Source organism: Calypte anna, chromosome 13 (assembly GCF_003957555.1).
Source record: "Calypte anna isolate BGI_N300 chromosome 13, bCalAnn1_v1.p, whole genome shotgun sequence".
NCBI lineage: Eukaryota > Metazoa > Chordata > Aves > Apodiformes > Trochilidae > Calypte > Calypte anna.
In genome coordinates, this window is record NC_044259.1 from 7,176,214 (window position 1) to 7,237,161 (window position 60,948).

A 60,948-nucleotide genomic window follows, 5' to 3' on the forward strand; every position below is an offset into this window, starting at 1 on the left:
GCTCAGGAGGGAGGCCAGACACAGGTGAACCCACACCCACTCATCAATAACTCAGGGCACCTGGTCCTGTCTCACTACACCCTGGAAGTGTAATTTTTATAAATTTCTGAACGCTAAGCATAACTATGGAATATTTTAGGCTGAGGTGTATCTACATAACTCCATAGCTGACCAAATTGAGACAGTTGCAAATATGATACACAGTCACATATTCCTTGCCAAGAGTTTAAAATTTAAAAAGTAACTGGAACTAAAAGCTTTATGATTACACAAAACCCATGCTATAACATCTAAAATTCAAAATATCCAGACCTGGCTTCCAAACACGAAGAGTGGCCACCAAAAACTCCTGCTATTCCTAACCCTACCATGGAACCCTACACACAGCACCACCAACAATCAGGCTATGGGGTTGCTTTAGTGCACAAAACCTCAACTGTACAACCCCCCACACACACCCTCAGCCAGTCTTCCACTGTTGCAGATTTTGACTCCAAAATACCCGGCTCCTGTACACAAAGTGTGAGGACTGAAAACTCCTGCTGGCCCTCACTCTCCTATGGAACCCCCCTACCCACAGCACCTCCAGCAATCTGGCAACTGTGGGAGAGCAGCTGAGGGATTTAACATTTGAGGTTTTAGGTACTAAAGACAACCCATAGCCTGATTTTTCGTGGTGCAGTGATTTGGGTTCCATGGGAAGGTGAGAGCCAGCAGGAGTTTTTGGTGGTCACTCTTTGCATTTGGGAGCCAGGCCCGTTGGTGTGGAAGTTTGGAGGAAAATTCCACAAAATTGGAGAGTGGTGAGGGGTCAAACATTTGAGATTTTGAGTACTACAGCAAACCCATAGCCCAATTGCTGGTGGTTCTGTGGGTGGGGATCCATGGGAGGGTGAGGGCCAGCAGGAGTTTTTGGTGGTCACTCTGTGTTTAGGAGCCAGGTCCATTTACATGGAATTTTGGAGGAAAATTCCACAAAATGGGAGAGCGGAGAGGGGTCAAACATTTGATATTATAAGTATTAAAGCAAACCCATAGCCTGATTATTGGTGGTGCTGTGGGTAGGGTTCCATGGGAAGGTGACGACCAGCAAAAGTTTTCAGTGGTCACTCTTTGCCTTTGGGAGCCAGGCCCATTGGTGTGGAATTTGGGACCCAATTTTGTTGCATAACAGTGGGAGAGTGGTCAAGGGGTTGAACAAGTGAGGTTTTGGGTACTAAAGCAAACCCATAGTCTGATTGTTGGTGGTGCTGTTGCTTGTGTTCCATGGGAGGGTGAGGGCCAATTGAAATGAACTTCCTGTTCTGTCTGATCCTAACACCAACAGACAAGTCTTGGGTGTTAACTGGATTTTGGTAAACAGAGACTTTTCCTGGAACGGCTTAAAGTACTGTAAGGAACTACATTGCTGTTGCCTCCAAGTTTGTGTAGAAAGGCTTCTAACATTTCCTGTAGACTTGCTGACCCGAGTGTAATAGTGTGATTCCTGGTTTTAAAAAACTGTATAACCCCATCACATATCCATTGCTAACAATCACAAGTTCTAAAAGCTATGACTGATCTACATCCCTGCCTACATACCTTTCCCTGTCATGTCTTAAATCTGCTGAAATTCCTCTTAGGATGGTACAAATCCCAAGAATGCCATCAGGTTCTCTGCACAGATTCTTGGCTGCTGAGCTGGATGCCCGAGATTTTATCCTTGAATATTTCTAACTTATCATAAATACCTAAAAAAATGCTATATGCAGTTTTAGAATTGGAAAGAAATCAAATGTACAGCCTTTTTTGTACAGAAGTTGCTTGAAAAAAAAAAATTGAAGAAAAAAAAATTATTTGAATTTAAGTCAATAAATTACTACTCATTTTTTCCCTTTACTTTCAGTTTGTTATGTTATTTCCCCCACCCCCAGTACTGTGTTCTGGCCTAAGTACTGGAGACAGTGGATTTCCAAAAACTGCAACCTCACACTGAAGAAATGAGTGAAACTCCCATAAAGTGAGCAATTCCATCTAGATCCTACTGTTGAGAATAGCATATCAGATTTATCTATGTAAACAACAGATGGAAACAGCAGACAGACATAAGAATTTCATTGCACTTAATAAAAAGCAATGAAGCAGCTTCATATGCATCCTCTGGGTGAGGAAGTTCTGTGCTTTGCTGTAATAAAGAGGACTGGTCTGTCTATAGTTAGTTCTGCAATAAATTGTACAGAGACATCAGTTTCTTTTGTATCTCTGCTCCATGTTTTCTAAGTGAATATGAAAACTCCAGAAGTGTATCACAGACTCAGGTTCCCCAGTCCCCAGACTGTCATGTCTGGAGTCATTTTTTGTAGAAAATGTAATTTGGTTCTTAAGTGGCTTTTCAAATGTCATACCTCCTTTTGCTTGTTTTATCCCTATGCAGGGTAGTATTGTCTCCTTCAGTGCACTCTTTTTGTACTTCTAATATTGTCTCTAAATACAGGCTGTATGTATAATGGAGCCTATGTAGAGACACCCAATGCATTTTGATATATAAATTGACTGGGAAATGTGGATTAACTGGGAGAGAAGGGAGTAGTACAGAGAGATAAATATCCATTCTTTCTGCTTCTGTTTAGCATCAGCTCCTATTCTGTTTCTACATGTATTTTATATCCACATTCAGCCCTACACTAAAGCATGGGGACCTCATCTAAAAGCTGAGCAACTGCCTTAGCAAGACTCTGACCAATTATTTGGGTCTGGCCACAGCATCACTATTGTGTAATTTCCACTCTGGAGGTAGTGGATGGCCAGTTTGGAGCAAAAATGAGGTAAACATTGTACTCTCCATCTAAGGAAAGATACCCAAAGACCTCATCTTGGGTGGCTCCTCTACTTGTATCATGATGCAAATGAATGGTTTCCACCACTCTCTTTCAGTGTCATAGGGGAAGTAGGATAAAATGATGGGAGAGAAGCTGCTCTTCTCCAAATTCCCCCTTGAGAATCTGTGAGCTCATAATGGAAAACCAGACTGTCATCAAAAGATATTTTCACAATCTCTATGCTTTAATATTGAAAAAATTCCTCTGATGGATCACAGCAAACTGTCCCATCATGGAAGTTCCACACAGATGTGTCTGTGCTCCATAAATGGTAACTTGGATTCTTCACAGAAAGCTTTGGTACCATGTTACTCTATTTGTAACAGTAACTCAGCTATGATAATTATCTTGGTTTTATGCATGTGTGTGCAAGCATACACCATGAAAATGTGTATTTATGTATTCATTAACTATTCATTAACTATTGTATTCATTAAATATTGTATTCATTAACTATTCATGTTTCAGATCTGAGCAGACATTTAAAGACTACCATACGTTGGGCAGGTGTTTAAGCCATGCACTAGTGACATTACAGTCAAAAAAGAAAGACTTCAATACATAGCTGCCATAAGCTAACAGGATTTAATAACTTGAGAAGGAACTAGGCACCATGTCATGGTTACTTGTGCCAATATTTATCTGCTTGGTGACCGAATGCTGCTCTGAAGTTTCCTTGATCATTGCTGGCTTGCTGTTAAACTTGTGTTTAATCACAAAAGTGAGTTTTGAAAATGGTATTGAATGAAATCAAATCTGTTCCTAAGCTTAATTCAGTCTTGGGCCTTTCTCATTTGTGAGAGGAGAGGCTGCAATTCGAACAGGCTGAGAACACAAGGAAAAGGGGTGTCACTGTTCACTGAGGCTTCCTCCATCCTCTCTTTACAAGGTTTCCTCTGGAAGTAAAAAGCAGACAAATGGCAATAAGCACAGCCAGCCCAGCCTCCTCCTCCTGACATGTATTTCAAGGGTAGTCATAGATCAGGACCAGTAAACCCCTTTGATCCAGATTCAGTATCGGGTGTGTGAAGGGAGCAGATTTTTCTCTGACAGAGCTGCCACCTCAAAACTGCTTCAGAAAGCCACGGGGCAGCCTGCAGCCCTTTTACTCTGCCCTTGCCCAGCTCCAGCAAAGAAATCTGGGGTTGATGGGTGGGGGAGGGTTGGGTACTTGGACCCAGCAGGGAAGTTGTGAGGCTCAGCTGAGATTGCAGTGCTCTGGTTCATGTTTTAAAGCTCAGCTGCCAAAGGTGACTGAGGCCCTACCCAAGCAGTGTTTGTTTGAAGAGGGTGGCTAGCAGAGGAGAAGATTCCACTGCCAATACAGTACATTTTTTGTAAAGATTTCAGCACAGTTAACCTAGAGCCCCGCAACTGCCCTCCTTCAAATTAGAGCACATCATCCTGTGCCTTGTTTTGCCTCCCAGGTGTGTGACAATAAATATGAACTGGGAACTGCTAAGGTTCATGATAAGTTTTTCTCACTAATAATTTGGATTTTTCCCCCTTTTGTTTTATGTTCTGGCCCTATTTGGGTGCACGAACTACAAAGCATATTGCAGAAGCCTTTGTTGTTTCATGTGTGTGAAGGATTTCTGAAAGACCAGAGCAGAAGGACAGGCAGAATTTTTCCTTGCTGCATCACCACATGGTAACTTTGATCTCTAGGCTGTGGGAGTACTTCAGTCACTGGAAAGCACACAGGATAGAGCTGTGACTCTTTATGAATTCCTAAATCGTGTCACATTGACTTTCAAACAATTTTTTTCTTGCTTTTATAAACAATGTCTTCTTGCTTATAGTTTTCAGTCCTCTTATTCAGGTTTGGAACAGGGATGGAAGGAAAACTTGGTTTTGGGTTGCCTGACAAAATAAGTGGTTTTGTATATCACAAATACTAAAAAAAATTAAAATCAAATTGTTTGCTTATTGTCAAAGTATGACTTATCTATGGGGCTTTTCTTATGCTTGAGTACAGGTCTAAAAAGAACATCAGTTTATAAAAAACCCAACAAAATATATTTTAAAACTGCAACATAACACAATGTGGCAATCTCAGGGTTTTATATCTGAGCCAGAATTAATTGTTAGAATTTTTAGAATAAATAGAAGTATAAAACAGCAGTTAAAATTTTCTTTTCTCTTAGTTCTACTTGTGATTGATGTGGTAGCTGGGATTTTATTTCATGTAGTTGTCTCTGTCATGCTTACCAGGTAGAAATAGGTTTAGTTTATTTAACTTTCTCTTTCTGTCTTCATAATGTATTTCCCATAAGACAGTTTTGGAAGTTTATTTAGTCTGTATGTACTCTTCCTCGGATGGTGAGCAGTATGAGAAAGACAAAAAATCGGGCAGGAAAAGAAATGTCTCTGGTACATCATAAAGGTCATTGTAACAATCTCATAATCTCATTTCCTCTTTAAAGTTTACCTGGGAGTCCCAAACATTTTTTTATTGCTTTATCTCTGCCACTATGTAAAAAAGGAACTCAAGCTCCGTGTTGCAATTCTGTGGTATTGCGGTGAAACAGAGCATCCCTTTCCTTTCAGACTTTAGGAGTATTTATAAGGGAGCCAACTCTCTGCTTCCTTCACATTGCAAAACCAGCCTGCCTGACAACTTCAGCCACCAGACACCACAGGAAAAGGTGAGAATTCTTTTCTTCTCTAGCACTGGGGCAACACAAATCTGGTATCTGCTGGTTCAGATGAACCTCCTTAGGTAAACTTTAAATTATTTAGTTAAAAGTCCATTTAAATAGTTCTTATGACAATTTTCTCAGGACCTTATTTATATGCTTATGTGCCTGAAGATAAGCACATACTTGATATATATATATATATATATCAACTATGACTATATATCAACTATATACATATATATATATCATAGAACTGTTACCTAGCTAACAGAATAGCTAATATTTTATAATATTATATATATATAATATAATAAACTTTTGTATCTTACCAATATTCATATTGGTGGGGTGTGTGCATCAACAAGTAGGTATTTATGGTCAGACCATTCTCAGGTTTGAAAAAAAATAAACCACCTTTGAATTGTCTGTGCCTTGAGCTGGGCATGGTTCAGATGATGTCCAGAGTTCCTTTCTGACATAAATAATTCTGTGAATCTCAGTTAAGGAATTGGTGGTGATTTACAGCAGCTCATGCTGCAGTTCATATGATGTTGGTACACTCTCCTCTGTCTTTTTGCTGAGGCTCCTGCCTCTCTCTGAATACAGATGCAAAGTGAGTTGGTTCCTCTCCTAGATACTCACTCCAGGGACTATACTTGTAGCTCTGGTCCCATTAATATCTGTGCTGTGTGCTGTACAAAATCAGATGGCACACTTCCTTGGCACTGTCCCAGGGATAGCTGAATTCAGATCAAGATTAATGTCTGCTAATAATAAAAGAAGCTGCCAGTGAGTGACAGATCTAATGAACCTAGAAATACACACACATTCTTCTGCCATAAACCCAAATTAAAATATTTTGTAGCACATGAGAATAAATCAGGAGGACTACTTGTTTTCACTGAGTAAGACTGGTTTGGGAGGAGAAAAAACCCAAATAATAAACCTCTTAATTATGTGGGGTTTTATTCATGTGCATTCAGGCTCCTACAGGAGACAGAATAGACTTTGGAAGATTTAATCATCAGTCTCTTTTTCTAAGTCATACACCTATTCATTTGGCTTAGTCTCCAGTTGAAAAAGGTCTGAAAGTTTATCTTTGGCACAACAGTGCCAAAACTTTTATTTATTACACATCCATCCAGTTATGCAAATACAGCTGTGGCAATGAGTACAGTAGGAATTTTTGCCTGAAATTGTTTGCAAAATTATTTATCCCATGCAACCTCTGGCAGATTCTAGAACTCTGGTACCTGTTAGGCAAGTGTCAGGATTGGCTTTACACTGCATTAATGAAACTGCTGTCACTTGTTCTCACAGACATGGGTGACACTGCAGTCCAGTGAGACACTGGAGTGGTGTCCTTCATTTTATTTGCAAGCCTTTGTTTTATTAGGACCACTGACATTATTAAACCAAGGAATATACTTATAAGCTTGGCAGGGTTAGAATTTTATGTCTAATGCCTTGTTCATGCAAGCAGCTTCATGGGCATCAGCAGGACTTTTCTTGAATGAGAAATATTGAATGGAGAGATCTGGGAATTCTTCTAAGATCCTGACCATATAAGACCCATGCACACAATAATTTCCTCTGAATTCCATTTCTTCTCCAAACTGGTTTGTGGTGTGATTAATGAGTGAATCAAAATCTTGGCTTGAGCTACAGTACAAACCTGCTATTCAGTTTCTATGTAGTCTAAGAGTTATTAGAATAGGTGAATGTTTCATAGTTCCCAGGTACTGACTCTGTTCTTATTCTCCTATTTAGCATTGTACTCCACTTCAGTGCACAATTAACAATCCTCCATGAAGTTAAGTAATTTATACTTTTCCCTACAGATGTCTCATCTACTATTTGCCTTACTTTCCTTATTCTCCTTTGCTGCTCTTCTGGAAGCACAGTGGAAACTAAGGGAAAATGGTAAGTACTCATCACTTACTGAGACCTAGAGCTTGCTGGAGGGTATTTCAGAAGTAAATTTGTGTCCACAAGCACACAATCTGTTAACTACAGTATCTTAGCTTTTCCTGTTTCTTTGTCAATAACCAGCTTATTTGTATTGATGGAAGAAATATCTTGAAACTCTAAAGTATCCTACAACACCTATTTTGAATATTTGCATTAGAAACTGTCTTATTTCCTATTCTCTGTTCCCAGTATAGACAGTGTAGATTTAGTTGCCAAAAATATTTCACAGAAAAGCCTAGAAATACTTTATGCAACTTCCCTGGTAAACAGCTGAAATGCAAGTCCATTTGTAAAAATACATGGTCAGTAACAAATGAATCTTTTAAATAAGTTACCAGGAAATTGGGCTAAACTCAGGTAATCCAATGTCCTTATTCAGTGTAGCTCCATAATCCATAATCAATGTGATTATCCAAAAAGAAGCACCCTAATCAACCTGGGAAAAACATTATCATTTTGATCCTGCTTTATGTGTAAAAAGTAATTGTATTACATTTCCATGTATCTTTACTCTAAAAAATTATTTATCCTGTGGGTTCCCTGAGCAGTACCTTGGTGCTGAAAACTGCAAACATGTTTTTCAGTCCTGAGAATAATCTTTGTGTTTGAAGTCTATAAGATTTACTTTACTTGTGCTTCAAATATCTGTCAGTAATTTGGAGAGCTTCCATGCTACTTACAGTTGCATGTTTTCTGCCATTTAAATTCAGCCTTTAACAGGCATTCTGGTAGAAATGCTCTGTTGGAAATGTCTTAGAGTTCACTGGAATTCTGATTTCCTGAGCTCTGCGCTTGCTGTGGTGTTGACATGCTCCGAGACAAATTGTTGCCGTGTCTTGCAAGTAGAAGAGTCTCTGAAAGTGGTTGGGAAACCTGTGACAGCAGCAGCATATCTGAGCAATAACAGTTAAATTAATAACAGTTAAATCTACACAGAAGTGTAGATTAAGTTCTTCAGCCAATCACAGCAAAGAGACAAAAGATAATATTTCCTCAGTGGAAATGTTAGGATTTTTTTTTGTTATGTGATGTGTCTTCTAATTTATAAAAAATGCATCAAGGCCCTTCAGAGTTACAAGACGGCATTTAGGCCACATCTCCCTATAGCAGCCCCTTTACCTCTGCTGTAGCTTGGAGATCCCCTGTCTCTTAGTAAGTGCTCCACTGGAACCCTGATCATAAGAGTACAGATAGTCCCCTGTGGAAAATGGAAACCAGCACCAGGTACAGACAAACCCAAAGCACTTACCCAGAGCTCCCCTCCTTCCCATTGCTTCCTCACAGACCTTTGATGCTGAAGAGGGCAAAGTCTCACAGTTTTCCACCATGGCAAAGCACAGAGGGGTTCATGTGGCATCTTGTGAGCAATGGCCATGGGCCACATGGAGGAGGTAAAGTTGGGCTCAGTGTGTGGTGGCACCCTCACTTTTAAAACAGAGGTACCTGCCTACTTCCTATGGTTATCCACCCCTGGAAGATTCTTTGGGAATATGGGGAAAAAAATCCCTTCTTCCATTAAAATATCATCCCTATTGATCAGCTGGTTCATACACTGTAAATTTCTAAGTCCAATATCTTCTTTTAGTAAAGATCTTCAGGCGATGAGGCCTGAGGCAGGAAAGACAGAGTTATGTCAGTACTTTTTCTGGAGAGTAGAGCTGAAAAAAGGCTCCTTTAAATCTTCCCACTATTAAGTATGAGAAGCTGCTAACATTTCTTTCTCTGCAATGTCCAGTGTATGTCATAGAATCAGAGTGGAATGATGTGACACCAGCTAAAAGAGTGGAGCTCACCTGTAGCACATCTGATGAATCACAAGAAGTTTACTGGCAAAAGGGCACAGAATGGAAAGGAACTGGAAAGACACTGATTGTTGAAGTCAAAGAATTCCCAGATGCTGGCAACTACACCTGTCTGATACCTAACACCAATGAAATCATCAGCTATAGTTTCTTCCTCATAACAAAAATTGACTCCAATGGGCAAATGATAAGGTCAATTCTGAAAAGGTTTAAAGGTATGGTCATCAGATGATGTGATGTATCTTGCTGAGCTTTGTGAGAACCAGAGGAAGTGGTCTGGAGAAATGCACGAAAAGTATCCTCTTTAAAATGGTCCTCTTCAAACATTTAACTGACAGTGAAAGGCAAATTATTACTTTTGTGTGTATGTACACAGAGCAGCTGATGAGCAGCAGAGGAGCTGGTATCCATGAGACTAACTTACAACTCTCTGTACCTTTAGGAAGGAGTGATGGTAGGAAAGATTAGATACAGGATAGCACCGAAACTACATCACTGCTTTCCTGGTGGAGGACCAATTGATTTGCTTTGCCTCTGTCTCCCAGACACAGCACTCAGGATTTGCAAAACCAGGACTACATGGGAACATGGGAATTGACCTAGATTTTAAATGCTATCACTTGGGCCTCTCCATTCACAATTAATCAACTGGGACAAGCCTGTGATGTTTTGCATTTTCTGCATGAACATCACTCATCCATGTCTCATATTGCAATCCTTTGCTGTACTGGCCAGAAATTATTAATTTCCAAGTCTGGAATTAATTCCCCTGGCTCCTGCTCTGCCAGTCAGCTACATCCAGGGCACAATATAGAGCTGTTTAAAGTCTGGAGTGCTGGGCAGCAGAATCACCTACAACTGAGGCCTCCTTCATTTCTCACACTGGAAACATTCCCCATCAAGTGTCCCAGTGTGTGAGGAGGTGAGATTATCAAGGGCTGCGTCCTCATTAGCAAGGTAAAAAGTACAGAGATTTCTCAACTAAATAGCCACAATGCTTCTTTGTGAAAGAAAAAGTGGATGAGTCTCTCTAGGTCTCCCACTGACAGCTATTTGCAACAGCTTGGGTATGTTCTAGCTCCTGTCAGTAGGTACCTAGGTGTGGTTAATGCAGTGCCAGGTAAATCAGGTCCAGCCTGATGGTCATATGACCTGTGGTCATATGGCTCTTGAACTGCAGGTGCCTGCCCAAGGAGCAGGATGAGGCTGTGTTTGCCTCTGTACTCACAACCTGCAGAAGTAGATGGGACCCTAGTGAATTACTGGTTTTTATCTGCTTTGACCATTTTGTCAAAAAAATTTAATAAATTATGTTTTTTTTCTTTTTCCATCTAGAGCCAAATGGGACATTTCTAAAATGTGAAGCAAAGAACTACTCTGGAATTTTTGTATGTTCATGGATGACAGAAAATGAGAGTCCAAATGTGAAGTTTACAATCAGAAGTCTACAAGGGTAAAAGCTTGTACTTTCCTTAACAACCTTGTAGTAAGGCTGGAACAGCCCTTTGTGCTACTCTGTGTAGATCCTGAATTTTAGGTTACTGCGGACACGTAGAAGACAAGGAATCCCACTTCCAGTCTGAATACCTGGAAAATATGTTGAGCTGCCACTGTGACTAATAAGGGCATGGGAGTTGCTCAGAAATTAATAGAGACTTGAAAATGGCACAGCCCCCACTGGACTGTGACAGCTGCTACAGTACAGCCACAGCCTAACTTTAGCAATAGCAAAAAGAGTTCAGGCGGGGGGGGAGAGGAAGTTGAGCCAAAAGCAGAAACAATCAATCATAGTACTGAGTGCCTTCGCAGGAGATCCAGTGAAATTAGGAGGCTGCACCCAGTGCAAAAGCCACATGCCCACTGACAACTCTCTGTTGAGGAACACTGCAGAAACCTGGGAGGGAAATATGTGAGGGGAACCTCGTGGGGAATTCCTACCTCCCACTACTCTGGGGAGCTTCTCCAAAACATGGAGTGCTCAATCAAGGGCCACTTCAGTTTGCCAGAGAAGACACAACTGCAAAGTGTTTTATTTTGCTGAATGCAAAAATAAAGCCAGATACCAATAGTACTTTATATATGGCTTTAGTTATTTATTTCCCAATGAATACACTTTAACCTTCCAGCAAGGCTTTTGAAGGGCCAAAGTAAAACACCAGAGCTTGTCATGGGACAGTGGTGTAAAAAGAAATGAGATATCCAGTTTTAGGTTTAAACACCAATTCCTTCTGCTAAGGCAGGGGGTCTCTTCCGATTTTCCATCAATATGTAATACAGCACTAAAAATGTCAGAACTCCCCCTGCACTGTTTCAGAAGCACAGCCATGAAGTCATACAGCCACCAGCAAAACATCTTACCAAGGGCATGTTATCACTGCAGCAATATATTCTCAAGCAAACTAGCATTCCCATTGCTTTTCTTTGTTCTGTATTTAGGTCCCAAGGAGACATAAGCTGTGGCACCCCTGTAGCACATGTTGATAAATCAGTGACTGAATACACAGTCCAGTGCCAAAAAGAAAACTACTGTCCATTTGCTGAAGAGCACCAGCCAATTGAGATGTTCCTGGAGGTCATTGATGAAGTGGAATATGAGAACTACACTAGCAGCTTCTTCATCAGAGATATCAGTGAGTAGACCAAGAACCATGATTGATGTGTAGCTTTATTCTTGCTGCTGCTGGTGAATTAACAACAGAAGCTGAACCAAGCTTGGGAATCCCTGCCCTATTGTAATGTAAATCTGTGTCAAGCCCCCGGTTACAGGAACAGGGGAAAACAAATCGGAGCAGCAGTCCGGAAGAGGATGAGGAAGTGAAGCAGCAACATCTCCCTAGCTTGTGACCTCCAGCCTACTCACCCCTACATCTCCCAGATCTTTGGCCTTCTTTATTAAGTGGACAAGTTTTGGAAGGCATATGTGGAAGAAGTCAGATAATAACCAGTAACCCAGCAGGCTGTTCTCTCAGAGCTGCAGATGTACCCAGTGATTAACACTGTGTATGCTTCCCTCCTGACCCATTCGCACAGATGTGTGTCCAGTGCAGGTTGACAGAAATTGACAGAAAATGATTGGACTTGCTGTGACCATGATGCCACAGGGCACAGAAAAATGAAGCAGAATCCTAAAGAAATGGATGTTATGCTTAAAGCCCTTATGGTCATCAGGATTGAAGATATTCCCCCATGTCCAACAGACCCCTTTGCAGTCCTCCAGGAAAAAAAGGGAGAAGGATCTTACCCAGAGAGACTCTGGGAATGTGCTTCATTTTCTATAAGAATCATACAAGGCAGTTCTTGCACATCACACCTACCCCATTCCTAATCTCATGGAGGCTCCCAAAGCTGATTCCTATTACATTAGCAGCTATAGTAGTTGGTGTAGTGTACAGACACCTGATATCATGCTGCTAAGGTGAATTAATTCCTTCTGTATTTTCTCTGGCAGTTAAACCTGACCCACCCCTGTGTCAGTACGTGGCCACAAATGAAACAGTGACATGGACATATCCCAGAACATGGAGCACCCCACAGTCCTACTTCCCTTTGACGTTCAAGGTTAAAGTTGAAAGTGCAAAGAAGTGCAAAATCCAGGTAGAGATTTGAACATTTGAAATATGATTGTCTTGCTTGAACAGATAGTATAAATAATATAAGCTTAATAAGTAGAAATCATAGACTACAATAAAAAAAAAAGGGAGGGGGGGGGGGGAGGGAAAGTACTGAGTCAACTCTGGCAAGATTCTTTTTGGCAGAAAAAGGTCTTGTTCCTAGGTCTATGGGCAGTGAGATCCACACAACATATTCTGGGGTGGATGCAATCCTGGTATGAGTGGGGAGATAAAATTGCGCCCAGTGTTGCATAGCTGTGCTAGAATGAGTAAAGTATTTACTAATTCATTAGTAGGCTGTGTAGGTCCCAATGTGGGAAAATCCCAATTTCCAAATCAAGAAGACTTCTGCACTGATTTCCTTGTAATTTGTTTGTAGCTCGGTAGCTCACACTTTCCTTGCAGGTAAATTGGCAAATAAGGAATAAATTACTCATTTGGTAGCATTTCTGTGGAGACTTTCCAGGTATTAGTTAATTGTTAACTACTCATTGCTCCTCTGTATTAACTTTAAATCACAAAATGGTTTTGATTCCCTTGCTAATGCCCATGGTTAGGCTAAAGAGTACACAACAGCAGTATGGCATTTGCCTAGGTTGGAAAAGAAATTAATAGCAGAACTGGAAAGAAATACACAAAGCAGTTGAACTCAGTCCATGTCCTAAATTGCCGTGCTGCTCTTTCTTGGTCCAACAATCAGAAAAGTAAACAGATGTAATGATCTTTCCAGATTATCAGATGATTAAACTAAAGACTCTACAGGACGTCTCTTTCTGCCAAAAAACCAAGCACGCTTCTACCAGCAGATGGGGCCACCCCCTCAGTAACTGCCCGTGATTTTAGTGCAAATGTATTGCACGGTCCCTTAGGCAGAGAAACTGGGGAGTCTTCCCAGTGGGTCTATCAGCCAAAAAAATGTCAAAAATACTTCAAAGCAACAACTTCTGTCTTTTAGGGCTCCCACTCTGGGAGAAATAAAAACAGAAAACCCCAGACAAATGAATAAACACTTTGAGTTTGAGAGTTGGATCACTTTGCAACACTTATTTCAGTGGTAAAAGAGCTTTTTAGGCATCTTTTACTGAGGCTCAAGTTCTCAAAAGTCCTCAAGACTTTGGTGTCTGTAGGTGAAGATTGGTGCCTTTGAAATGACAGATTGGCAGTGGGATTTTTGAGTTACATGCTCTTGTTGCAGTCTGTCTGGCCATTTATTGTATGTTCTGCCTGATTTTCAGAATCAGCCCTGTTCACAGATCTATGATGCTGATGAGCAGTTTCTTCAGATTCCAAGGTCTGGGAAAAAAGTGAAGATCTCTGTGCAGGCCAGGGATCGCTATTACAACTCATCCTGGAGTGAGTGGTCTGCACTTTGCAGGTAAGACTTCAAGAACTTCATACTGGAGAAGCAGGGAGGAGAAATTGAGTGGTGGGATTTCACAAAAGCAAAGCTCTATTGAGAAATGGACTGAAAATCGAGTTCTGAGAAAAATAAAGAGAATTCTTACTCAAATTTCCTTTCTCTTGTTTTACAGATAAGCGGTAAGAGATTCTAGAAGAGCACAATGCTCCTAGGAAAAAGCAAGGAACTAATGACAACGAGAACATAAGCACCATTAGAAGAAAAAGTCTGCATTTGAGATTATTAAGAAGCCAAAAAAAATTTTTTTCTTTGTAATAGATTCAGACAGTCCTGCCTTTAGCAGCTCTTTTACATTCCTCATATTTGACAAACACCTTTAGCATACCTCAGGCTATATTAACATGCATAGTATTTTGATGCATTGCTGACAGCTATTATTGTAGGTTCTTTGTATCAGTGCATCTATTTATTTATTTATTTATTTTTATTTAATTTTATTTATTTATATTTATTTTTATTTATTTTTAGTTTATATGAATTGCAATTCCAGGCAATGGCAGTTGCTATTCAAACTGTTTCATGTGTTTATTTATTTGGGAAGAAACATACTGAAAGAACTGGGTTATTATTCCATTATTTAATTGATTTATGTGGTTATTTAATTATTTATCTTATTTATTTTGTTGAACTATATCAGCATAAAAAGCGTTGGTGGCATGAGGCAGCCATGAATGATGTGTCAGGGCTGTGCCCACCTCCCTGTCTGGTGGCAGATGTTTCAGGTAAAGAAGGAATTTCTGAGTTCTGCTGCATTTTGTCAACTCTCTGTCCTTACATCATGCTGCTGCTGCCCAGCTGCTGGATACTGCAGATGATTGTTGCATGAGAGATCCACCACTCCCCAAACTTGCAGCTGAACCCAGTTTACAGTGGGAGCAATGGGAGTGCTGGTGTGGGGCAGCTCTGGGATGCTGTGGTTGGGAGAGTGATGCTTCCACCTCTCATGAAGATGAGAGGAAATGGGAGGCAGTAGCTTAAATATAACAGCTCCTAAACAGAATTCCTTTTCTTTTGTGCTTGTGATCATTACAGGCCCTTTATGCAGTGACCCAGTGCATCCAGAGCATCCCTTGCAGTGGAGTTTTCTGGCAGTAAAATTTATTCACAACTGCTGCCATGGGGAGAACCATAGGGCACAAGTAGCCAGGAATTCTTTACCAAAACCAAGGCCACTTGGATTATTTAGAAGTTTAACAGCTGTGTATCTGATATTTCAGAGAGCAAGTGGTAACTGGTTATATATGTGGATGTTAAGCATCTAAATAGAGTTAGAGTTTTAGAATATATATTTTTATAATTCACTTTGAAAGTATATCCCTAGTACTGCAAGATGTGCTAGGTGTCTTCACAGAACCTCAGGAAAAAAACTTCAACTCCTAGTTCTGAACTACTTACAATGTAAGTGTCCCCAGATTTGGAAAGAAGCAGAAGTGTGTGTTGGAGCCTGTGCAAGCCACCCAAGTCCTGACTTTCAGGAGAGGAAAATAAATTAAAATCTCTCTGATTTATGCCTTAATCTCTGGTACAGGACCACTGAAATTCAAGAAATATTTCCATTGTGACCAGGCTTCTTTTTTTCCAGTCTTGGTAATGGGCAGTAATTTAATCTATTTAAATAGTGAAATGTGGAAAGTATCTGAAATTTCAGAAAACTGTTGGTACTTTGAGTACAAGTCCTGTTAGTATTTAATAATCTTATTTCTGCTATAAATGCAATTTACTGTGCTTGTTCTACAAAGGAGCTAATAATAAATACACATGAAAACAAGAAAAAATTGTTTATTTGTGATGTTTTAAGAAAGGTTAACGTCACTCTTCACTTTCCTACAAGAATATTATGCACTGTTTCTTAGGCAATGTCTGCAGGGAGAAGTAACACTAGTGAGTAATGCTGCTAAACCTCTGGAAGTGTACAGGCCAGCACAGAAAAGTGATTTCTTTTGGTCATCAGTCTCTTCTAAACCCTCTTCTGCAGTGTAGGTAGTGATTGTTTCTTTTACAGTCTGAGTTCATTGGCCTTTGTGGTCAGGAGGTTTGCAACTGAAACCAGGCTGACACAGACCTTGAGGTCTTGGAGGTTTCTCTCTTACGCTCTTGGCACAGTGCTGAGATTTAGTAGGACCTTTCTGTTCTTCAGATATCTGGGTTGAAACCCTGGCACCATTGAAACCAAACACTGAAACCTCTCATTAGTTTTGCTTCAGGGAAGTTTTCCCTCTCAGAAATACTCAGGCTAAATTTACAAGTATCCTGACAAAGCCTATCTTAGATCCAATATGTAATACACCTTTCTGTGCCATGATGCCATAAGGTGAGGTAAACCTAGGCTTTTCTTGCATAGATCATGAGGTAACAAGGAGCTGGAGCAAGGAAATAACTGAGTCTAAAAAAAATAAAAAAATAAAATAAAAAGGACATCTTGAAACCAGCTCTTTTTCTGCAGAAATCAAACTAATTGTAAGAGGGCTGCTCCCTAAGACATAAAGTTACTTTCAGTCCTTGATTATCCATTTCTTTGGCCTTATGTGGATCCAAGTGACTCTGAAATGTGCTTTAGAAATTGTCAGGCAGTCTCCCATACCTGAGGAACTCCATAGATTACATTAAAAAGCACAGCTATTCACAAGGATGGCTCAATACACTGGACAGAATTTCCTAACACAATTCATCCAGCCTAGAAAATAATAGCTGATGTGCCAATTAATCCTGTTTCTTAATTCCTCTCCTCGTTGCACTGCAAATAATCTGGAAACCTTAAATGTAGAGAAACATTGTCAACCAGGTGCCTTGAGTTGCCAAAGAGTGGGTGTGAGTCCACCTGTGCCTGGTTAGGGCAGGCCCCTATTGGGCATGAGCAAGACCAGGGGGCCAATAAAGGTGGGACACACACCCACAGAAGGCACCTCAGCTCACTCTGGTGCGAGGCATGGAGAGGCCAGCAGCTTGTTGAGCCTCTGGAGCAAGAAAGGCTCCTCCTGCTACACTTCTACCCTGGAAGCGCTGTGTGGTGGCTGGAGTCCTGGAAGAGACCAGCAGCTCGTCGAGCTTCAGGAGCAAGAATGGCTCCTCCCACTACACTTAAAAATTACACAATACATATATTTGGTCAGGCTGCATAATGTACAAAACTGCTCCCCAAAAAAAACTTTAGATTGCAAAAAGTTTCTGAAATAACATATTGATAGAACCGTTTATTCCTAAGGCCCTTCTTGTATGAGAGTCATTAAGCATGGAGAGACAGAACAGGTCTTCTATTGGACCCCATCTTATTTGGCGAGGCACCATTTGCTGAAAAGGGGCAGCTCCTCCTGCTTTCTCCTCATACTCATCATTCAATGTGTGGCTTTAGGTTTTTCCTACCACACCTCCCTAAATCTGCACTGAACAGAGACTGACTAATTCCCTCCAGGGCTTTTTTGTGGGTGCTCCTCATCTCAAAAATGCTTTACAAATAGTTGATGTACTTAACGAGGCACTAATAGGGTGCAGTAGGAGCTTGCCATGCTCTTAGTGCTTCTTCCATTAGAACTGGGGAACAGGCACTTGCTTAAAACAAAAAAAGAAAAAAAAATGCTTATGTCTAATGAGGGGTTCTGTGAAAGACCACATATTAAATTTCAAGTCCAAATGCTTCATATCAACCCCTCCTCCCATGCTGACTTTCATCCTTTCCCTTTTCTTACTAAATTGTAACTTCTCTTTTATGGAAGTTAGTTTTTTAACAGAGGCAAAACCAATGTATGTCCTCTAACCTTGTTCTGACACAGAAAAATATCATTCCTCAAATATTTCAGTTTGACTGACTTTGGTCTGACAAAACTTCAAAGTGCTAGACACCTGGAAATTAATCTTAAAATACTAAATAAAAGGCAATTTAAAGAAAGTCCTATTCAATGCTCACTGTCCAGTTCATTCAGTGCTAAGTGTTAAGCTGTTAATGCCTGTTTTGCATATATGTGTGAAGAATGAAGTAGTTCAGAAACCTCAATGGTATGACACTAAGTAACTCAAAGGATTCACAAGCTAGTTGCACAATAGTAGGTATCACAGCCTTGTAATTTATCTTAGAGGTCAGAAGACACAAAGAAAAAGAATAAAGATCACCTTCAGCCTTGATAGAGTCACAACGTTTGGTTTGTTGTTTTTTTTAATATCTAAAATAACATATGAACCCTTCAGCTGGGATCTGTCCCAGCTTGATATGTGCAATTTTAAAGAAAGACTCCTTTGATCTTTCTTAAGGTGTGCAAAATGGGAAACTCAGCTTCCTTCAGGCAAATATCCAAATGTTTTGGCACAGTTTGATGCCTTAAGAAATACTTCACTGGGTTCTCAAATCTCCATTGAGCAAGACTTTAAAGTCTGATACACTAATTGCACATGGGTGGACAACCCTAACCACCCACACACATTAAAATTGAAGGAGCCTCTGTACTGGGTTGTGTATAAACATGCACTGGAATCACTAAGAGGTCTGAATCCCTACTCTTGACCATATCATTACTTATCTTGTCTTGGACATTCTTCCCAGAAATATACACGGTGTGTCAAAATATTTTTTAGCTATTCCATGCTTTTTTCATGACTGTTGGTGTCCTTACTGTGAGGCATTCCATGATGTCAATGGGAACAAGCTACTGCACATCATTGCTTTCTGGAATGCAGCCAGATCACATCCTCCCTTGCAGAACAGAGCAGGCACTTAACTAATGACGTGCTATAGCAGCATAGTTGGCATTACATTTGAGCTTCATTTGGGGCTCCAAAAATAAATGCAATATATCAATTACTGTGATAAATGTTCTCACCCTCAGAAAAAATCTGCACTAATATTTTATCAGATGTAACAGACCTACTAAAGTGAATAAATATTTGTTCACCAAGAAACTGCTTTTTCTTCTTCAAAATAACTTGGAGAGACAAGAAGCTGGGAGAACACAAGATACAATGATAAAAGTAGAAACCTGTCAGAGGCCCAAATTAACATATAAGTGTTCAAAAAGTACCTCCCAGCTCAATGGAAAAACTTTGCTGATGAGGCCAAAACTTCAATCATAATTTTTCAATCCAAATATTTACCATGAATTTCAGATGTAGCTGTAGAGGTAAAGGTAAAGAGGTAAAGAGGTAAAGAGGTAAAGAGGAGTACTTTTCCAACTCTGGAAGCAGCTGTTACTAAACAAACCTGAACACTTATTTTCCAGCAAACAATACTTTTTCAGTGGCTAAAATCAATCCAACTGCTCTCCTGTCTGTGTCTTTGTCAAATCTAGAAATGCTAACTCAAAAGAACAAATGTGACATGCTCTGAAGTCCCTAAGCTGGCTGCCAGCAATAGTTAGCATTCAGCTATGAGAATCACAGAACCAGTTCAGGATTGATCAAGGATGTCACCTGGTTCCCCACATCCCTGCCCCACCACCAGACCGTGGCCAGTTTTGAGACATTAATTTTTTAACATTTCCAAGGATGGAGTTTTCCTAATCTCTCTGGGCAACCTGTTCCAATGCTTGACTACTCTCATTGTGAAATTTGTTCTCCCCATATTTAATTGGAACTTCTCTTGCTGCAATTTGTACTTTTGTCTTTTGCTTTCACTGTGTACGTCCAAGAAGAGCCTGGACCTCGCCTTCTCTGTAAGCCCCTACAAAGTAGCTTAAGACAATTCTAAGACTTTTCCTTCTTCCTTTAAACTGAACAAATCACTTCTCTTGGTCTTCCCTAGTATGACATGTGCTTCATCCCTCTAAACATCTTGGTGGTCCTTTTCTGGATTTGAATCAATATTTCAGAACCTGAAATGTACACAGAACTCCAGATGAAGCTCTAGAAATGCTGAGCAGTGGGAAACTATGAGGTTTTTAATTTGATAATTATGTTCTTACTCATGTCCAGTAGGCAGAGCTGGACTTGTTCACTGCAGGGGGCAAACCATTGACTAATGTTCAGCTTGTCCACCAGAACCGCTCTACTCTCCTCTCAATCTGCCAGGAAATGTCTTTGAAGACAGCATTCTGACTTTGATGAACCTTTCTCCTACCTGAGGATGACAGGTCTCAGGTTGTCAGACCAGCTCCGTATGAAGACTACCAGGGTAAACAACAAGTCTGTGCACGTTTTGACAGAAAGAATTGGCTAAGATGAAAGAGTTTTTCAGTCAAAAAGTGAACAATGTATCCAGCTGGCTGGTGTGAATTCTGTCCATTCTTAAAGCCAGGCATTTAGATGCTGAGATAACTTTGGCAGTCTTTTAAACTAGAGTTGCAGTAACTGCTCTGTGGCAATACTTTCTACTGAATTTCATTTTGAGATTTTTGCATATGAGCATTACCACACACAGAAAGCAAAACAGTTGTATATGACACTTTTCTTCTCAAATCTTCAAGACAGTTGACCTTCTGCTGAGCCCTGCTTCTAGTGAGCTGCTATTTGCACACCCTGAAATATGGCACAGCTCATCAGAACTGTATTCCTCCTATCTACGTGGTCTCGGCAAGCCCTACAAAGCTTAAGTTCCACTGCATAGAAAATGAATCTTAATTTGATTTAAAAGTCCTAATCAAACCACTTAAATGTCACCAGAAAGAAAACATTCACACCGTGGCTTTCCTGCTATGGGTCATAAAATAAGCATCAGGGATCTGTTCAATAGCAAAGTAATTTTTAAATGCTAAAAAAATCTGATCCACAAACTGCCTCCCTCATTAGCAACCTCACACTTCCAAAAGCTTTCCATGATAGTCCTTAGAAAATCTTCCTACATCAACTCAGAAGACTGCAAACAAATGTTTTTATTCTTCCATAAGAGGGATGGAATGGATACTGAGGTTTCTGTAGCATCATCTTAGGCAAGCAAGTGTAACTAAAGTGGCAGATTTCCTCATACCAGTGTCAAGGAACCTGCATGTTCTGTCAAGCTGCAGTTTTATAGTTCCAAGACTCTTGTTTGCTCAAAACTATTCAGATCAGGAGTACCCTCTGGGTTGTCCTGGGTTTTGCTCTTGTTGTATAATGCTGGTAATTGTCTATCAACCAACAAACATGTCCTGAATATGCTCTGTGAGTTTATACATGCACCAGGCTTTTGAGAAGTTTTGGGCTTTCCATAACAAAAATTTCACTTACATCCCTGAGCAGTAGAATCCAGAACAACTCAAACTTCTCTTTTGTGATCTCCACCTCATAGGAATATGCACAGACATCCACGTTAAGAACAATGACAAATTTAAAATGAAAGGTCTCCACTTCCAACCAGATCTTTACCTATTCTGGAACTGGAATTTGACAGCATTTTTTTTTTCTGTCCCATAAAGTGATTAGAAATTAAACATCTATTCTTTATGCTTTACCTGCTTTCTTACAGATGAGATGATTCATATCCCTCAGTTTCTACATGAGTTAGTGGGACCCAAAGTCTACTTGATATATTACAGGGTTTTTTGTAAGAAATTTCATTCCCTCTGCCTTAGTGAGATTATCACTAACTCCTGCACAGGGCAAAAGCTGAAGGATGTCCTGCTGTAAGGAAGGTGATCACTGAAATACTGGGAATCATAATGGTGCATGTAGAACTTTTGTATTGAGACAATTTGCACATCTGCATTGCAAATCACTAAGGAAAAGGCAATTTTGAAAGGCTGGGTTCAAACAAAACTACAGGCTCAAAACTCCACAGTACTTTGAACTTTATGAAAATTTAGACTCAGATCTGAGTTTCCCATTGTGACTCTGGCCCTGGCCTGTCTTATAAAAGAAAATGATGCCTATTAAGTCAGTAACACACTGGTGTGCTGGCTTTGTTTAAAGACTCCCACATGATATGACACCTATTGCACTGGAAACAGGAACAAAGGAGAAGACAGGCAAGCAGAGGGATCTCCATATCTCCATGACAGCAAAGTAGGCAGCAGCTCTGCAGGGCTGTGAACTCATCACTGCTCTTTGCTAGGCAGTACAACACGGTGTCTTTGCTCTCTCTGTCAAAAATTTTTGCCTCTGATCTCTAAACCAGCAGAAGTTTAAAGGCAGAAGAACAAGGAAGAAGCCTTCAGTTAAGACTTGAGGCGTCTTCTGGGTTTTGTGTGAATGTGAGGGTGATATTCATGGGAAACACAAACTTTTCCAAGCAGCAACTACAACCACAGAGCAGTCTGAAAGGGCTCAGTACATGGCCCTGCTCACCAGCAGTGCCTCTGTCCACAGCTAGTGACAAGGGACTCCAAAATTCCAAGAAAATATGAAGTAAGCATTTCAGCTCTACTGGTATGAATCTTGTGAAACACACTCAGTAAGAATTACTTTTTCCCTGAGAATTATAATCAGCTTTTAGGGTTGATATGGCAATAACAGAACAGCAACAAGTAACCACCTTATTGACTCACTCCCTAAACTCGCTAATAGAGATGGAACAGTTAATTAGGCAAGGGGATTAACCAAAGTACAATACATCTCCTTTATCAACACAATCCATGCTATGACACTCATCTTTGCCCTGTACTTATGAACTTCACATTGTACAGAAGACATTCTTACTGACTCTACCCATGGCCAACACCTCCTTCTAATTATGTTCTCTACAAGGGAGATTTCCTCATCAGAGTTCCTGCTCTTGGTGGATATGTATATATATATATATCTGCTTTCACACACACACAGGTACACATTTGAGCTAAGAGGACTCTGGAATACTTAGAGCCCAGCTTGGCTGTGAAACAGGCCAAGAGTCCATGTCTGCCATGAAGATAACAGGCACCTTTGTGCTCCTCACCGTGGCAGTTCTTTGCTTAGCAAGTGAGTAACCTTTTTAATTCCTAATGTTGTTCTAATGTTGAAAAAAAATGAAAGCTTCTCAGTCTATGGGGAGAGTAACCACTGGGGTGGCAGAAAGCAAGTGAAATTTTATGCCTGTGCACTATTTAGCAAGCAAAATTCCACCAGCTTTACAGTTGCCAACTTGAGCGGGTGAAACCTATTCCTTGGCATGAATCTGAGATGCATTCTTCACTGTAACTAAAAAGTGAACTAAAAAAGTCTCAGAACTACAGTGGGATGTTACCTACTTGGGTTTTTTCTTCCATTTGACTGGGGACCCAGCAGCCAGTGAGGTTCTTCTCCTGCCAAACTGACCAAGCAGGAGACAGTTGATTATGCATGGACCACACTACATGGCTGTGAATAACCTCTTTCTGATGTTAGATTGTGAGGGTGGAAAGAGCTCTGAGGAACAGGTTGCCTCAAACAGGGAGCTAGGAGGAATTTATTGAAGCTTCATTCAGTAATTTTTTTAAACAAAAACTTGCTCTGATAAAAAAGATACAGAAAAAGAGTACATTCAGCATAACTGAAAGAGGAGAATCCAAATCTTCTCTACTAGTAATGTACCAGTTCAGTAGCATTATGAATGCTAAGGAGGCAATGTTAAACAAAACCAAAAAATAAGAAACAAAACAATATTTTTCCATTTTTGATAGTTTACTTTGATATTTATCTCAAAATCAAAATTCTTATGAAAAAACGTGAAATTCAGTGAAATGTCATGCTTTTGATAGAAACTGTTCTTTCAAACACTGTTTCATAAACTACAGAAAACCAAATAAATAAATATTGCTTTCTTTAAAATTCCAGCAAATCCCTTCCTTGAACTTCCTAGTTTATCTTCTCTGCATTAAAATTTTATGGATCTAAAACTTTTTTTTGCATTCACTCCCAAAGACACAGTGAAGACTAAAAGGTTACCATAGGAAAAAGAATTTTTTTTTTCTTTTTTTTTAGTGGAAGTGGGTTAAATCTGATCCAATTCCAGAATATTGGAAACTCAGCCAAACTTCTGGTAGCATAGACTGAAACCTGACATGGAGCATGTTAGTTTTCTTTACCTTGGACAACTTTATTTATAAGGAGATGTAAGCAGCTCCATGACAGTTTCACTGGAAATCTCAATGACTTTCAAGAACAAAAATAGCTAATTTTAGTCAGAAAAAGCAGTGCTAGAGCTGTATTGCCTTTAATATGAGAATGCATTTTCTTTCTGCATTTTCTGTACAGAAACCTCTGCCTGGTAACTTTTATCCCTTGGAAGCCACAGAACGACAATTGCAGGAAAGGAACAACACACATTCCTAAAGAAAGTAACAAATGTGTCACCATAATGGAGACATGCCAGTGTTACTTGATTACTTTCTGGGTGGTGTTAATTATCATAGTTTTGAAGCAGCTTTGCAAAGCCCCACCTGAGAACGGGGTTTCATTCTGTTAGGTGCCATGGGTATACAAAATAGGAACCTGTTCTTCTGACAGACAGTTTAGAACTAATATCAAATGGCAGGGGAAAACACTTCAAAAAGTGGTACTATGATCTGAATTGTATTATCACTATTATATATAGTTATTCTTATATATAATCATATTTTAATGAAGATACTATCCTCATTGTTGACATAAAATCAAAGTATAAAAGGCACATGTGATTTACTTACAGCTACATATGATTTTTATTTTTTTTTTTACAAGCTTGGGAGTTAAAACCCAGTTATGGTCAATAGCTACTTCATCCAAACCATTGCTGACCATTGATCGTAACATTGACTCCTGGGCCTTCAGTCTTTTTCTGGTGAAAGGGGAAAAACAGCTTTCCTTCTTTCTGCTACAACAAAGGCTCTTAGAGTTGCTGACATGGGTTTCTAAGGTAAATGACACCAAAAAAAAATCCACCTGTTTTATGGTCCTGACCCCTGTACCTTATTTAACCACTGAAAAACAATGTCAGTACTTACTTTCAAGGAGGTAAGAGAGTTGGTGTTGGTGGAAGGGCTGCTACAGATGAAAACATCCCAGCTGAAAACTGAATGTTTATCAACACTTCTTTTAATTTTATCTTTTGTGATTCTGTTTGTATTGCAGATGCTGCCAAAGAGAATGAGGTGAGTAATTGTCTCCTTTGTTTCTGGATACAAATATGTAGTTCATAACAAGAAGAGGTCCATCAAGTCAGAAAAAAACATTAATTAAACCTTAATTAAATGCTGTCATAATATTGAGATTTCAGAGAGAAATGCCTGAGTTTGAGATAAGTGGTTTCACAGAGTTGCACTGCCAGCTTCCAGAATTGTTTAGCTGTAATACATTTAGGGCAGGGAATTGAGCAAGGCCAAATTTGAAGCCAGAGAATTCAAGATTTAAAAGAACATTTATCTGGAGATAACCTTGTAAGGCTTTTTTGGTGACGTTAAGATACTAAATCATGTATTTTTAATTTCTCTCTGGCTGTCGTGGAGTATCTATTCTCCATACAAAGCATAAAAATAATCACATAATTTGTAGTAAATTCCAGGGTACCACTATCAGATGAGGTTGTTTCAACATTTTATTTTCATGCTAATATTTAAAATGGACTTTGCTTAATTCTGCCTGGGCAGAGCCTTTCACCAGTGTAAAAAGGGTCAAGAGCTGATACTCATGCAATAAAGAGACAGAAACCCTTCACATCCTTGAAAATGAATCTCATCTGATTTACTGACAACTGGTAGAAATTAGTAGAGAATTGTTAGACAAAGGTAGAAAAAATATGAAGCCTCAACTTTTATGTTGATGGAAAAGGGGCTGTTTTTGCCAGTGACTGCATTCTCGTTCAGACAGTGAAGTCCCTGAAGGTGCTCAGTACCTGGCATGGCATCAGGACCTGACCTGTCACTTGGTGGATCCCCACTGACTGTGCTGCACTAGAGCAGCTGACAAGCTTGCCCAAAAAAATCACATATATTTCTGTAGGTGAACAGAGCACGTGAGAGAGATGGATTAAAAGCAAATTCTTGTATTTTCAGGTAGACTGCAGTGAATACAGGAGGTTAGAGAGAGGAAGACCTATTTACTGCGAAAGACTCTACCAACCTTATTGTGGCTCTGATGGCAAAACATATAACAACAAATGTTCTTTCTGCAAAGCAGTTCTGTAAGTACAATACTACGTAACTGCTCCTGAACAAGCCAAAATCTGAGATGTTCTCAGCTATTTCCATTCCACTTAAGTGCTGTCTTTGTTTTGAGGATCACTGCTTGTCTGCTTCTTTGCTTGATATTTATAGACTAATTGCTTCTCCCACCAATAAGGTTCAATTGATCTAAACAAATGATCTTGACATTTGTGTGAGCAACTTCCAATTCTAGCTGAAACTGTAGAAGTCAGGCAGTAAAGAGAAGAGTCCCCTGAGCAACAGAGGACACCAAGGCATCTGGACCCAAATCAGTACATATGAGAATTCAAAAGTGGTACTGGGAATGCACTGATTTTTATGGATAAAGTACACAATTTTTAAAAGAACACTATTTACAGATCAGTGCCTTCTTGTCTGCTACAAATGTTTATAATGTCTTCTCTGTTGGCAATTGGTTGGCTGAGGACTTCAGAGAGATATTTTTGTTCATAATGTCAATGTCCTTCCTTTCCTTTGCAGGAAAAGTGGAGGTACCTTACACGTGAAGCAAGCAGGGGCATGCTGAATGAATTCTGTGTGACAGAAGAGTGCTGAGAACAGCTTTACACTGCCTTACCATGATCTCTTAACTTCATTCATCCTGTCTGTCCTGACGATGACAGACAAAGCCCAAAGTAGGCTTTTCACCTATGCTGTCATTTGCTGCTTTTCTCTGCTTCTGAGTGTTGGGATTGACACCACGGATTCTCAGGAGCATTCCTGTTTCTGCAGGAAGTTTTTTTTTAACTGAGCCCTTCATTACATATTTGTCTCCACAGTTAATGTTCAAATCTTCTGACAATGCCACCTGATTTTAGTGGGCACATGTTAGTGCAAGCATTGTCTCCGCTTTTCTTCTTGAAGTGTTTTCTTTTGTTTGCCCAGAAACTTCTGCAGATGTGCAGATGCTTCTTTCCAACTTTCACAGGCAGTGCTCTGGCTCTTCCAGTGTTGCAGCTAAATTTTAGATTCTCATTTTTCTTCTAAGTTTGTGCAATTCTGATTCGTATTATGTTGTTTAGCTACTTAGTTTGCATGTTTATTAAAATAAATGTTGACTCTTTTTGTGTGTGTGGTGACCTTTCTAGAGAATAAGTTTATTGCATAGGTTACTCACAAGTGAGCTATTTCCAAAGTTATACAAAATAATCACAGACCAGGAGCCAGGGTCAGAGGAAAAAAAGCTGAAGCTAGGAAGACAAGAGTTGTAACACTGATACTATGCTCTAGATGGCCTCATGTTACTGGAATTTACCCTAAAATCTGGGGTTTTCTCCTTCAATGAAACAAGTCTGGTAATCTGTGAGACTGTATAAACTTCAGTGCAGTATCTCTGTTAAATTAAAACATGATCATTAATGATTCTTTTCACTTCTGATAAATTGGTTGTCTTCATTATTAAGCTAGCTTCTCTCTTTTACACTTGAATAGTCAGTCAAGGGGATACATTTCCCAAGAATTTAAGCTTTACTAGTCTTACACATGAAGATATTTTGGAACTGGAATATGGGTATCAGGAACATGGGTATCATTTTTTTATAATTTCTGTACTCTACTTGGGCTGGAGTAAGACTCATACCTCAAAGGAATGGAAAATGAGGAGAGAAGGTGTTACATCAGAAGGTCATGTCCTTGCTTTTGAAGGCAAGACACCAATAAGCCAATCCATTCCAGTGCTGGCTGAATATTGCTGTAGCATCAAAGGGCCAAGAGGTTCACTGCCATGAGTTCTGTTTGTCTGGAAAGCAGATGCCAGCAATTAGGCAGCAGGGATGCAAATGAGCAAGGCAACACTGTAAAAGTTTCCCATAGTTCAAAGGCTTGTGGCTCTGGATAGTCAACCTAAAAAGGTTCTCACAACAGGACATCTTGTTCTGAACATGTCTTGACTGAAAGAGATAAAAACAAGGGGAAAAAAGACCAATTTAAGATAACAAAGTCGAACTCTGTTTTATCTTTAAGTCAGAAAATCCAGTAGGCAGTTTGGGGACATTTTCTGCCCTCTAGCTTGGTTGTTAGAGCCTAAGTGGATATTTGTACCACCTGCTCTAGTGTATTGGGGTATTTGACAGTGTTTGTAGACCAAAACAAAGATACGTTTCCTGTGCAGTCAATGCACATCTACAAAGGTGAATCAGGACCCTGTAAAGTTGGAAGTCTGAGACTGCCCACCCCTGACTCCTGCATCTTCCACAGGCCCATGGGAAGGACCCTGATTTGTTTCTGATAGTCCCTGACATGAAACATTAGACAACAGCAGCTGGAGAGCAGCACTTTCCAACAGGGAGTCCTGGTATTTTTCATCAGCTCCTGCAAGCATCATGTGCTGGCCCATAGCTGCAGATAACACTGAAAAGCATACCAGAGCAAAGAATATGATTTACAAATTACTGTAAATGACATCTGAAGAAAATGCTGAAGTGGCTAGACAATCTGGACAGCCCAGTCTGGATGGTCAAGCAATGACAAAGAAGAATGGGGAAGGAAAAATGTACATAGCTTGAATGAGCTGATGAAACAGGTCATGTCTGCTAGAAAATAAAGAGGTAGTCAGATAGTGGTATTAACTGGAAAAACAGATCTTGCAGTCATTGAGCACTAGAGTCTTCAAAACTCTGCAGTGAAAAGTACTCATATATCATTGATGTGGCTATTTATATGTAGAGAGGAATGAAGGGATTTCATAATAAGGTCTTGCAACATATTTTTTTCCACTTCTGTGACAAGAGGTAATGAAACCCAGGCCTAAAAAACAAGTGGCTTCGATTCCTGGAAAAGAAAATGCTTCACTTGTTCATTAAGCCTGCAATGTATTTTCTCATATTGCTGTTATTGTCACGTTCTGACACTTGTTACTGCCAATGTTCTAGCATGTAAGTACAGCAGATGGAGAGCACTGGAGCTCCATGAACTCAATAGAAAAGATGGACCCTCTCCCTGAGACCTCAGAGACTGACAAGGAAAACAAACTCCTGGGAGGCAATGTAGCCACTTGGATCAAAGCTTCTTGTATATCAGAGATGGGTGATCTGGAACCAGGCTCCAGGTCTCCTTACCCTTACACTAGCAACTACACTCTTAAAGACATCAAGGGCAAGATGAAAAGTTGGCAGCTGTGCTCTACAGTTGCTACTGCATAAAGCATTCTTGAGATCAGACCAGAATCCCATGTCTCTGGGTTGGAAACAGAACCAGGTGGCTGACTCTGCAGTATAATGGAATAGAACTCACATTTGGTTGGCTTCATTATGGTTTCTGGTCAGCCTGTTCTAAAACCAGTGTGATGCTGCTTCTGCTGTTTGCACTAAAAAGCTCAAAAGTTCTCATGTTAGCTGAGTGTTTCTGTACAGATACTTGCTGTTTCTGAATCTTCTAATAATACTACATAAAAACCAAACAAACAAGCCTGTAGTGTCACATCTTAGAGAGGTAAACAGGAGACATTTTAACTATTTAATCTTAAAATCATAAGAATTTATTCCATAAGACTCTGTAACTTGTGGCTGCTAAGAGAACTAGTAAAAAATGTCACCGCCAAAATGCCAGTGAAGTTGTCAACACTGAGCACTCCTCATTTCAGCCACGTGTCAAGAAGGAGACATCTTAAAAAGCTTAAGTTTTTATTGAATTTGCATTTTCATGGCAATCTCTTGCTTTGGAACTGTCTTCAGCTGGTTCTATTAAAAATAGATGGGAGAGGATTAAAACCAGTCTTGAGCTAAGGGAACAGGTAAACAACCAGGACACAGTGCTAAAATTAGCTCTGATCACATTAGTACATAAGCTTAGAAAAAGAGAAAAAAATAATTTTTCTCAGCAGATTCAACACCTTAAATGGGAAAGGAGATTGGAATGCCATCCCATTACTGTTGCAGAAAACATGCAGATTCCCACATGATCTAAGGCATACGCTGCCCTCTCTCCCCAAAGCTTTAGAAGTTACAATGCAGAATATTAGAGTATCAAAGCTTTCTATTTTGGTATTAAGCAACAATGAACACATAGTGTATTAACCAAGGAGCAGGAAAAGAAATTACTGACTGAGGAAATACAGATTTTTTAATTTTTTAAGGAAAAATAGTTGTAGTATTCTAGTAGTAGTACTAGTAGTAATGTAGTAGTCCTCTTCTGCATTTAACAAGACACGTGGAAAAAAACAAGTATCTGTCATGAGAAACAAAACAAATAGTCATGATGATTATCAAGAAATGTGGGCCAGACAGACTTTCCTAGGAATATTTCCCATAAATCCTATTCCAAACATTTTCTGTGGCATGGAGATCATAATCTCTAGTTTTCTTCTGTTCTGTTTAGTTTTCATACTGTCATTATGTCAACTCCAAACACTGTCTCATTTTTTCCTTCAATTCCACTGAGGCAACCATCAATGTATAACAAAATAGACCAACACTAAAGTGAATGGAAATGAAATGATCTCTGATGACCTTCCAAGTACTTTATTCACTCACCACCCTTACTTATGCTAATGACTTCCAGGTTTTTTGGACTAAAACCTGAAAAACTCCATATAAAGATTTTTTGCAGCTTTTCCCCCCTTTTCTCCATTTCAAGTATTACTAATTTCCATGCAAGATATCATTCAAGAAGCAAAATTTCCTCCCTGTTTTTCAGAAGAGGAAATCCTTTTGTGAAAATCTCTTTTCCCATCTATGCCACTCAGGTGCCACCTCCTGGGAGAAGCACAGCACACCTCTATCCTTTATTCTAGCAAAGATGGAAGGAAAATTATTTCCTGAGACACAGAGGATAACAAAAGAAGGACAGGTTTCTTTCTGGTGCTGTATCCTTTCTCATGGCTGGTTTCCACTTCTGCAGGGAACAAGTCCATCATTGCAAGTATTGAAGCTGCAGTTATTTCCACAGACCACACTTCAGTGCAATTTTAGTGGACATCTTGAGAGTTTTGATAGGGAAGAGTGCTATGGATCTGGAAACTTTATCCTATTGCAAACAGGTGTCTAATTGTCCAAGCTGAGACCACCTTCCCTAAAGGGAAAAGATTGGTAGTCCCAGAATCCTCTGCATTTAAAGTATGCCTCATGGCCAGTGCAGGTATGAGCTGTAACATCCAGATCCAGATCCAGTACGGTGGCATTTCAGTGAGACAGGCAGACAACAGCAAATATTAGCAGTAAGAAGTAAATATTTTACAGTATCAGTGCTATTCTAACCCCCAATGGTTTTACAAAATGTTCTTGAGGGACGTCTGTGTATCAGAAAATAGATTAAATTTGTTCAAAGTGTAACTTTATTTAAAAGAGTATATTTCTATGTGAAGAAGACACAGAAATATGAGGGTAGATATTTTAACCTTCATAATAATACTACTGACATATAAAAGGAACCCTGTAAGTCAGAATTCCTTTGATTCACTTTATCAGTTATCACCTGTGGAGAGAGGAACAAAACACTCACTGCTGTCTCAGTGATGCAGGTGAGACACATTAGCTACCAATTTCCTAAAAATACAGAGATAGACTTCTTGGAAGTTGGGGTTTTGAGTATGCAAAGACATTTTCCAAGACTTGTGTTGATGGGTTAAGAGCAGATATATGAAAAGTGATATATAAATTATTGGTGAGGAGTTATAACACTGTAAATGAGTTTAGCAGATTTTCTCAGCCTAAAGTTTCTGTTTGGTATTTAATGGGTATTTAATAAGCAGTTCCCTTAGAAGCTTTAAGCTTTGAAATGTTGATGAGGTTTTGCTAGCCACTTGGTCTGTAGTTAGCACTTAATAGTGTCATGAATTGGGGTGAAGAACATTCATTGTCTCAGAAGATTAAAGCTTAGAAACATCTCTTTAGGAGACTGGTAAGTACTGAGAATCTGCTGGTTGTAGATTTTTCTTTTTAAATCATAAAATGATGGATTAATGCCCTTGGGTCTTTTACCTGCAGTTCAACAATACTTGTGTTAGAAATGAGATTATGAAACCTCACTAAAATATAAACTTGTAGTATGTGTGTCCAAATAGCACACCTCTATGATCTCCAAATGAGAGGTCTCAACACCTTAGATAAAGGGAAGGAAAGCCAAGGTTCTACTATTGACTTAACAAATAACAGCTTCTTAACTTTATAAACTTCTCAGTAGTGCACTGCCTGTAATGCTGTGTGCTGTTTTATTTGAAATTTGATCAAGAAAAGAACAATATTTTTACTGATGGCTATTCAACATCTCTAGTTCCTTGTTGTTTTGCTTTGGGATTTACTTTATATATCCTTAAGTGCCTCAATGTCTAGATTTTCTCATATGTAACAGTGGAGAGAAAGAGAGAGGATGGTTTTGTTTCTGTTGTCTATCTTGTAACCACCTCACCATTCATATACCATGACTGTTAACCAGTAAGTTTAAAGGACAGTTAAACCAGACTGCCCTGCCCATGTTTTTTGTTTCTTGTGCCCTTTTTGCAATCCTATCTCAGGGTCAGCAAATGTGTGCCCTCCACCTCTGGCTGAGTGGGGAGCACTAACGAGCATTACAAGATTTGAATCTTGCCACTGAACGAACTGCTGTTTCCTGTTTTATTGGCCTCATGTGCCTGCTTTCCCCATATTTTGGAGTCTGACTGTTTTTGATTCTGCTTTTGACAATTCTAAAATCCACAGTGATTGTCAGGAGGAGGGTTTGTCCCAGTTTTGCAGAGCTGTTACCAACTGTTCTATATTCAGCAATAGTATCGGTGGCATCAGTTCCTCTCCTTCAGTAAGGCAGCTTAAATTCAGTTTATCCTGCATGTGTTTCTGTCACTGGGTCATTCTCTTCCTGCTGTATGCTGCTTGCTGCTTTTTTTTTTTTTTTTAATTTTTCCTATATTGAAAGAATCTTATAGTAATGAAATGTACGCAGTATTAGGCAACAGATGTTCCTGCTGTGTTTGCAGTAGGCAGCAGTAGTGATACAAGAAATCAGTTGAGGGATGAAGACAAACAAGCCTTGGACAGAGTAGTTGTTTTATTTTGTAGTCATGAAAATAGCTTCCAATATAGAAGAGGGAAAGCAAAACAGGAGCACTTCCTGAAGCCATTTCACAGTTGGGGTAATTAAGAGTAATGTCAGACTAAACATGACTACTACTGCATGCATTTGTTGTATGAACCTTCAAAAGAGGTGGTCTCAGTGCTTCCTCATACATGTGGGGGTTTTTTTCTAATATTTTCTCTGCAAATCATTCTGCAAAGTCAAACTAAAAGTTTTTGTCACTTCATATTTCATCACAGTGTTGTGGATGATTCTGAGATGATCATTAAACCAGGCAGCTGACTCTTTGCATCCCTCTTCACAAAAAAGTAAACAATGAAGTGTCAGCTCAGTAATAAATAGACCCCAGTTCCTTGGGGGTTGCAAGAAATGTGACTCTGATATGTTTAGTAAATTCTGATTTCTACTGGGGTCAGTTCAAATGCACCACTTAAAAGATGCTCCAAATGCAGACCCTTAAAATGGTGCAAATACACTTTGCTCAAGGCAACTTTGCAAGACTACTGGGGGTGGGCTGAAGCCTTTTGAGATAACGTATCACCTGTCAGTTCAAACAGAGCTGTGGGTCGCGCTGTCAGCTTTATAAATTACACTTCTCTCTCTGTGTGCAAAGGGATCTCACAGAGTTGTGTGTTTTACCTCGCAAAGCCCCAGGGTTACCCTGCCACACGCCTGACTGCTGCTGCCCTCTCGGATCTCCACACCCATTTCTCAGGGTTCCCTCACTTCCGTCTCTTTCAAAACATTCGCTTTATCCCCCTGTACCTCAGGTGGCACTGAACGCTCTGACGTGGAGATCTCTGCCTTGTCACCGGGCTTGCCGCAGGGCGAGGTGACACCGGGACTGTGACAGGGGACCCGCTGCCCCCTCCCCGGGCTCCACGGGGCCGCGGCTGCAGCCACCACCGTCATGGCGGCCCCGGGGGAACGCAGCGCGGACGGGGCCTCGACGCCGCACTGAAGATGGCAGCAGCACCAGCAGCGTTCACCCCCCTCCCCTCGCTGCCCCCAAGATGGCGGCGGAGCGGGGCGGCGGAGCGACCGCCTCCTGCCGGCGCCGGAAGTGTGACCGGAAGCGCGGCGGGGCCTGGCGGAAGGGGACGCGCAGGAAGCGGCTGCCGGGGTCAGCCCTCCCCTGGGCCACAATAACAGCGCGGAGCTGAGGGGCAGGTAAGGGGCCGCAGGCTGGAGGTGGGTGGTGGTGGGAGGTGGGAGGACTGGGGGCTGAGCCGCAGTCTGCTGCCACTCGTCCCCTCGAGGCGGGTGGGGCTGCTGCCGCTGTCCCTCTTCGCCGGGTCAGGGCTGTCGCCCGCCTGTCGCCTCGGGGCGGGCCGGCCTGAGGCGGGTGAGGGCCGTTCCCCGGTGTGACAGGCCCTGGGGAAAGCGGCTTTGCCCTCTGCAGCGGCGGGGAGAGGGGGAACCCCCGAGATGCCGCGTTAGCAGCGGCCCGGGCCGTCCAGTCCTTCCCCCCCCCCCCCTCCCGGTGAGGGTTCGGCAGCGCTGGGGTTGCCTGCAGGTGAGAGGGCTGCGGGGAAACCTGCTTCTGTATCGCTTATCTAAGCACAAAATAAACTTGTTCTTTTCTTCTCTCACCCCATAATGAGCGCTCTCCTGAATCCGCTCTCCAGACCTCGCTGTTTTCTCTCCACATTTTCCTCTCAAGCCGGCACGGGGCTCCCCGTGGCCTTTGGAGTTCGGTGTAGCACTTAGTGATGGAGAAGACAACACCTCGAGCTGTTCTTTCATACAGAGACTCTCCTGAATTAACTGGTCTGGGGAGGGCGAAGCTCTTATCAGCTTTGCTAAATATCTGAAGGGGATGTTTCCAGAAAATGGGGTCAGCTTCTGGATGTAGCATGAAAGCTGCACACGTTAGCTTAAAAATAGTATCAAGGGGAGCGTGCGTGTAACGTGCAGAAACTGCTGCCTCATTACAGACCAAGGTTATTTTTTCCTTTCTGTAATGTCAAGAGCCAAACCACACTGCAGGGCAAACTCAGAGGGCAGGCTGTGGTCACTGCATTTAAATCTTAAAGGGTTTCTTTCAGGCTTTCCCTACATGCTAGTCGGTTAGTTAATATCTTTATTTTCTTTCACCTGATATCACAGTCCTTTTAATGCTGTTCTTCAAATACTGCAATATTTGGCTTCACCTTCTGTCTGCATCATTCTAGATTTTTTTACATTGTATCCTGCCCTCTGTTCAAATTGAGCAATCAGGTGACGTACACTGGGAATCCATGTAATGCTTCTTTTCATCAGAATCAAAGCTCATTAATAGTTTGAAATAATTTTGAGGCTTCGTGAAATTGAAGAACATTGCACTGTAGTATTAGAAACATACTAAACCTTTTCAGTGAGAAAGAGAATAGCGTACAGGCAACAAACACAGTGTCTTTAGCTTTACATGGAGAAGTCCCAGAAAATCTAAAGGAGTAAAGATGTGTTTCATGCTGTACACTGGCAGAAGGTGCTAATTATTTTCAAATCACTATTGTAAATAAAATCATTATAACATGCAGTTGTTAATTTAAAATGCATACAGAAATGTGTGAAAGCACATATTTTTCAATTATTAGATCAAAGTGAAGTTACCAATATTTCAACTATTGTGTCAGGATAGAAATTCTTTGTGTTGGGGAAGGCAATTTTTTTTCTCTTTTATTTCCATGAGATATTTTGTATTTATTTTCACTTGTCAGTTCCATGTAATTCAAAACAAACACTGTGTTATATTTACACTGAATTGAATGCTGTAACAGATGCATCTCTATGCAGTTTTCCAAAATATGTCTTTTTTAACAGTTGTTTCTCCTCATCCACTGAATTTTGGTATTCAACCTGTTAAACAGGTTTACTGAGTTAATGATGCTTTACCCTCCTTACCAGAAAGCATTCCTCAGCTAAATAGCAGTAATGAAGACTTTTCTTATGTTGTTCATCTGCATGAGGTGTTAACTCACTTATTCTCATGTTAACATTAGGTTTGTATTTATTTTAGCTACTTATTTTTTACTTCTTTTAATCACTTTACATGTTTTTTGAATGAAACATTATTTCAGTCCTGTGCCTGTGTTCTGCTGCAGAAGAAAATGTAGACATGAACACATTAATTCCGCAAAGTAAAAAAGGAGACATTGTCCTGCACATTGCTGCTGAAGAAAGGTTTTCAGTTTTTCTGGAACTTTGATATTTAACCAAGCAACCTGGATGTTGTCTTTGGTATTGTAACTTCTAAGAAGAGGTAGTTTGAAGACCTTTAATAGGGCATTTATTTTTTTTTTTAATTATCAGTGGGAACCTCTCTTTTTATTTTTTTTCCCTGAAAGGAAAATTACATATTTTCCTGCTAGGCAGAGCCTTTGGGCTTTGTGTTTCACTGGAATATGTGCAGTGGGTGTCTGCTTGGTCACCTCTGGAGTTCCTGCACAGGTTTCCTCTGATTTGTTGTGATCAACCAGGGCGTGGATGGTATCTCTGAAGACATTTTATTCACCTAAAATAATTGATATCTTGTTAAACCTGTGATGATTTTCCTTTTTTTCCATTTCTAGTAGCTCAAAGGGACTTTTTGGTTTAATAAGCAACAGGTTATGTCTGAGACTTCATGTATGAGGTAAACCATAAATTGCTGGAAGAATTTTTCTCTTTCTTAGTTAATTCCGCTGTCCTGGAACTTATCTTTACTGGCAGATTTTACTGGGTTTTTTTGTAAATAAGTCTTCACAGGTGTGTGCTCCTCTGCTCTTTGTCCATTTGCTCTTTTAATTGCATAACCTTGTGAACATTTTCTTTCATCAGAAATCATTGCAAATATGGGTCCCCGGCGGAAAAATGTGAAACCATGTGCAGTGAACAGGGAAGGCTCTGAGTCTACCAAAGCTGATGAGCCAAAAGATTACATGAACCAACTCTCTCATGAGGTGCTTTGCCACATATTTAGGTGAGCAGCTTGTCCAAAGTCAATTTATTGTTTAATATTATATTCTTTCCTATATTTAAACAAGTGTTTAAATATTGATTTCAGTGCAGAACTGTACCTCAGGTAGTATCTGAGGTGAGGTGCATCTTGAAATTGTTGCATCTGCTTCATGATGTATAGAAGGCAACTTGGATGAGTATATAGTCTTCCCTATAGCACAGTCCTTTTCCAAGATGTTCATTCAGTTCTATTCAAAACATATTGACAGGTTTTTTAACAACTATAGCTCTCCAAAGTGTTTGCAAATTCAGCGTGCTAGTATTTACTAGATAATGGAAGTACTATTGTAGCAGATGGTTTGGTCAGCAGTATTTATTAGAGAGATAAAACATTAAAACCTGTGTGTTTTAATACTTTATTTTTTCTTAAATATCTTACATTTAAATATCTTACATTTAGTACAAATAATTGGTGAGTCGTTCTGCTTAGCAAAGTTTCACACTTTGTTAGAGTACAGTCTGAAAGTTCTGCTTAATTAAATGTTAGTACATGTTAGAAATATATGAATTTGTGTAGCCATGCTTGGGAATTTTCTTTAGTTTGGAAAAAAGTCAAGAAGATCCACCTTTTATAAAACATAGGGGTGTTTTTTCCTCTCCCAAAGGTACCTTCCCTTGCAGGATATCATGTGCATGGAATGCCTGTCCCGGAAGCTGAAGGAAGCAGTCACTCTGTACCTGCGGGTAGTGAAGGTTGTGGATCTCTGTGCAGGCCGCTGGTGGGAGTACATGCCCACTGGTGAGTAATGCACTCACTCAAAATATGGCATTTAAGTGGTTTTGAGAAAAACTGCCTGCACTATCCTGGTATTTTGTAATTATGCAGATAGGGAAATTTTTTGAAAGCAGTTAGGTGTTTGTTTAATTTTGACTTCTGTGAAATATGGGTGGCTTCTTTGAGTATGTGGTTCAGAAAACTTGTGTGTCTGTGTATATATATATATGTATATATATTATATATGTATTGGTTATTACTGCAGCAGAAATGGGGATTCTCTGTAGCAATCTGTAAATACAATCTGTGTTTGTCTGATTATTGTAAGGGAGTTAATCCAAGGGTTAATCCAAGAAGAGGCTGTTTGCATGCAGGCAGGAAAAAAAACAATGGAATGAGAGCAACTCTTCTGCCAACACTTAAGAATGTAAGAATAAATAAGTTTTGATGCCATACCTCAAGCCATCTTCAAATCAATAGATAAATTTGGCAGCCTAGGTCAACCCTGTGAGTATTAGGATTTCTGTTGGATTTAAATGATATTGCTGGGATTTGTTGTAAGAGACAGCTAAAAGGAATGAATTCCTAACCTTGTATCTGCAAAGTTAATTTCCTAGGGCTGATGCCAGGTAGATGGTTAGACATAACCTGAACCAGATGTAAATACAGGTAACTTAGTAGTTTAAAATCTTCTTTATGTGTTGTCTTATGTTAGAATAAAATAATCCTTTGCTTTAAGAAAATAATTTATTTGAGAATTGTGAGCCAAGCTGAATAGTGAGCTGCAGAAAAATGATCCAGCAGGTCATTTTTGAGCTGTGTAGTTGATAAATGGAATTCCAGGGAGGACATAGACACAAAGCCTGACAGTCTGCAGAGGCCCTTCATCTGAGAAGGGAGTAGGTATAGTTTCCATCCAACTACACTGAAGGAAAGTTGTAGCAAGCCTGCAAAATTCAAGGCAGAGGAGTATGTAGGTCACGATCTCTAGAATCTGGAAGTAGAGGACAAACTTCACTGAGTAAATCTTCTGACATAGTAGAATTTATACTACCATATAAAGAGAGCAATGTATTTGGCTTTCCCTTTACAGCTAGGTGTCTGTTGTCACACATACCAAATCTGTTGTTGTCATCTTAGGTTTCACTGATTCCAGTTTCCTAACGCTGCTGAGGAAGATGCCAGACATTGAACAACTTTATGGTCTTCATCCCAGGTATCTTGAAAGACGTAGAGTCCGTGGCCATGAAGCTTTCAGCATTCCTGGCGTCTTAGAGGCTTTGCAGGCCTGTCCAAATCTGCTGGTGAGTGGTTAGACTAAAGAGAGAACCTTCAGCAGCTGAGGTGATGCATTTTAATAGAGGAGAAGAAATAGGGCAGGGCTTCATGTTCAGATGTAGGCTTTCTTTTTATTCAGATCTGGCTGTACAGAGTAGGAGTTAATTGTGACCGTAGCTGCAATTTGTATTTAGTTCTATTTTTAGTTACAGTTTTCAGTGGGAATCATAGGTGCTCTTAAATCCAGAAATGAATTAAGACTGTGATCTATCTGCCTTTAAAAAGCACAAATCTTGCTAGAAGGGAAATAACACATTGCATTATGTATACTTTGTTATTAAGAAGTTTACATTGATAAGAGGGTATTGTTGCATGAACTGGTGTTATAGCATTTACTTTGCTTCCTTTTATCCAGGGTGTTGAGACCTCTCATTTAGAGCTGGTGGAAGCTATTTGGACATACATGCCACAAGTTCATATTTTAGGGAAGTTTCGTAATCGAAACGGTGCTTTTCCAATTCCTCCTGAGAACAAGCTGAAAATTCCTATAGGAGCTAAAATTCAGACTTTGCACTTAGTAGGTAAGTGTTTACTGATGAAGTAGCTGGCTTCAACATGGATGATTTTGAAGGCTTTGAAACTCTGCAAGATTGTAATTCCGTTTGAGAGAGAATTTGTCATGTGGCATTTTTAAGTACTTCCCGTTATATTTACACTAGCAGGTCCAAAGGGCATGTTGTAAAAAACCTGTGACAGTCTGAGGTGAAGAACTTGTGTTTAAAATATTTATATATATATATATATATATATATATATATATATATATCTTTTTTTCACATACCACATAACAAAGACTTCTGTTTTAAAGCCAGAATGTTAATCCAAAGACATGTATACTACAGTTTATAGTTCAAAGCTTGTTTAAAATGTTTGTTTTGTTTATGTATTATTAGGGGTGAATGTCCCTGAGATTCCTTGTATCCCAATGCTGAGGCACCTTTATTTGAAGTGGGTGAGACTCACCAAACCACAGCCTTTTAAAGATTTCCTTTGTATCAGCTTACGCACTTTTGTCATGAGGAACTGTGCTGGTAAGAGGGATTTGTGTATGGAGGGGATGTCTTAGCATGTAAGAACTCTTTAACAGTTCTGTTAAAGCTGCGTGGGCCCCAACTGTAAACAGAAATCTTTTAATATAAGATTCTGAAAGCAGTCATTGTTTTGTTCACGGTGTTAGCTAGAAATGTATCCCTCTCTTTACATTATTTGGTGCTATGAAGTTCTGTTGACTTTCTGACCTAGATGGATATATGTGGATGTTTTCTGATTCTCTAACATGATCTGTTCAGTGTCTCTAAGTGAACGACTTTCTGTGTCTGTATTGGTTTGTTCTATGTAGGACCCACAAATTCTTTGAAGTATGTTCCCCTAGTGACAGGCCTGGCTTCTGCTCGAAATTTGGAGCATTTAGAACTGGTTCGTGTTCCGTTTCTTGGAGGACTTATCCAGCATGTGGTAGAAGATAGCTGGAGATCAGGTATGAAACTTCTTATTCCTCATGCTTGAAACAAACAAATACAAAAACATCTCATGCATCTAGAGGCATGCAAAGCTTGCATTTTTGTCCATAGCAACTCCTTGTTTGATTAAGATTTTAATGGTATCAAGCTTGGAACTATGCCTGTGTTACTAAATATGGCTCTATGATTTTGATCTTTTAACTGCAGTTAACTCTTGACTGCTAAGCTAACCTTCCAGTTGCATTTGTTTGTAAACAGAATTAGCAGGATTGGAGAGGAGCTGTGTGTTTTACTGATTTGCTAAAAAAGGGTATTTTGTTAATTTACTTGTCAAGACAACATTAGTGGAAATGTGTAAGTCTAAAGTTTTGGTTTGTGATGGAAATGAAGGAATGTTTTGGGTTTTTTGTTTGTTTGTCAGGTGGTTTTAGGAATTTGCACACTATAGTTCTTGGAGCTTGCAAGAATGCACTTGAAGTGGATCTTGGCTACCTCATCATAACTGCTGCACGAAGGTATGGGTCTTCAGATCTTTCTCTCCCCCTTCTTCAAATATATTATCTTATTAATAAACTCCAATAATGTGCAGAAAACAGCAATTTTCAACAGTTTAAGGAGTAAACATTTAAACTTTATATGACAGGACTATTCTCTGGTTAAAATAAGGAGTTACCTCTGCTTCTGCATCACTTTGTGTCATAAGCCACTGCCTTAGACCTGTATGTAAAAAGTGCTTTGCTAACAGTCTTGCAACTCCCATATTGCTATGTAACTGTCAAATACTGCCATAAAGATACAATAAATAGCCTCTTAATCTTGCTATTGTTGAAATAATACTTTCATTTTACTACCAGAAGGTATCTTCTTGAATGGTTTCTATGGCATTTGTATCTGGCATGCCCTTTCATAAGCACAATTCTTTCATGCAGGTTGCATGAAGTGCGGATCCAGCCTTCCTTGACCAAAGATGGTGTTTTTTCTGCTTTGAAGATGGCTGAACTGGAATTTCCACAGTTTGAAACTCTTCATCTAGGATATGTTGATGAGTTTTTACTACAGTGTACGGCATTTTCTATGTGCATAAATTATTTGAGAAGTACAAGGATTAAATAAGTTGACATGTTTTCAGTCATTTTCTAAGAGTGATTAAAAAGCATATTAATGTACCCATGTTGAGACTGCTGATCTCATATAAGCAAAATATGTTTCTCTTTGCTTCCCAAAACTCTTACTGAGTCTCAGCTTCATTGAACTGAAGTAATTCATCTCATTCATTTTGCTAAATTGGACTAAAGTAAGGACTTAGAAAATTGTGCTATAAAAGGCAAGTTTCTGAAATTTACTGCTGTGCTCACTGCTATCTTTTTCTTAGGTAAAATGACAAATGGAGACTTGGTAAAATATGGCTTGGCTGATGTGGTTGAAAATCCAGGAATAATTACAGATATTGGTATGAAAGCTGTAAATGAAGTTTTTTCTTGCATCAAGTATCTCGTCATTTATAACTGCCCACATCTACATAACCCAAATAATTGGATCACAGGTATTGCACCCTTTTGAAACTTTAGAGATAGTGTAGAATAAAGATAGTATATGAATAGCTGTGATATTGAAACAATTATCTGCTCATAGTACTGTTCTAAGTTCTCTTTCATAGTAAGTACAGTGGATGATGGTTGGTTAGGAGCCATAATGATGCTGGTAACAGTAAGAATGAAGATACAGAAGATTCCCACCCTCAGATCTGGAAAGTGTATAATGAAAAAGAAGTGAGATTGGAATCTTTCAGGAAATGTATCTCTTCCACAGATCATTCCAGGTGGACCCGACTTGTTGACCTCACCCTGGTGCGATGCCATGCCATTAAGCTGGATTCTTTTAGTCAGTTCATTGAGTTGTTGCCAAGCTTAGAATTTATTTCTCTGGACCAGATGTTTCGTGAACCTCCAAAGGTGGGTCTTTTAGGGTATGGTTTTGCTTTTTGCTGTTGTCAGTTGATTAGAAATACTGTGAGCTCCAGCTGGTATGCGTTCTTTCAATAGTTGTAGTTAAATAAATAACTTGGTAAATAAATGACTTTGGTTTGCAGTTGCTATTGTCATGATATGTTAAGGAGAATGATGCTTCTTCTGCAGATAGGAGCAGTGGCAAGGGATGGTCTATGAATATATGATCAGGAAATAAGACCCTCATTGATTCTGTGTTTCTATTGAGGTCCCTACTGCTACTTCATTTTGCTACTGGTTTTTATATGGTTTTTTTTTTTCGTGCTTAGGGATCTGTTTACAATACTAAGGGGTTTTGTTCTTGCAGTGAAATGGGGGCACTGTTCCCCTGCTGGAGGGCTTTTTAAGCTTAGGAATTTTATTTCTTCATGTTGCCCCCTCTCCCACACAGGCAGAAATCTTTGTAACAGCTATTGTAAAGTAAGGAAAACTTCCTATGTGAAGAACTGCTTTCTTTGATCATTAATTCTATCTTCATGCTACTGTGTTCTGGGAAGACTATATAACCTGCTGTCTGTGTTGATGTAATAAGATGTCATAGCAAATGAAATACAGTTTAATGGAGTAAGATTCTCTTTCATTAGGACTTTAACAGGGAAGTGTAAGTTTTCTGGGTAGCCAGTCTTAAGATGGAGTTCTGCAACGTATCTTAAGGAAGTATTTGAGACAATATTCCAGTTCATCATGTGCATGTTGTTCTGCTATTCTGGATGGTACTGACAGAGTTCTTTTTCTGTTGGCATGGTTGTTAAAATCTGAAAACACTGTCACGTAATCTCAGTAGCTGCTCTCTATTTCCAGGGTTGTGCTCGTGTAGGCCTAAGTGCAGGCACAGGAATTGGTGTTTCATCTGCCCTAGTCAGCAATCAGAACTCTAACAATGACAATGACAACAACAATAACCACCAGAATAACAATAATCCAAACATCCACCACAACAATCACCAACACCCAAATGACCAAAACGAGGAGAATGAGCTGCGGCAAGATGGTCAAGCTGAAGAGCAGCAGATTGCAGCTGAGGGTGATTTCTGATCTTTATGAACCTTTGTAGATTTTAGAACCTTTGTAGAACCTTTGTGAACCAGATTTTATTTGCATTGCCAGTTATGTGGGGTCCTAGAGACAATATGAATACACATTGAAAGCTTATCACTCTGTTACTGATTCTGTAACATCCTTAATCCTTTTTTGAGGGCTATCTGCACTCCTCTTCATACCTGTGTGATAAAAGTTCTTTGTATTTTAGCTGATAACTGTTACTGACATAAATAATTGAATTTTGTTGTGTTTGTACAGATGTAGTCAGTGTAGAGCTTCTGGGCAGTACTGTCTGTGGAAGTGTGAAGTATTTTCTGGGCTCCTTGGGTCAGAGCTGGGGGTACATCACAGTGTCAGATATATTTTTAAACTTTTCCAGCAAAGGTAATTGGAGGGAAAGACTTTGTAAATCCCTATTGTATTGCTCACTGCAGTAGAAAAAGACTTCTGAGGAGGAATGGAAAATTTGAGAGAACCCCAGAATTTAGGCTGGGGCCTTGGCTAAAGAGTTGTAGGAAAAAATCAGATTTTGTGCAACCGTGAGGCTGACTGAAATAATCAAGACAACAGTTACTTATTTCTTGGTGATTCTTTGTGGGTGATAGTTGAATTTTTCCTATGCTAATGGACTGTGTTTCTTCTTCTTGGCCTTATATTAATCTTTTCAGCACTCAATGAGATGGAGGAGGTGGCACAGGAAGAGGCTACTGGGCAAGGCCAGAATGAGGTCCCAGCTCACAGCCAGGCTGTTGTTCCTATGGAGATTGATGAAGAACAAGCAGGTAACTTTGGTTTTAGAAAGAAATTACCTTTTGATATCCATTTCCTGAGGACTTAAATTTTTCAGTGTAAGTCTGGTTTTGGATGGTTTTTTTTCAACCAGATTGTCCAGTGTGTTTGAGTAATGATGCTGCACAGCTTACTGCTGTGAACAAACTGATTTTGTTTTCAACTGGGGACCATAAAACAGACTTTTCTTTCGATTATGGAGCAAAGTATCTTGATCTCAAAACATTATTTTTGTGCAGAGTATAATAAAAGACTTGGAAGATCTGAATGAGATTGTCATGTTCTGATGCTATCAATGGCCTTTTTTCCCTGCAGCATGTGAATTCTTCTCAGTTTTTTTCCAAGCCAGAACAACTTGTTCCAGTGCTAATTTGTATTAGTGACATAATTAGTGACACACATTAGTGACATAAGGCAGTCTTGTTTTCTTTTATAGCTACTGTTTGCTGGACAGCATAATTTTCTACTAAATATGCTAACAACATGCAATAATATACAACTATGCTGGATCTGTTCATTTTTTTCAAGGTAACTCCTGAAATACAGTTGAATAACTGTTAGTTTGTTTCTTGTTGTTAGGCAGATGTTATTGTGATTTGGCTAAATGTCTTTGGTTAATAACAGAGGTAATTAACAAAGCACATTTATACTGAAGCTTGGTAATTCATGCTTCTCCCTCCCATTTCTGTTGTTGGGATTTAGAAGGATAATTGCAGATGTTGACTGACATAACTGTCCTTGTGATGGAGATTTTAATACTTGATTGTGCAGTTACTTGTACTGTTATGGAAGAATGTTTAAACTGTTCTGAAGCTGAGAAATGTTAGTTTTGTCTTATATTGGGATTCTCTTCCCCTTCCAAAGTAAAGTAGAGTGCTTTAATGCTGAAATGCAGTGTTTTGCTCTTCTCTTAGTTGGATTTTATCTTAGGGAGTCACAGAATGGGTGGCTAAATTGAACCAAATTAATTTCTTGTAATTTTTTGAAGCAGTTCTAAAAGGTCTTCAGCCTTTTAATCCATGCTTGGCTTATTTTTAAAGAACTGCTGGCATTCTTCTACTGTTTTCAGGACCAAGTGGCATTCAGCCTGTTGTAAAAGCAGCACCTATTACTGTCCATGATTCAGACAGTGAGGATGAGGAAGAAAGCATGGGGACTTCAAGAGCCTGCATCTCTAACAGTATTGCACAGAATTTCTCAGATGGAGAAGAGAAAAGCAGAGATCCAGTGGAAACTAGAGAACCTTCAGGTGTGGAACAGATGGGTTCCTGGGCACTGTTAAGCAAAATTTAGTCCTTAAGCCTTTAGTCTTTCCATCTTGTTCAGTTTTATTTCTAGCTTTGTGACAAGCATGCTTGTTTGTTTGCCTCTGCTCTTACAAATCTAGAATGGAGGTGTAAGGCTGCGTATCTCAGCTGCAGTCATGCAGTTGCTGTACAGAAACACAAAGATAGCAGTGTGCATTGCATGCAGAAACCTGCCAAGTGCACAGAATTTATCATTTCGGTGAAGCCAAATTTGCAGCTATGTTGTCAATACGATTCATCTGTCAAAGCACTGCTGCTGAAGCAAAATGTGACTTTTGAGTCAAAAGGATGAGATCTGTAGCCATCTTTTGGTCCTCAAGGGCCTTGTAGCATCACCCTTTACTTTGGTGGGAGCTTTGGAGGTTGATTAGAATTCTCAGGATGGTGCTCAGTGCTGTCTTCTTCACTTCTGAATGATGTTTACTATGTGTGTACATGGATATGAAGTAGTGCTACTATATAATTATGACTCAGTCAGAGTCAGAGGCCTAGAACTTCCTGGTAGTATGACAGTTACAGATACATAGAAAGGACATTCCCTGATGTTTGAGTTTACAGCTATAAGCAGCACAGCTGTGGCTCCAAGTCTTGGGTTTGATGCCATCTGTTGTACAGCCTTTCCAGCAGTAGGGATGGCAAGTTTTTTCCTGTAGTTTGTATTCTAAGTGTGGCAGTTTCATATGTACGCAAGAAAGTCAAATTATAATCTCTGTGTAATCAACAGATGAAGTTCATGCAGTATTAAGCCTTAAAGAATATTTAGCTAAGCAGCTAACATAAAACCCCTGGGTTGTGAGGGACTGAGAAATGTACTGGGTTTAGTTTCTGCAAAGCGAAAGACAAAAATAAAGCTGCAGTGGATCAAGTTTTCTTCCTGTTATAACTAGCATGCTCCCTACACATCAGTCCCCTGTAATTTTAGGATCTTTCAATAGGACTGGTAGTTTCAGCTTGGAAACCTGCGGAGTGCTGTGCTTAGAGCATAATGTCAGTTCTGGTTTGAGAGTTAAAATAGCTTGTGTTTGGAGAGAATTTGCATGAACTTTTGTAGTGCCACTAATGTTTATTTCAGACTTTGTTTAGTGTAACTAGCTGAGAGGCTTAAGACAATAACTCTTGAATTCCAGTTGTGATTTGTACACTATTCTCTGCTTTTTTTATTCATCTCTAAACTAACTGATGTTACTGACACCACTTTCTATACCCAGGAGGGGGAGCTAAGGGTTGAATTGAAAGCATAAACTTTAGTTCTGCCTACATTACTGTTTAATTTCTAAAACTTATTCTTCATATTTAAGAAAATTAGAGCCCTATTATCAGTGTGGTTTTGATATCTTTGTGCTTTAGCCTTTTTTAATCAGCTGCTTTATGGAAATATTAGACTCTCTGGCAAACACGTATCTCATTTACTGACAAACGCCCCAGCACATCACTACAAAAATAGCTGCAAGACATTAGAAAGATTCAGTAACTGCTAGAAATTCTATTAACTCCCTTAAGATCTAAGTAGCAGCTTGGTCCTCACAAGATCCCTCACTGGCCTCTAGGCTGCCTTCTGTTTTAAGTAGCCCCTCAAGAATAGCATTCAGTGTTTGTTTTTAGGTTGTCTCATAGTTCTCTCTCACTTCACTCCTCCAGTGAGCGGTAAAGGCAAGACACCCCTGCGGAAGAGATGTAGTGCCAGCCAAGTGGGCCAGACAAAGCAGTTCCATACTGAGGAAAGCAGCTGTGAGAAAGGTTGTCAAGTTACAAGTGAGCAAATTAAAGCAGACATGAAAGCAGCAAGTGACATGCCTGAGAGGAACAAAAGCAAAGATTCTTACCCAAGTTGCAGTAATGCTACAGGATCAACGGCAACATCCAGCTCCTGCAGTGCTGTTTCTCCTAGTCCTGACTGTGCACAGACAGCTAATAGCCACTCTGCTGGCACTAGCCCAGCAACTGGAGATGAATCCAGGCAGTGTGTCTGCTCACCTTGTAAAAGTGAAGGTTCCAGCGAGAGGGAGACTGAGGAGAGCTCTGTTTGTTCCAGATGTCACTGCTACAAGCCACAGGACACACAACAGAGGACTAGTGAGTGTTGTGATGGGGAATGCCCATCCACAAGTGGAGCCTGCAGGAATGGACCAAACAGCACTGGCTCAGATTTTGCACTTAGGACTCTGCCAAACTGTGGGCCTCCAGGAGGGGCAAGTGACGAGAGGACTAGTAGGAGTGCCTGTGAGTCTGCCATTGAGGAGGAGAGCAAGGGCTCACAGCGACGGAGCAGTGAGATGGAGTGTAAAGAAGAGTATCCTCGCCGACCACTAACAAGAGCTAGAAGCAAGCTGTCCCATGTCCCACTGGTGTCAGAGTCAGGTATGGCTTACATGCATGTATTTACTTTTATTAAACTACTCTGCTGGCATGAAACAGTGTTGAACAACCAGACCATCCACAGATAATACCAAAGTGAAAAGTGAAGTTTATTGGTTAATAATTTAAAACCAATTGGGTCAGAATGTTGATGGAACAGCAATGGTTGACTTTGCTGCCACAGCCAGGTAAAATAACAGATCTATCTGAAAGAGTGCCAGTGGCTTTTTTTTTTCCATGCAAGTATTTCTGTATGTGTTACCCGAACATACTAAACAGTGTTTGATTTACTCATTTGAAAACCAAATGCAACTTCTTTTGGCAGCTTCTCTCTTCCTGTGAAGGCTGTTATTCATTGAAAAATAAGAGTGTCTCTCCCATTAAAATTCTCCCTTTAAAAGGAAGAAGACAGCAGGTACGCTCAGACCCTAGCAAGAAGGCGAAAGTTAATAACTGACTTTATCAACCCATAAACCAAGCCATAATTAGAATTGAGCCAAGCTTGTGCACCTGCTTATTGGATTCTACTTCCAAGGTTATAAGGTGTGGTGATCAAATTTGTTAAAGAATTATTAAATAGGTTCATGCTTCACATCATGCAACAAACAAAACAATAAAAGTCCTGAGAGGCTGGAATGAAGCCAGGAATGTTGGGAGAGGGAAAAAGAGATGTGAGAGGGGAGCTTGCTGTTTCTTCCAAATGCACTTGCTATCTAAAATAATAATCTTAATGTGGCATAGCACACTTAATAATTATCATATATCTGGGATTCTTTGCTGAAAATACCTGGCAAGCAGAATTAAACTGGAGAATAAACATGCTTGTTACAGAACTCTATGTGTTGGAGGCAGAAGAGATTGGTAGCAAAATCTTTTCTTTGTTAATATGGAATGATTCCAACACAGTATGTCCTAGTGTCTTCCCAGTGTATCTTAATGTTCCCAAGTGTTAGTGAAACCTGAATCATTTAGGATATCATTTTGTACCTAGATGCGTCTCAGATTGAAAGAATGATCTTGCTGTAAAATTTAAAATACCTTTTCTACTTTGCTCCATTATGACAAGTAGCTTGTCTACAAAAAATTGAAAGAAAATATTTCCTCTGTCCTGACCCATTACCAAAACACAAAGTCAATCAGATCTAAGTATTAAAACGAGGATATTTTTCTGAAAGTATCTCTGGTTTCATGTTTCAGTTGTTAGTCAGAAAAAAGATACCTTCTGCTTGTGATAATGTTTCAGTATTTCCTATATTTAGCCTGCACAAGTCAGAGCTGTTTTCCCAGCTCCATACAATTATGCGTAGGTCTTTATGGATTTATTTTCCCCTTTGAAGCATCAGATACTAGTTGATGCTAGAGACAGAATGTGAGACTCAGTGTGTCATTTTTGTCTTTTAAATCTGTGTTTAATACATAGAACAGTGAGGCTGCTTCTTCCTGCCTGTTACAGTGCTTTTATTCTCTAGGATGGGTTATACCACTCGTTAACATAAGCCTGGAAGTGTTACAGAGTTGGAAATGTTTTTCCATAAATAATCTAAAATTGTACCTTGAATATGTCTGCTTTGGCCTCTGTAGCAAACCTGAGATTAATAGTAGAATTTTTTTGGTTTTTTCTCTCAAATTATTTATGCACATTAAACAGGGGAACAAGCCAAATATTAAAGATGGTGTAATTTTAAAGCAATATTACCACAGGCTAGCTGGCTAAAGGATGATTTGTGTGTGTAGATTTTGTTGTGGGTTTTTTGTTTTTTTTTTTCAGTAAAAATATAAGCCACCATTTTTCTTATGATAAATGAGGTTCCTTAACCTCATTTAACCTTTTTAACTATTTTTAGTTTTCATTTGTAGTGAACCAGTCTTTTCACAGTTTAAATTGCATGTTATATTAGACCTTCTGGAAAGTTTTCTTGGCCTTGATCTGCACCTTGAAAAATTTTAAACAAAATTGGAAAGTTTTTCCTACAGTGTAGTGATGAAGTGTTTCACTATGTATAGATACTCTGGGAACTGTCAAAAAAGTTCCCTGGGGATGATGATTCATGGGTGCCACAAGTTTGGTACTTAATATTACATCTTTCAACCTGTGGATCCCCTAAAGTAACATGAAATCTGGAGCTCCTGGGCCCACTGAATGTCACATGTTAATTAATAGTTTACATGTATTGTTGGGATTTGATGATGCTAAGTAGGAAAAGATTTTTTAAAATGTTAATGGTAGTATAGAGTGGAGTAGTTCATATCTAGTCTCTAATATTTACACTTCCATCTTGATTGAGAATCTTGGTGAACATACCACATTTTTTAATGAAAAAAAAAAAAGTCAAGGGAAGCTTAATTTACTAAAAATTCCTTGGTTTGATCTGGTACAGAAAATTTGAGGGTATTTTTTCTCTTACAATAGAACATAAGGGTGATCTTCTATCATAATTTCTTTTCAGAGCCTCATCTTTTAAATTAAACAGGAATTTTATGACACTGGTGCATGAAAAGGAGGAAAAAGCAGCTTGTATTATTTACTTTTTTTCTAAGTATTTTATATGTGGGCATCCTTTGCAGTATTAGGAAAATCTTAGTGACAGTTACAAAGAGTAGACTTTCAAGTAGATTGATATTATTTCTGGCATTTAAAATGTGAAAGCCATTTTGCTTCTTGTATTTGTTAAGAATGTTGTTTGCTGCAGAGAACCAAGTGTCACCTTATAATTAATTTTCTGTTCAGCATTTCCTCCTTTCACCTTTAAAAATCCGAACTTCCTGCACCAAGTAACTTACTGTAAATGATTCTGAGCAACAAACCTGAAAGTGTTTGGGGTTTTTTTGTGTGAGGAAAGAGTTGTTTTCAAGCCAGACAGGCGTTTTGATCTGGTTATGTAATAAATGGTGGTTCTTATTGAACATCTTCAGCTAGGGTATGCCTCTATTGCTATCCTGAAATGCAAACAGAGGAAAAAAAAATCTGTTTTCCTGTTTCCAGAGGTGGCTAAGCCAAAGCCCCGGCAAACCACAAAGAGGAAAAGGACAGCTGACAAGTCCACAAGTACAAGTGACCCAGTTATTGAAGATGATCATGTTCAAGTAAGGTCTTTTTCTTCACTTGCCACAAGTTTATCAGCTGGGGATGCTAATGAACAATGATGTAATTATTCAAGCTTGTCTCCTCTGTAGAGCCAGATGAGTTATAACTTATGTTGTTGCTCTCTGTGGTCTTAACCACATGCAGGAAATTTCTATGTTTGATGCCCTGATACTCTCACTGCCTGAGAAGAGCAAAGTATAAGCTGAAGCTAAACTTGAAGTTTGTCAGATGCTCATGGCTACAGTGCTGCATGAGGTCCTTCCTTACCCCAGGCAGTATGTGCAGTGGAAAAAAAATTCTCTGGCATTTATTTTTGAAAAGAAAGTGTAAGATACTACTGGTTACAGAAACATGAGATGTATATAGCAGCCTGGTATTCTCAAATACCTGTGGTGGACAGAAGCTGTATTGTACTGATTATACAGTTAACATCCTTCTCTACCTGGCATTATCTTTTAAAATTCAGTATCTTTTTTCTTTTTCTTTCTTTTTTTTTTTTTTTTTTTTTTCTTTTTTTTTTTTTCTTTTTTTTTTTTCTTTTTTTTTTTCTGTCGTAGATTGTTATAGATTATTTCTGTCTTTTTAAATTCCCAACAGGTTCTGACTTTGAAATCCAAAAACCTAGTTGGAATTACCCTGACCAATTGTGGAATAACAGATTTGGTACTGAAAGACTGCCCCAAAATGATGTTCATACATGGTATGTAGTTCATGTCATGTTTACCTCTTCCATCTGGCATTACTAGAAATTTCTGAAGGAATTGAAGACAGTCCACAGCTTTCTTTACAGTCATCAGCTATTCTGCTGTGTGTCAGACTGATGCTTAGGACACCAAATATTGCTGACTCTCTATCTGAATGCCCCTTTCTTTGTAAGTTGCAAGAGGTTTAATAAAGTTTAATATCTGAAAATCAACAGATGAAATTATGTGACAGTTAGGAGGCTGAGATATTTATCAAAGAGTGATAACACAGTAATTGGAAGTTGATGAAATGAGTTTCATTTAAGTACTCAAATGAGTATCTTGTTTTTGCTCTTATTTCTTCCTGCTTCCATAGATTGATTAGCTGATGTGATGATACTTTCCTCCTTGACATGATAAAAATCTCGTTTAAATTATGGTTCTTAGGCTGTGTTAGATGCACATGCCAGAGTGTGTGATTACTGAACTGAAGCATGTCGTTTACTGGTTTGTGCAACATCTGCACCACAACCACTTTTTCCTCTGAAATGAAGAGATATCTCTACTTACCAGAGAATAAACAAATTCTTTCTTTATTCCGCAATACTTCTCAGAACATAAATTAATCTTGAACTAAATTTTGATTACATGAGCAGCATTACAAGAAAGCAGATAGCTTTATTTTTAATTGTGTGATTTCACAATATTCAATATTTGATCTGATTTTTAAGTCTGTGGTTTTAATTGTGGCAGCCAACAGACCACTTCAGGGGGCTTTGTGAAAGGAAATTAAGGGTGAAAAATGTTATTGTTAGATTAAATTTGTTGTGGCCTTTTAGAAAGACTCTTCTTACAGGTTCACAAATACAAAGTTTGATCATGAAGTGGAAGAAATGAACAGGCAGTCTGTGTCCTCAGGATACCTAAGTTGCCAGCTATCCAAATTACTTCAGTAAATGTTTATTCCTTACATTACTTGTTTGCCACCTTTTGAAGCCACTGGCTTTGAAAATCTCTGACAGGAGGCTCCAAAGGTATTTTCAGTATTATATTATCTTTTAATGAGTTTGTTTGCTGATTTCTAGCTACAAGGTGCCGGGTATTGAAACACTTAAAAGTAGAAAATGCACCAGTTGTCAATCGGTTTGACTATGCCCAGTGCAAGAAGTTAAACATGGATCAGGTTCTGGATCAGATTCTCAGGATGCCACCAGAAAGAAACCGAATCATTTATCTTCGTCCAATGCAGCAGGTACACAACCAACATTGCTAAAATTGCCAACATTGCTTTTTCTGTATTCTTGCAGCACTTTTGGCTTCACGTGTTTTTGAATTAATGCAAGAAATATAAATGTTGCAATAACACAGCTTTGGGGTAGCTGCTCATTAAAACTTCACCCCATTAAAGGCTTTTAGTGCAGAGTATGGAACTTGGGTCAATACTGATTCGTTGCTTTTGAAGATTCTGTAAAAATCATGATGTATTGAATTAATTCTAAACTAAATAACTAAAATTAACTGCAAGAACCTGGGTGCTACTAGGTCAGCTTGTAGTAATGTATAAGCAAAAAGCATGATGTATGTATCTTTAATCTTTAGCCCATGTCCTATAGAATTTAGTTACAGCAGTTAGAGTTTTGAATACTTCACTGAAAGCTGCATCCTCTTTTGATGCAAAACTGTGTTGCAAAACAGTTGTGGTATTGGAGCCACCCTTTCTTGCTGCAGATCACATAGAGATGTGAGCACTGACATTTAGTTAGGTGTTGAGGTCATTTCATGAGTAATTAAGGGGGCTTAATGTAAGATCCGGAATGTTGTTTTTTTCTACTTTATCATGCTAACCAGAGTATTCTGTATTACACTGTGATGCTGCTTCTCTTATGCAAAGTAGTGGTTTTTCTGGCTTGGTTTGCCTGACCAATGAGGGAAGGTGGATTTCATAGAGAAGCCAGCTTTTCTTTGAAACCAGGTGTCTTGCTTTAGCTCTTAGAGAAGAGTGGTAAGACTATTAGGAAGGAAAAAAAACCAACCCAAAACCAACCAAAAATCCACCACTCCCCCTAAGCTAGAGACAAATTCTGAGAAATTTAATGCAGCTTAGACCACTGTGTTTAATAAATTTTATTTACAAACTGGAGTTGTGAAACACATCAGAAAACAGACATTTCCTCTCAAATTCCCCTCCTCAAGAAGATTAATTTGCAAAGCTACACCAGGAAACTTACTCAGCTTGACCACGTGTTTGATTGTGTGCTGTTAAAATTTCTTTTCACTTGACAAGTTCCCCCAAAATCTGGGGGATTTGACTTTAAAATCACATCTCTCTTGGTTACAAATCTTTGCTGCTTTTCACAGGTTGATACATTGACTCTTGAACAAAAGATATTTAGTGGCCCTTATCCTTACCACATTTGCATAATTCATGAATTCAGTAACCCGCCCAACGTCCGCAATAAGGTGCGCATCCGGAGCTGGATGGACACCATAGCAAATATCAACCAGTGAGTACTTGCCCTTCAGTAACTTCACAGAAAAGATATTCAACCCTGACTCAGCAACTACAGCTTCAGCCAAGCTCTAGACTTATGTATCCTGTTAGCCAGATTAAAAAGGTTTGAGTGGTGAATGCTGAACTCTAGATGGTGCAGTGCAGAATTTCAGTGTCAAGATCTATCTAATACAAAACAGCTTAAATAAACCAACCCTATAAAGAAAACTGTAGAATTCTCCAGTTCTCTTCCATCCAGCAGTAATGGAATTAAACATTGAAGCAGCCTGGCTGGCTGAGGAATATCTGAAGACAAGTGTCTTTTCTTTAGAAAGGGACTGATTTACTCCCCCCAAAAATGTTACTTTATGGGGAAGATGGATGTACAGTCTCGATAAGCTCATTACCAAGGAGCAAAAATTCCCATGGGAATTGTGTACAGTAGCTCTTATCCAGCTGCTTTAAAGCAGTGTTTTTGTTGTCCTAGTTTTTCACTAAAATGACAAAGAGAACAGCTTTACTTTTGAAGTTTTGCTTGGTTGCAGCTATGTGTCATTACAGACAAAAAGATATACGTAAATGGTAACTTAATTGGTTTCTTGTCTAAACCATACATATTATCTGTGAAGGGATTGCATACTGAGTTTGTGTGAGGGTCTTGGAGGACTGTTACTATGGATTCAGACTCATTAAAGGAAAGGTTGTATAACAGGATTTCTCATTTAGTTTTATTCCCTTCTGCCTTTACATTTCCTATCACTACTGGCTGTAATATCTTCCTTCTCTCTAGAGAGCTTATTAAATATGAGTTCTTCCCTGAAGCTACACGAACTGATGAAGACCTGAAGAAATACACTAAATACCCCTGGGGACGAGATATTTACACTCTAGAAGGTGAGTATTAATAAAGAGCTGGAAGTTGATGATCAGTCTCTTGCCAAGATAAGTAACTTTGCAACAAGTTACAAGAGACTTGAGTAGTTATTCTGAGGAAAGTGGAGAACCTTTGGCACAGAGCGGGAGAATTGAAGTGAGGTGTGCTTTTTCTGTGTTAAAGTCACCGGTCTGTATTAGTGAAGTTTATGTGAAGGGTACTTATGCTGCGGGAGAGTTATTGTCCACTTCATATCCTCATCTTGTCTGTCATCTAGGCATTGTGGATGGTGCCCCTTACTCCATGATTACTGACTTCCCATGGCTGAGATCACTGAGGACAGCAGAGCCAAACAGCTATGCCAGATACGACTTTGAGGATGATGAAAGAAGTGAGTAATTTTTTTTAATCTGTTCAAAGAACTTGAGCCTGTGAATTTCTTTATAGGAAGGATTCTAGTTTTTATTCTTCTCTGCCTTCCACAGCTACTATTTATGCACCCCGAAGGAAAGGACAATTGTCTGCAGACATCTGTATGGAAACAATAGGAGAAGAGATCTCTGAACTACGCCAGATGAAAAAAGGTGTATTCCAACGTGTGGTGGCCATCTTCATCCATTACTGTGATGTCAATGGTGAACCCGTGGAGGATGATTACATTTGAGTGGATGCTCACCCTAACCTGTCATCTCTTCCTAAATTCTGACTGGCACTGCTGGCCAAAAAAAACCAGGTGGATTCTTTCTGAATGCAAAGCATTTTCTTGAAACGCATATTTTGCAGTTGCTCTCACACAGTTTGGAAAAGAGTATATGTAGTAAATGTATAATGAAAAGTAAAAATTGTATACTAAGATTTGTACATAGAAGAAACAAGAGAAACTTCCTAATACTGAGACTTTATTTCATATGTTTATACAATTTAATTTAAATTTCATTTTAATGAAGGCAAATAATTAGGAACAGGGAAGAATGTTTGAATTTTTCAGCCCATACAATTCATAGCAGTATTTTTTTTTCTTATAAACAAAATCTCATTTGCTGTGTTCAAAAGAGTCATCCGAGTCTCTTTTAATCTGTGCCTTTTTCTTGAGCATTTAAGAGTTCAGTCTGAGTAAACCTGTTGAGCACAATCTGTGTGTTGTGTGTGTTATTCAGTGGGAGAGAATTACTCTACAGCTGTTGCAATGAAGGACAGAAGCAGAAAAAAAGTAACCAAGTTAGTGATCTGTGGTCATTTCTAGAGTTCATTAGAAATATTTTGGGGGAAACTAAAAAACCCATATTTAGCACCTTGGAAACAGAAGATATATTCTAAAGCATTTTGTGCCACTAGATTTCATTTTACTCATGTATTTAATTCTGTGATATGAAAAATAAGTTGCTGATTGTTCCACTCTTTAATATAAATCTGCAAATAACAAACGGGCTGAAGCTGAATTTGCTTTTAAGACAGGCAGGGAAAGAGATGTTTAATTGCTTAGTTGTGTCTCTGTCAGTACAGAATCCGTCTGACTCAAGCAGTGAGCTTTCAGGCAGATAGATGATCACTCATCAATGCAGATTTTATGTAATGCTGCTCATTGCTGCTTGATATTTGTTTTTCTTGTACATATAGAAAATGCCTCTGGTTCCTGTGGTATCCACAGATGGATTATGTACATGTCCAGAATTTGTTGCAAGTCCAGTGTACAGGTATAAAAAAGCACAAGTTGGTATTAAACTAATTGGCTTGTGTGCTGCTAGTCCCTGTCCTTCTGTGGAAATTCTTGAGGTTATGTGGAACTAGAGATGGATCAGGCAAGAGGACAAGGATGGTGCCTAACAGAAGCAGCAAGAGGGTTGGTACAGTAACATTTTCTCCCATGTGCTCTAACTGGAGGCGAGGTGCTAAATAGTGGAAAATTCTGGGAGTGCTGTTGAATTTGCTTTAATGTGGGTTCAAAGTTAATGGTTTATTTGTAACAAATATATCTAACCAGAGTTAATATATTCAGTGATATTCAGACAAAACATAATTGTGACCCTTCTAGAAGTGCTTCAATCTGAGTCATCAATTCAGTCGTGTTTACCATTTTAATGTGGCACATACTGCGTTTCTAAAGGATTGCACCAGATCTCCATCTGGCATCTCTAACTTTAGCCTTTTGAATAAGTATTTATACAAATAACATACTTATTTGTATTCAATATTTCTTTCTATAAGCAACTGGACCTTGTAGTAGTTTTAACCTCTTAAACATAACACCATTTTACACATAGTGACTAAATTGTGACCATCTTCATGATAGTTCTGGGTGATGGAGATTGAACTGAGATTGTATCTGGGATCTGGCCAGGGAACCTGCTCTATCAGCCCAAAACTTGACTTCATCCAGGGGAAAACTCCTTCAGTACAAAGAGTTATTGCTTTGAAGTGCTTTGTTTATGAAGATCCACAGCAATGCCCAGCTTTCTGGGACAGGCCATTCTGAAGAAGAGCTACCTGAAAATGAAAGTATTTCTGGTAAGGAAGGTGCTTTCAGAACAGTCATTTGCAAATAAAAGTATTCAGGATTATAACAGCATTGGCAATTTGAGCTCAGTTTAACAGGAAACAGTGGAACTCGGAATCATTAAAATTTTAATTGGGTAAATTCTAGTTAAATTTGATCTGTTTTTTTAAGATGGTGAGAAAATTGCTGTGATATAAGGTAAGTCTTGATAAGATGCCGAGTGAATATGTGATTATTTTGGATTCAGAAAGACCGAGGCTATACAACAATCAAAAGAACTCAAAGCTTTTGTGTATTTTCATTGAGTCTGTATTAGTAGAAAAAATCTGATTTATTGCCTTCTGGTGTAATAGTACTCAGAGATGTCTCGGGAAATGTGATTCAGAGAAAAAGACTGGATCTTAAACTACTGAAGGATTTACAGTTCACAGTTACAGAATGAAAATGCTCTCCTTGGCTTTAGCATTTGCAAATATGGGAAAGAAAAACTCTTTAGAGTGACTCAGTCTGCCTGGTCCAAGAAACCAGAGTTTTACTGGCATTGTTATGCATTTTTCATCTGTGCTAGGAGTCAAATGGGATCCAATTGATTAATCCTGTTGCACACTGTTAAATCAGGCTGATGCTAATAAATACCTTAAATGGCTTTTGATTCTTCTTGATCTTTGCTTAGCAGAGCCATTTTTGAGTGTATTCCATTCTAAAAGCAACAATCCTTTGATCAGATGATCATTAGGTTCAAGATATTTGTTAAAAATACCTCAATTGAAAGGTGTTTTGAGATGCACAAAAGCATTTAAATAGAACTGATACACTGTTACTCATTCACAGAGCTCTTAATTCCCTGTAGGTGACAATAGGAAAGGGTAGGGTAAAGCAAAAGCCATTTGGAAGTGTGCTAAAATCAAAGCCAAGGTGCCATCATTTTAGCCCTCTCAGCTCTGACTCATTCAAGTTTTCAATGGCTCCCTTATGCATTTCCAGTGGTCGTTCTCCCTGAAGTCTCCTTTGCTGCAACAGAGACTCAAAGAGGACCAGAGTTAGCAGAAAGAGAAAGAGATGCTCTGGAGCCTGGGATTTATACTGCTCAAAATCAAGGTGACCCTAATAATAGTTTTCATTGCTCACATGTGTCCATTTGGATTGTACTCATTCTCCAAGCTGGGTCAGCATGACAGAACCTGAAACACCTTCAGGCAGATGTGCTGGGCCAAGGTGTGGCCTCCTGTGATTGCAAGTAAATCGTAACCAGTAATGAATTAATCTTATTCATATGACAGTGTCTCTGGAAGCAAACAGTGATTGTGTGTGTCTCACTCCCTGCACATGACCAGAATGTGGAGAGAGCCATTGAGAAAGAGGTTTTCAGTGTGCCTAATTTTGGTTTGTTTTCTTTTTTTCCCTGCTCAAGTCCTCGGCATGTGCACTCTATAGACACAGCCTCTCTGAAGCATATGCTTTTATAGAGACTGAGGGGCTGGTTCAGCCTTTTGAACAAACTGAACGTGCAAAATTCACCTGGAGTTGGGCATTCTGTGGGTGAGAAGTGAGGAAGGGTTTCCCAGGCATCTCTACAGATACCCCACAGCTGCCACAGTGTCAGTCCCACCATGGGCCCCTTCTCAGCTCTCCTAACCTCAGCTGGAAGGTAGACACAAAGGCATCATATTGAGCTACAGTGCAAATGGCAGCAATTGTCTTAATTTTTAAAATGCTGTGGTAAATGCATTCATTTCTAATTGTACTTAGGTGTTGGATCCTCCAAATAGGAGCAGGTCATGTATTAGGTTTGTGAACTACATGCAGTGGGTTTTGAGAGTTCACTGAGAGCATTTTACTAATTGTCCTGCTGAGATACTGTTTTTCTTCTTTTTAAATTGCCCTCTCCAAACCTAAAAACTGAAAATACATTACGGGTTGAAAGAACCCAGAAGGATAAATGTGGGGGAATAGAAAATATTTCTCCATAAGAGCTCATCTGTCAGCATTGTGTTTATGAGCATGACCTGCTAGTACACTTGGGCTGCAGCCATATCTCCAAACATCTCACTAAGCAACACAGCTGCTGACTGCCTCGAGCACTGACATTTACAGAGTGTTTCATCCGGTTATTGCTTCACATCCCTCCAGACAGCCTTGATCATCAGCTAATTAAAGTGTATGGCCTCTTCTGCCCTCTTCCTTGGTGCTTCTGTTTTGTGAACACAGCTTCCCATCAGTGACGTGTTTATTACGTCTGAATTTTACTTTGCAGCATGACTGGGACTGAAGTTTCTCTCAGTAAACTTGAGTACCAGAGGCATAGGAAGCTGCTTAGTAGAAAGGATGGCTCAGCTCATGATGTTGTGCACCTGGAGACATTTCTTATGTGAAGAAATAAATGTGTGGTTATTGAAGAGGGTCTGTGAGGGAAATATATAAAGAAGGGAATAAAGGAGCACCATTTTCCAGTCAAATTCACTCAAAATTCAGAAAAACAGAGCCACAAAATTGTAGCTGATTCTCCATTTGCAAAAAACTGCCTTGAAAGTGGTGACATCTCTCAGAGTACCTAGTGAGAGGTGAAATGGACACAGCACAGGGAAGGAGGAAAGAGCTTAGTAATAATCCAGAAAAAACTGGGAAGAAAGCCAGTGCATAAGAACCTGGTGTGGGAGGCAAGATTGTTCTGGTAGATAAACATTAGGAACTTGTATTAATAGCCAAGAGCTCGTCAGTATTTTCAAAGCAATGGGGCCCAATTCTCCTTTTATAGCTGCTTGAGTATTTTGCAAGGCAGGTGGAAATTATTATTTGGTAGTATTTTGCATTTTGAGTGAAGGCAGTACAAGATATTAACATGAACTGGAGTTTACTGCAATTAACATAGAAAATTTTTTATTTTTAGAAACAGCCAATGTGTTGCACATTGCTCAGCACAGACTGGCACTGCTAGCCAAAATGGTCAATGTGCAGATGATTTCAGAGGCCACAGGAGCAGCTGCTGTTAGCAAAAGAAATCAGGGACAGGTCCTTCCATGAGACAGCTTCTTTTCCATGGAAATGCCAACA

General features: G+C 39.4%; 3 protein-coding genes across 7 annotated transcripts; all 3 read left to right on the forward strand.

The window, feature by feature from the left end:
• The first annotated feature begins 7,341 nt into the window (after positions 1 to 7,341).
• IL12B (interleukin 12B) lies at positions 7,342 to 14,278 on the forward strand. The gene is made up of 6 exons (XM_008498698.1): positions 7,342 to 7,423; positions 9,207 to 9,488; positions 10,609 to 10,726; positions 11,710 to 11,903; positions 12,722 to 12,867; positions 14,138 to 14,278. Exons 1-6 carry the CDS (start codon positions 7,342 to 7,344, stop codon positions 14,261 to 14,263), a joined length of 948 nt encoding a protein of 315 aa, XP_008496920.1. The 3' UTR covers positions 14,264 to 14,278.
• An 8,723-nt stretch (positions 14,279 to 23,001) lies between these two features.
• LOC103532892 (ovomucoid-like) lies at positions 23,002 to 26,848 on the forward strand. Its single transcript, XM_008498697.2, has 4 exons — positions 23,002 to 23,094; positions 25,204 to 25,223; positions 26,124 to 26,251; positions 26,754 to 26,848. Exons 1-4 carry the CDS (start codon positions 23,031 to 23,033, stop codon positions 26,797 to 26,799), a joined length of 258 nt encoding a protein of 85 aa, XP_008496919.1. The 5' UTR covers positions 23,002 to 23,030; the 3' UTR covers positions 26,800 to 26,848.
• Positions 26,849 to 34,368: 7,520 nt separating this feature from the next.
• Positions 34,369 to 56,535, forward strand: FBXO38 (F-box protein 38). 5 transcript variants are annotated; one of them, XM_030458988.1, is made up of 22 exons: positions 34,369 to 34,448; positions 37,080 to 37,221; positions 37,865 to 37,998; positions 39,115 to 39,278; positions 39,668 to 39,833; positions 40,206 to 40,343; positions 40,652 to 40,789; positions 41,194 to 41,287; positions 41,702 to 41,832; positions 42,145 to 42,315; positions 42,582 to 42,724; positions 43,580 to 43,802; positions 44,488 to 44,601; positions 45,678 to 45,857; positions 47,554 to 48,273; positions 51,254 to 51,354; positions 51,953 to 52,055; positions 53,124 to 53,290; positions 54,397 to 54,542; positions 55,320 to 55,423; positions 55,681 to 55,794; positions 55,889 to 56,535. In XM_030458988.1, the coding sequence occupies exons 2-22, from the start codon at positions 37,094 to 37,096 to the stop codon at positions 56,065 to 56,067; spliced, it is 3,558 nt and encodes a 1,185-aa protein (XP_030314848.1). In that variant the 5' UTR covers positions 34,369 to 34,448; positions 37,080 to 37,093; the 3' UTR covers positions 56,068 to 56,535. The 5 variants fall into 5 exon arrangements, with proteins under 5 accessions (XP_030314848.1, XP_030314849.1, XP_030314851.1 ...); XM_030458991.1 differs by having other exon boundaries at positions 34,423 to 34,448; positions 39,191 to 39,278; XM_030458989.1 differs by lacking the exon at positions 45,678 to 45,857.
• Positions 56,536 to 60,948: the final 4,413 nt, after the last annotated feature.

What these genes read in the sequence shown, in the direction of transcription:
- IL12B (XM_008498698.1), top strand. Translation starts at nt 7,342, where the DNA reads ATGTCTCATCTACTATTTGCCTTACTTTCCTTATTCTCCTTTGCTGCT. An exon ending in GTGGAAACTAAGGGAAAATG is followed by an intron (nt 7,424 to 9,206) that starts GTAAGTACTCAT and finishes TGCAATGTCCAG; the next exon opens with TGTATGTCATAGAATCAGAG. An exon ending in AATTCTGAAAAGGTTTAAAG is followed by an intron (nt 9,489 to 10,608) that starts GTATGGTCATCA and finishes TTTTCCATCTAG; the next exon opens with AGCCAAATGGGACATTTCTA.
- LOC103532892 (XM_008498697.2), top strand. Translation starts at nt 23,031, where the DNA reads ATGTCTGCCATGAAGATAACAGGCACCTTTGTGCTCCTCACCGTGGCA. An exon ending in GGCAGTTCTTTGCTTAGCAA is followed by an intron (nt 23,095 to 25,203) that starts GTGAGTAACCTT and finishes TTTGTATTGCAG; the next exon opens with ATGCTGCCAAAGAGAATGAG. An exon ending in ATGCTGCCAAAGAGAATGAG is followed by an intron (nt 25,224 to 26,123) that starts GTGAGTAATTGT and finishes TTGTATTTTCAG; the next exon opens with GTAGACTGCAGTGAATACAG.
- FBXO38 (XM_030458988.1), top strand. Translation starts at nt 37,094, where the DNA reads ATGGGTCCCCGGCGGAAAAATGTGAAACCATGTGCAGTGAACAGGGAA. An exon ending in AGAAGATAGCTGGAGATCAG is followed by an intron (nt 40,790 to 41,193) that starts GTATGAAACTTC and finishes TTTGTTTGTCAG; the next exon opens with GTGGTTTTAGGAATTTGCAC. An exon ending in GATTGATGAAGAACAAGCAG is followed by an intron (nt 44,602 to 45,677) that starts GTAACTTTGGTT and finishes TACTGTTTTCAG; the next exon opens with GACCAAGTGGCATTCAGCCT.